At 26.3% G+C, this 60,948-nt stretch overlaps 3 protein-coding genes across 3 annotated transcripts; 2 read left to right on the forward strand and 1 right to left on the reverse strand.

Annotated features, from left to right (window-relative positions):
* Nucleotides 1-5,567: 5,567 nt before the first annotated feature.
* Nucleotides 5,568-18,874, reverse strand: LOC145835775 (mortality factor 4-like protein 1). Its single transcript, XM_082943490.1, has 2 exons — nucleotides 18,866-18,874; nucleotides 5,568-7,809 (listed from the first exon to the last, which is right to left on the reverse strand). Exon 2 carries the CDS (start codon nucleotides 7,805-7,807, stop codon nucleotides 6,962-6,964), a length of 846 nt encoding a protein of 281 aa, XP_082799616.1. The 5' UTR covers nucleotides 7,808-7,809; nucleotides 18,866-18,874; the 3' UTR covers nucleotides 5,568-6,961.
* A 22,226-nt stretch (nucleotides 18,875-41,100) lies between these two features.
* On the forward strand, nucleotides 41,101-41,784 carry LOC145835726 (DNA polymerase epsilon subunit 3-like). Its single transcript, XM_082943433.1, has one exon. It carries the CDS (start codon nucleotides 41,112-41,114, stop codon nucleotides 41,568-41,570), a length of 459 nt encoding a protein of 152 aa, XP_082799559.1. The 5' UTR covers nucleotides 41,101-41,111; the 3' UTR covers nucleotides 41,571-41,784.
* Nucleotides 41,785-41,786: 2 nt separating this feature from the next.
* Nucleotides 41,787-60,657, forward strand: LOC145836546 (pseudouridylate synthase RPUSD4, mitochondrial-like). Its single transcript, XM_082944342.1, has 7 exons — nucleotides 41,787-42,056; nucleotides 48,581-48,758; nucleotides 49,343-49,547; nucleotides 52,410-52,532; nucleotides 54,226-54,350; nucleotides 55,597-55,788; nucleotides 60,131-60,657. Exons 1-7 carry the CDS (start codon nucleotides 41,787-41,789, stop codon nucleotides 60,391-60,393), a joined length of 1,356 nt encoding a protein of 451 aa, XP_082800468.1. The 3' UTR covers nucleotides 60,394-60,657.
* Nucleotides 60,658-60,948: the final 291 nt, after the last annotated feature.

Raw genomic sequence — 60,948 nt, forward strand, 5'->3', positions numbered from 1 at the left:
ACCTGACATTTTATTAGAAAGTATTTAATATCTAAATGATTATTTAACCACCGTTTTAGCAAATTTGAATTATCATTATTTTGAGCCTATTAAGTATCAAAATAATTTTTGTTGGTTGTTTTAAACTAAAACATAAATTTTATAACACTTACATATTTTTATAATAAAACAACTTTATTTAAAAACTTCTCTTTTCAAAATTGGAAGTCTTACCAAGTTAAACAAAACTAAATAAATTAAGGCATTACTTTACCATTTAAAATAGAGGAGTAAAGAAAACAAAGCTGTAGCTTTGAAAAATTTTGGTTTAATTTCATTTGGCAAACAATTAATAGTTAAAAATATAGGAAGCACAAAAACTTAAGATTCAAATATATAAGTTTGTAACCAATGATAGAAAAAAAAAACTATATAAAGTATCTAAAATGGAGGCGAGCAACGTTTTAGTAAGTGTGCCCAATTTCTCAAAAAAAAACTATTTTTATCTGCTCAATTACAGAAATTCATTAATCTTTTCAACCTTTTTATTTATTGTCAAAGAGCAAAGAATATTTAAATTATATAGATCACAAAATATCAGTTTTAAAGCAACAATTAATCAATCATTTTACAACATTATTAGAAACTTTATTCATTATGAAACTCAAACAGGATCATCAGCAAATAATTTTGTTTTACAGTTGAACAAATCTATACCATTAGTATTTCATCCTGAGGTATTTCATAACATAAAAAGGGTAGCTAGTATTAAAGGACAGAAATATTTAAAGTTGTCACATATTAGTTTTTTTTTTATGTATCTTTCTAAAATTTTATTAATTTATACTAATTGTATAAACTTTGTACTTCTTCAGATAAACTTATAAAATCACATTATCAAAAAAAAACCAATTATTCCTATTGTATATGCATCAGCTATGGGTTTTGATCTTACAGTTGAACTCAGAAAGTTTTCAATACCTCAAAAGTTTTTGCCAATCTTCTCTTAAACTTTAAGTTAGTATTATATTCAAGAAGTTAAATGTTTATTTTTATAAAAAGACTTTCTTCTTTTAATATTTTTAATTTACTTATCATAAATTATTAAAAAGAGAGTTGTGTAATCGTATGTATGATTTAAATTCAACTACTTTATTTAACAAATTAAACTACTCATTTTTTATTTATTTAGTTACTATTACCTTTAATTTACTTATAAATTGTTTTTGAACATCTCAATAATCAAAAGATCTTTTTCCAAACCAGTCCAACGACCACAGTTGTGAGCATTCATGTTATTTTTCTGTATTTCAATAAATGTTATTTGTTTGTTTATTTATGTCTATACTTTAGATAAGGGTAATAACCATTTTAAAGCTTGTTCACAACAAAAATGCTGTCAAATAAAAATAGTTAATTTTGTTTTTGTTTGCTTAAAAACTTGATTGACTATTTAACCAATTTTTCAGGGGTCGGCTGCAGTAGTAAGATTTTTTTTTTTTTTTTTTATAACATCATGCAAATAAGATAAAGCTTATTATAGCAGCATATTGATAACATCTAAACCCCTATCGCTAAATATTTTGCCGAATTTTATATAATCTATACCATTATCCCTATCCAAGCTTACCTAAATATATTAAAACTAAATAAATAAAATATTAATAATTAAAACTTAGATTGAAATATTAACCAATCAGAAGCACCTTAGGTTTGCAGATGATGATTTTTTCACCGTCATTGTAAACTTTTTATCCAGGATCTTAAAAGCTACTTTTTAATTTTAACCTGATCAATGTTTTGTAGTATAAACAATAAACCTTTATATTAGTTTGAGTTTTTCATATGTAATTCATGAATCAATAAAATTTTTGAATGTTTTATCACACAATTCTTTCAATTAAAAATTTATTTGATGATATTTAAAAAAAAACAACAATACAACCTGACTGTGTCCTAGACCGATAATTTTTTTTTATTGTTTATCATTAATCATTAAACGAGCTTTTTTCATTAGCTATAATCGTTTTTTATCTAACCCAAAAATATTTTTCAACCTCTTTTTCAATAAAAATCATGCTAGCTCGCATAACTCTGCAACCATAAACGATCCTTGCGCTACATCAGAAGGAGGTGTTATTTGCTCTCTTCTTGCGGATTTCAGATTTGTTTGTTGCGGATTTCCGATTTCAGATTTGTTTGTTGGCAGAGTACTGACTTGTAGGTGGTTTAATTAATAAAAAACCTATTATTTATAAAGACTTTTTTTAAAGGAAGTACCAGGAATTTTGCTAAGTAAAACCAGTTAACTGAGACTACTAACTTTCAATAGTAAAAACTTAATAAAATTTTAGTATAATAAAAAAGTATACCTAAAATTTAATAAAACTTTTCTTTTCTAATTACTTTTAACTTGAAACTCACTGAAAATTTACAATTAACTATTTTTGTAATACACAAGTTTAAAATGTAAAAAAATATTTGATTAAGTTTAGTGAATTTTGTCTAAGACTTAAAATTTTTCAATTTATCGCTTATTTAACTTGAAACATTCTTACAGCTTGTTTTGTTAGTTAGTAGAATAACTACTTCAAAAATAAATAAATTATATTTCATGTTCTACAATATTTATATTTGAACTAAAATTACTTGCCTGCTTATTTAAAATAAAACCAACAATACATTTTGTTTTATTAAGTTTGTAAACTACATAAAAAAATATATCATAAGAAATTACGTAACAATTAGTATTTATGTTTTTGTCAATTTATTGTTCTTGAGTGAAACATAATGTATACAATATTAAAAACACTCAACAACAAGTTTATGGAAAAATTTGCGTGGCAATAGTTACAAAAAATAATTTTCTAAATGTTGTTGCCAAGTTTTGTCTTCATTTAAAATTTCTTTGAATGTAATTTCTTCATTTTGATACAGGACTTATCTTATGTAGAAGGTTAGTTTCTTTAACAGTTGTTTTATCAAATAGAAAATCAAAATCGAGTTTATTTGGTTGTAGTTTAAATTTCTGACTAAATGCGGTATTTACTTCTGCCTCCATTTTATTTTGGCTGCCAGTCAATATTAGATTTAGTTCATAGTTTATTTCAATTTCTTTTAAAAGTGTTATATTTTTTAAATACGAGGCCCGCATATATTCTTAATGAGTCAGGCCGGCAAAAGTTTATCTTAAAACACGTAGTCTTAGTATTTGACCCTGTATGTTTAAACCAAAAACATCATAAGTAGTAAATTATCTTTAAACTTAGTTTCAATATTAAAAATTTTAGCTCTATGATAAGTATCTTTAATCCTACTACATACCTAACAGAATTAATTATCTCTTTAACTATAATCTATAGCAGGTGTTTTAAAACTTGCTTTCATAATAGACCACTTGGTTGAAATTGTAAAAACAATTTTTCTCTTTATTGTAAGTTCCCCTTTACTACTTAACTATATTTTATTCTCCTCATTTCTAGTTAGTGCTTCCTGACATCAAAAACCACAAAATTTAGAAACCCTGATCAAAAGCCTGGTTTTTGTATTAGTACGGTTGAAAGCTCTTAAATCTCTACTGTTGTAGTTTATGTGACTAGAAACCAACCTTTTATTCATTTTCATCTTTTTTTTTTTGTGCAAAAATAACGCTATGAAATTTTAAGTATACTTTTCTTTTTAACGTTATACAAGTAAGTCTTTACTCTCAAAACTAGTAATAGCAGATACTTAAAAAATTTAAAAAAATATTAAATAATTTATTTATAGAGCTACAAATTATTTATTTAGTACTTGAATCTGAACTAGCAAAAAAAAAAAAAGATACAGTAAAGTAGGTTATAAAATGTTAAGAACAGTATAAAAAGTCATTAATAACAAACTAACAAAAACCAAATAATTTTCATATTTTATTGAATTTTACAAAGCCTTTTATATCCGCATAAGAGGTAGCACACTTTTAAATTTTCTCATTAAATTTTTTTATAGTACATAGCATCGTTAAAGCACTTATTGTACTACAAGCTTAAGCGTTAAAACTAAAGTCTTATTAACACTTATGTAAGAAAGTAGTTGCTGTATAACAATTCTTTTGATTAACTATATGTTTTTTATTAAACTTTTAAAAAATAACGCTTCGTTTAAAAATCAGCTTGATTTAATTTTGAAAAAAAAAACATCATTTTTTTGCTTCCAAAAAAAGTTTTTTTAACAAAGTTATTTCAATTACAAACCTAAGGTAGTTATAGGCTTTCTGCTAAAAACATTGGAGTAGTTTTTTTCTCAACCTTTAGAAAAATAAGGGTTACACTCTTATATTTTTGAAATAAATAAGATAAATAAAGGAGATTTCTGTTTTTGATAATTCATGTATGATTTTGGAATACAACTTATAAATTTTCTCACAGTATACACACAACTTTTTTATATAAGCATTTAGAATAAGATTAGAAAGGTTGTAAAACAGAAGGCTAAAAATTATCACATACCTATTAAAGCTCGCATTGCTTACAACGAACCGTTAACAACTAGAGGTGAATTATCTTTATAACAAATTTTTAATAGGAGTTTACGCTTGCGAAAAATACAAAGTATAATAAGTGCATTTAAGCTTTGTAAAGGTAATAAAAATATTTTCTTTTTTACTTATTAAGTCATAAAAAAATCTATAAACCTTTTTAGTTTAAATTTTTATTATCTTCTTGTGAGTATTGTTTTATAAAAACAGCAACGAAACAGGTTCAGCAATCATACGGTTTAACTGATAAATCATACAAAGATAAATCATATAAATGGCATTTATCATCAACAGATAACCTCTACTTTTCTGAAGCTCTAGGAACAACTTAACCAACTAAAACGAAAAAGATTTAAAAAGCATGACAGTTTAGTGAACAAATTAAGCTTATTTTAGGAAAAAAATCTAAAGTGAACCAGCTAAAGTTTTCGTTTGAACGTAATAGTTCTCAAAAAAGAATTTTTATTAAACTGCCTAATAGCAAATAATACGACTATAACCCTGCAAAGAAAATAATGACTCATTTCTTACTTTAGAACACATTAAGTAAATAGCGTATAGCTTTATTTGAAAGTTCAAATTTGTTGTTTTGTTAAAAATAATTGTTTAATTTTGTTAACTCTATTCTGAGAATGTACAGACATAGATGCTTTAATAAGCAGCAAAAAAAGCTAAAAATTCATTATGATATTTCAATATAATAAATAATTTTACATCACAGCATTTATTTATATTTTGAAAGATACAATTTTATTTAAAAACTTTAATTTAAACTTATTTTTAAGTACGTAAAACTTTTGATAAAAGACAAGCTTTTGACATATTTCAATTCCTAGAAATACAAACAAGTAGAGTTAAAAACTATTTTGAAACAGTAAATGACAATGCTCTATTGTAGTGTATCTGTCAATAAAACTTTTGTTACATCTCAGTAATAAAAATCATAAGTATTGTTGTCTCCAAATTTTCTTAAAAGTTACTAAAAAAATGTGTATAAAAAACATTTAGCTGAATTTATTTATTTCGTTTCATTAAAATGTAAAAAAAAACATTTTGAATTATTTACTACCAAATTATATACTTAAAACACAAATCATCTTATAAAACTATACTTTTACAAAGTATTCCAAAGAATATAACATTAATCAATACACTTAAAAACTTAACAAAATAAAATTTCAAGATAGCATTTAATCTGTCTTTCACTTTCATATTTATTATAATGTACACTGTGCAGTACATGTCGACTAAATTAAAAAAAATATTTAAACGTACTTATAATACATCAAAATGGTTTTAATGTTCTACAAAACAATTTTGCAATTACGTATTCTTCTTTCGTAATTGCTTATTTGATTCAAAAATTTGCTAGAAAAAAAATATTGATATATATTTAAAAATATCTTAAAACATAAGTCTTTCAACACGACAGGGTTGCCACTCGTTTTTTTTTTAATTTTTGCCAGGTTTCTTCCAGGTTTTTAAAAGTACACATTTGTGGGTCTATTTTTAGTTTAAGTTAAGTTTAAGGTAAGAAAATGTATTAAATATTATAAAAACATTGAAAAGATACTGTAAAGCTACTTTTTATGTTTTTAATAAAAAAAATTTTTGATGATGACAAAATTTTTTTATTTATATGATAGATTTATTGAGTCAAATCGAAATTTTACTACTGAAAATGTGAAAATGGTTAAAAATCCAGGTTTTTTCAAGTTTTTTAAGTGATTTTTGTTCAAAATTCCAGGTTTTTTTCAAAATTTCTCAAATTCCAGGTTTTTCCATGTTTTTTTTTTGCCTAAATTATCAAATTCCAGGTTTTTCTAGGATTCCAGGTAAAGTGGCAACCCTAATTTGTAGAAACAAACTTATTTAGGCTATTTTTGTAATTAGTTATGTTCACACAGACTTCCATAAAGATTAACTTCAAAGTCTAACTAGTATAAAAACCAGATACTTTAATTATTGTAATAATATAAGATCTTCTACTTTGTTAAAATATTATAAATTCCAAAAAAGCTGTTTTTCAAATTAAAAGGATATTTATTTAACATAATATTCAATGATTTACCAATCAAACTTTGTTAAAACAAGTTTATACCAACTACTTACTTATTAAATAGTTTATTATGTATCATCAAGTACATTTAACTTAATTTTTTGTTTGTATTAACTTAAACAAAACCAAAGCTAAGTTCAAACATATCAAAATGAAATAAGTACTGAAAATATTGAAGTGACCTTTATACAGTTGATAAGTTAAATTATTGAACAAGATTATTAAAAGAATTGATTTCTATAAAAACATTTTTCTAAAAAAGATATAAGTGGAAAACTAAATAAAATATTTACAAAACAATATTGCAACAACAAAAGCATTTGTACCATTCAACTAAAAAAATAGTTGCAAACTCAGCTAGTTGTTTCATAACAAATTAGAACTTTAAAATAACGACACATATTTATTCAACTAATTTTATAAGCACTTGGCTGAAACTGCAAGTAATCTTCGTTTTGGTTCAAAAGAAGATTCAAGTTCGAGTGAATGTAGGACAAAAAGTCGTGAATCTGCCTCAGGAGTTTAGTTGCTTGATCACCAGAGATGCTGGTAAATGCCAACACAGATCCAATTTTGACGAAAAGCCTCAGCAGGTGGGTCACCCCGTAGATCTGTGACAGCGTCTTGGTGGCGTTTTTCTCCATCACTTCAATGTACTGTGGCTTTTCAAGCTCGTACAGCAGCTGTGAGCCGAGCATCTCATTGAAGTAGCTCTGGATTGCTTTGGAAAACTCCTTCAGAACTTTGTCGTTTCTCGGGTTTTCAGTGACCTTTTTTGTTTTGTATGTGTCCAAGATGTGTGCAATGGTCACATTAGCAGGAACTTTGTAAAAGCGACGCTGCCTGGTAACCAGGTCCCAGTCCTCCACCAAAATGGTGCTCAGCGATTTGGGCAGGTCAATTTTGAAGGTGACTTTTGCCAAGTACTGCTTGTCCGTCTCGACTGTGTAGTTGTTTTGAGGCTCAACTGTTTTTTCAACTTTGCTTGGTTTCATCTTCTTTTTGCGCTTAACTTCATTGTAGTTGTACTGAACTTTGAGGTTTTCTTTTATTAAGTTGTTTTCAGCATTAGCAACTCTGATCTTTATTCTGTCCACCCACTGGTCCATAGACTTGGGCCTGCCAATGAAGTGGACTTTGTATTTTGCATCTTTCGAGTGGTCTGCGGGTTCAACCTCAACTATTCTTGCATCTAGTAAAAATGTTTCATTGAAACAGAGAACCTTCTCATTGACTTTGAAGTCTGCTGCCATATCTAATATTATAACTACAAAATTAAAAATAATTTACAACTTGTTACTTGCAAATTTATAAAATAATTTTGTGCATAACAAACGGTAAATTTAAAACTAACTATACAAGAGTTAGAAAATAACTAACTTAAGATTTGCATTGACAAAATTTGTTTTCAATAATTTTTTTTAATCTGACTTAAACTATGAAAAATATAAAACACGTGTTGTGTTTTAGTTAACAACTTATAAAATACAGAAATAATTGAAAAAATAGCAGCTTAAGGGCATAGGGGATCCACCTTGATTTTTACAAGTTGGTCTTATTTTAAAGAGTTTTATCTGAGCTATCAGACATTTTTAACTGCTTGAATAAATTCAAAAAAAAAATTTGAGATATGAGCGATCAAAGTTGGTGACCTTAATAGGTTCCTTATGGAAGGCGCAAATTAAGGCACAAAAAAAAAACGCAAAAAAAGACCATTTCACTAAAAATCTATCTCCTCCTTTATTTTTCAAACAATCTTCTTAAAATTTTTACAGAAACCGTATTTTTAAACTTTAAAAAGATTGAATGCAGGAATTTTTTTAATTTTGAAAAATAAAAGTTTTATTAAAAAAAAGCCACCTATTTTTTTGTTCTTTATCTAAAATTTCTATTTTTTAATATAATTAAAAACTATAAAAGGAACGTTTCCTGAAAGTTTGAGGTCTCTAGCTCAAAAAATGAAGGAGAAGATAGATTTTTAGTGATTTTTTAAATTTCCGAGAAAATTGACCCTGAAAAATTTGCGGTCCATACCCTTGTATTGGAAATTTTTTATAAAAATTACAATGTTTTAAAAGTTAAGTAAGGTTTTTTAATTCAATAAAAACTGGCTTGTAGAATGTACTTCAAGCTTTCATATAAAATCATTTGTTAATTTTAGTGAAAAAATATGTCGTACCCCCTCCCCCTATGCCCTTAAAGCTTTTTAAGCTTGCCAAATAATCTTAATTTGAAAAAATTCATTAGCTTAAACTTGTTCAAGTATAAGTTTGAGCTAATGTAATTTTTCCAAACTACTAAATTACTGAAACTTATCAAATCTTTTAACAATATATCAAATAAAATTTTATATATGATAAATAAAACGAAGGTTTATTAGAGATCATTAAGAAATAATGTATAGCAGTTTTTATAACTGAAAAAAAAACTCTAAGATTTTTTTATCATGCTAAATATAACTAGTTAATAACTTTATATGTCTTATAAATGACAAACAAAAACTATAAAACTAAATTTCTTTAAAGAATTTTAAGTTCAATGAAAAAGTACAATAGGACAAAAATATGTTTAACTTTGCTTTATAACAACAAAAATATTACAATATAAAACTTAAAATATTGTAATTGTATACTAATGAATTCTAGTTTTATGAAAAAAAACAATATTTAGTCCAAGTCTATTGTGTTTTGCATAAGTTTTACTTCGTGTGTTTCCGGAAGCACTATTTGATGTACTAGAGTTTCTGTTAAAAAAAGACTACCCTACAATAAACACATTGGTAGTAATGTGCATGGTTGCCACTGATCAAGCTGAGAAAAATTTCCTGACTTTTCCTGACTTTTTCCTGACTTTCTACCAAAATTTTCCTGACTTTTCTAAATCATACTCTTAAATTAAACTTATTCTAAAATGCATAATCTAACACTTGAAACTATATAAAGCTTTCAATATAATTTTAATACAGGTTAAAAACAACAGTTTTTTGCTAAATTCTATCAAACTTCCAGTACATCACTTAAACCATCTGTGTATGATTCATGTTTATAATAAACTGCTCTATCAGCAAAATACTTGTATTATCACCTTATAAACACAGATTGTCTGAAAAAAGTCACAAATTTTTATCATTTCCTAGCATAAATGTATCTAGATAAACAAATGACATATAAGGAGCTATTACAATTATTGTGTATATATCACAGTTTCACTATGGAAGTGTCCTTGCTACAGATCATCAATACTAAAAAGCTTACAAAATCTGCTTTTTCAAGTAGGGTACTTGTTCAATATGTTAATAGAAAATTTTTGCAGTTTTATAAAGGATATTTTACTAATTTATACCAGGTGAAGGCATTGGAAATAATTTTTTTTTTTTTTTCAAATTTTCAGGAAAATTTTGGATTTTTTTTCTGACTTTAAAGGACTTTAAATCAATTTTTACCATTTGAAGACTTTGGAAAACAAGGAATTTTGTAAATTTAAACTGACAAAATCTGATTTTTTTGTTTAATTTTATAAAATTTCCTGACTTTTCCTGACTTTTTTTCAAAACCCCCATTTTTACCTGACTTTTCCTGACTTTAGTCATTTTTTTTACTTTTTCCTGACTTTTCCTGATTTCCTGACCGAGTGGCAACCCTGAATGTGTAATGTCATTTTCAAAGAAGCAGAAAATTTGTTTTTAAAGTGAAACTAATTTGCCTAAATATAAAAGTTTAGCTTTTCAATACTAATGATCTTTGTTGTTTGTGACAGGGTCAATGCCTGATGATATCTAAGGGTATGGGTGGGTAATTTTTCTATTTTGCAGGCCAAATTTACCAGATAAAGTCTATTGCTACCTATATAATTATTCTTTTGGGGTAGCAAAGTTTTGAAAATTGTTTACTAAGAAGAAATAAAAGTCCTTAAAACATGAATGCCACTCTTTAAGACAAAAAATTGGCCTGCTTAACCAAAAATATTACTTATTAAAGAAAATTGTTAGTCTATACCAGGATCATGATAAACCTTTTACAACATTTTCATTTAAAACGCATTAAACAAATAACATTTGTTATCCTTGAAATGGAACAAGAACCATACAAAAAATAAAAAAGTAAATAAATACTCTGAATTCTATTGCATTTAGTGAAAGTCAAATAAGAAACAAAACTGTTTAAGGCTAAAAGTAAGAATTAAGGAAAAGCTTGCTGGTTTGGGTGACACAGGCATCAAGAAAGAATTAGCACCCAGATTACTTTGTAAACTTCATCTTTGATAAAATACTTTTCCTTGTTGAAAGCCAATAAAAAATCGAAAAAATTACTAATTTTGATAGCAAAATCTTCATTTGTTAATAACTATTAGAAACAATTATTAAGGTTAGAAATGATTGGATTAGAAATAAATGGGTTAGATATGATTGGGTTATAAATTATTAGGTTAAAAATGATTGGATTAGATATAATCAGTGTAGAAATGATTGGGTTAGATATGATCGGGTTAGAAATGATTAGCTCCCTTATTCAATACAATTTTAAGCACAGTATAATTATCATTAACAGTAATATCTTTTTGACAATAGTAACTTCTTACTGACTGCTTAAGTCCTTAACTAATTAAGCTTCCGCCTGAAAAAAAAACATTGGTAAGGTGTTTTAAAGACTTTTATATAGGTAAGCAACACACTTGAGTTAAACTGGACTTGAAAAATATTTAAATTAAATTAAATGTGCAACTAGCAAATTAACTAACAACAACAAATGAAATCGAATCAATGATCATGAAAATAGAAAATTAGCAAAGAGCAATTCATTTTGAACTACAGCTAATGATTAAAAACTTTATTTTCTTTTTATGAAACCTATGTACTGTTTTTTTCAAAATTAATATTTTAGCAATAATATATTTAAAAGCTCTTCAAGTGGGCTCTGTGGAAGATGATTTGGTTAATCTAACTATATATATAATTTCTTAGAAAAATGTGATTCTAAAAATTCCAGAGCATACGTTTCATAAAGACAAAAGCTGTAGAAAGTGATTAAGTTTAAATAATAACCTTATTTTAGATATATATGTATATTTATTTATTTAATACTTATATATATAAATATACATATATATATATTATACCTTATATTCTACATAAAAATGTAGAAAATAAAGCGATTATTTTAACTTAATCATTTTCTACAGTGCCCACTTAAAGGGCTTTTAAATAATTTATTAGAAAAATGCAATTTTCGAAATTCCAGAATGTATGTTTCATAAAGACAAAAAATTATTGTCTTTAATCTTCAGCTGGTCCAATTTAAAATAAAAAAAGCACTTTGGTAAACAGAGATTCAAAAGTTATACAAAATAACAAAAAACAATATGAATCGTCTTAAAATACTATAAATATAGTATATAATAAAGTATTTTATAGTCACTTAACTGTAGTTTTTGTGAATTTTAGTTGTTTGTCTAGTTCAGGGATTGGTAAACTGCGGCCCGCGGGCCAAATGCGGCTCTCAATGCATGCAAATTTTCTTAAAACTGTATTCAGTGTAATTTATGGACTCATTTCAAATGTTCATAAGTAATAATATATATAATATATAAGGTTATTAACTCCAAAGATTCTATAGATTTAAAATTAAACGTTTGTAAGAGAAACTTGAGGAAATAATTGAAAAAACATTCCTACAAGAAAGCTGTCAAACTCCAAATAAAAGTTACAGTCTAAAGCCTGGATAACCAAAGGTATACTGAAATTTATTAGGTATAAAAACAGGTTGTATAAAATGCTGTGCAAAATTTACAGAAACAAATTAACTAAAATTTAAACAATTAAAAAGAAAAATTATTTTGAAAAAAGATTACAAAACTGTAATAAAAGTTCAGCAGACATTTGGAAGGTTATCAATAAATTACTAACAGACAGAAGAACATGGTTGCCACTGATCAAGCTGAGAAAAATTTCCTGACTTTTCCTGACTTTTTCCTGACTTTTTAGCAAAATTTTCCTGACTTTTCTAAATCAAACTCTTAAATTAAAATTATTCTAAAATACATAATCTAACACTTGAAACTATATAAATTTTCGATCTAATTTTAATACAGGTTAAAAACAACAGCTTTTTGCTGAATTCTATCATCAAACTTCCATTACATCACTTAAACCATCTGTGTATGATTGATGTTTGTAAAAAACAGCTCTATCAGCAAAATACTTGTATTATTACCTTATAAACACAGCTTGTCTGAAAAAAGACACAATTTTTTAGCATTTCCTATCATAAATGTATCTAGATAAACAAACGAAATATAAGGAACTTTAACAATTAAAACCTTAAATTAATAACGAACTTTTACAACTAAAACCTTAAAACAGTAACAAATCTTTACAGTTGAAACCTTAAAACAATAAAGAGCACATTTTTTTAGAATTTCCTAGCATAAATGTATCTAAATAAACGAAACAACATATAAGGAACTTTTACAATTAAAACTATAAATCAATAAGAAATTTTCACAACTAAAATCTTAAAACAATAACGAACTTTTACAATTTAAACATTAAAACAATAAAGAACTTTATCAAATACTGTTTTTTTAAATGTATGTACTAAAAAAATTTTTCTCTGTTTTTTATTAGCTCTTCAACCTGTTCATCTAATGAAGATATGGTTTCCTTTATCTGAACTGCATTCAGCTTCATTTTCTTGGCAGTTAAAATCATTTGCCTCATTTTATTTAAATTGCTCTCATCTGCTGCCCCTACACTTGTTGAAGAGAATCTTTTCTCTAAATCAAGCCACAACTTGTTGGCTTCATTTTTTTTCTTTTGGCACTCATGTATTTTTACTTTCATTTATAAAATATTTCCTCTTATCAATTGGTATAAAACTCGTAACAAATAAACATACTCTTATTTACTTTAAAAATTTAAGTTACTCAACAAATAATACAAATAATAAGTAAACTTAATCTTGGCATATACCTCTTTTATAACTTATTTTATAAATTTAAACAACTTTAAAAAATATATAAAGAGGTAAAGTACACACATTAACTTGTTACATAAAATACTAAACTAACTGCTTAGTTATAAAGAACTCAATTATTTACTTAAACAATGAACACTTTGATTCTAAAATTATGCTAGATAAACTTTGGTGTATATATCAGTTTCACTATGGAAGTGTCCTTGCTACAGATCATCAATAATAAAAAGCTTACAAAATCTGCTTGTTCAAGAAGTGTACTTGTTCAATATATTAATAGAAAATTTTTGCAGTTTTGTAAAGGATGTTTTACTAATTTATATCAGATGAAGCCATTGAAAATAAAATTAAATACTTTCGTAAATTTCTAGGAAAATTTTGGACTTTTTTTCAGACTTAAAGGACTTTTAATTAATTTTTACCATTTGAAGGCTTTGGAAAACAAGGAATTTTGTAAATTTAAACAGACAAAATCTAAATCTTTTTTAATTTTATCAAATTTCCTGACTTTTCCTGACTTTTTTTCAAAACCCCCCATATTTTCCTGACTTTTCCTGACTTTTGTCATTTTTTTAAATTTTTCCTGACTTTTCCTGATTTCCTGACTTTTCCTGACCGAGTGGCAACCCTGGAAGAAAAGCTATGAATTTCCCCACAAACTTGAAACTAATGAAGAATCCTTATCTAATCTAGTTGAGATTGTAAATAACTTAAACCTTTAAAATTCAAATATTGGAAAACAAACTTGTTTAGCTTTCAAAACTCTTTTATAAATAGTCCAAGAAGCTACTATAAGAGTTTTGTCTGGTTTGAGACTCATGAAAAAGAAATATCTGATATCATTTAAATTTTAAATTCAAATAAAGCAAATGGTGCTGACAGTATCTCTGTTAAATTGCTAAAACTGATAAAATTAACTAATTATTTTGGCATTTCAAGAAGGTATATACCCTAGTTGTTTAAAATTGGCTAAAGTATTACCAATATTTAAATCAGGTTTAAAAACATTTCCAGGAAATTACAGACCAATTTCATTCCTGTCAAACCTCAATATGATCATTGAAAAGGCTATATATAGTCGTTTATATAACTTTTGTGGCAAATTTTATATACTTAATAGCTTCCAGTTTGGATTAAGGACATTCTATTACTCTAGCTTTATCAGAGTTCAGAGTTTGTGAAAAGTACACTATCTTCTTTTGATATAGGCATTTGACTGTGTAGAGAGAAAAAATTATTAGACAAGTTAGAATAATATGGAATAAGGGGGAAATGCTTAAACTTTTGGAATTGTATCTCACTGAAAGAAAACAGTTTGTAGATTTGCAGGGTATACATCAACTTGTGTAAGTATAAAAGCAGGAGTGCCACAAGGCTCCGTTTTAGGACCCTTGATGTTTCTGGTGTACATCAATATCTTACAAAATAATACAATACTAAAAGTCATAAATTTTGCTGATGATAAACTATTATATACAACATTTAAGTAAAACACTTATAAAACTAGTTATTGTAACTGAGTAATTTACTTATTAAAAATTTTAAGAAAATACTGAATATTTTTGATTTTTTGTACTTATAAGCACATAGATCTGTAGATCTTATTAGAACAGGTAATGCTCTACAGTTAATGCTTATACTCAAGCTTGTTTTTACATATATAAAAGGAAAATATGTTAGTTATAGCAGTTTTACAACTTCTCCTTTAGGCCATAGGGGGGTTAACACCTTTTTTTACTAAAATCAACTTTGACTTTTATATGAAAGCTTTTACTACAAACTACAAGCCAGTTTTTATAGAACTCAAAAATATCATTTAACTTGTGAGATATTTAATGGTTTGTAAAAATTTTCCCATACAAACGTAAGGACTGCAGATTTTTTGGTGTCAATTTTCTCAGAAATTTAATAAATCACTAAAAATCTATCTCCTCTTTCATTTTTCAAGCAATCTTCTTCCAATTTTCAGAAAATGTTCCTTATATTATAACAAAAACGTTGTTTATAAATATTATCAATTAAAAAAAATCAAAATTTTATGATAAAAATTTAAAAAATATTTTTTATTTTTTCAATATTTTTTTTTTACTTAAATTCTTTTTATTTCTATAGTAATGCTTTTTTGTTATTGTATAAAGATTAGACTGTGAGCAGAGTTGCCACTCTTTGAATCAAAAATCTTCCCTGAGTGACCAGAAACTTCCCTGAGTAACCTTAAACTTCCCTGAGTTTTTTCAAACCCTTAAATTTATTTTTATTTATTAAAAAATTACCATTTTAATTCTAAGAATATTTAAGAACTTGCCGCAAGGCTTCAAATTTTTAAATAAGCACTTAAAAATAAATAAAATAAACTTTTATGAACAAAATATTGAAACTGGACTAACTATATCTCTTTCTAGATCTAGAAAAAAATTCCCTGAGATTTTTTTTAAATCTTAAAATTTCCCTGAGATTTTTAGAAAAAACAAAAACTGCCCTGAGTTTCCCTGAATTAAAAAAAGAGAATCAAAATTCCCTGAGTTTCCCTGAGACTTTTTACAACTTTAAAATTCACTGAGTTTCCCTGAATTCCCTGAGTGTGTGGCAACCCTGTGTGAGAGTTTGAAGAAGAATGCTTGAAAAATGTAGGAGGAAATAAATTTTAAACAAAATAGTCTTTTTTTGCTGTTTTAGTTTTCCCTCTCTATAGGGATCCTATTCTGTGGCCCAACTTTGACCTGTCATATCTCAAAAAATAATTTGAATTTTTTAAAACGGTAAAAAGCAACTTGAAGCTTAGTAAAAACTCTATAAAAAAAGATCAACTTGTGAAAAACATGGCTTACCCCCCCCCTCTTATGGCCATATTATTGACTTTTTTATTGCATTATTCAAAAGATTGCTTTTGTAGAGAGGGCAACAAGAAAAATGTGAATGTACATGATAATAAAAACTGAAATCTTTGGAAGGAAATGGGTGTGGTGCCCATGGTAGACTATGGTTTTAATAGTTAATATTGGCATTAATGGATTTGGAAAGAGCACATACCTTTTTTTTTTTTTCTTTTGGAATTAATTTCTTTATTAAACTTAATTAAAAAAACAAAACTCATTTATTTTGATCTTAAAATTAAATTTATTAAAATTCTTAAAAAAAAACTTATCAAAGTTATTTACAAAATATATGGTGTGAGGCTCGATGACCAAAAGATCTTTCTCCACACCAATCCATAGACCATAGTTGTTAGTGTTCACATTTTTCTTTCTTTGTTGTCCAATATACCATAATAATAAATCTATAAAAACTGGCTTACAGTATACTTTAAGCTTTTGTATTAAGTTGTAATGTTAAACTCAGAGTTTGTTTTAATAGCATTATTAGTACCTTATGTTAATTAAGTCATCTTAAATGTTCAAAAGTATCAAATAAAAAGTTTGCAGTTATGTGCAAAAATGATTTACTCTTTTTTTGTGAAACCTGTGAGCTAAAAATGTCTGTATGCCTTAAATGTAAGTTGTTTTGTAAAAACTTGAAAAATTGTTTAACCTGTTTTATATGCTTTCAAAAATGTCATGTTGAGTGTGCTTCTGAAAATAAAATGAAACTAAGCCTATACAAACAAGGTGATTACAAGTTTTATTGTGAAATATGTAAGGATTCTGTTTTTCCCTTTCAGAATGTTAACAATTTGATTTTGATTGTTTTTATGAATCTGTTAAACCTAGTATTTCTGAATTTAAGAATAAGAGTTACTTAGATCTGTATAGTGTGAAATTTAACAAGAATAATTGTATTAGTATTGTCTTTATGAATATAAGAAGCTTGAATGCAAATCTTTATAAAATTGAGGAATTTTTGAGTGTAACTGAGGGGTTGCCTGATGTGATTTGTGTGTGTGAAACATGGCTAATAAATCTGAGACCTTTTGTAGGTAAGTTGTATGGATATGATTTTGTAAATAAATTGTCTAATAGTAATCAATCTGATAGTGTTGCATTTTTTGTTAGAGCTTGCCACTCTTATGAGATTGTAGAAGGTGTGTCTTTTGAGCAGTGTGATGTAGATGATTTGTGGATCTCTATTAAACTTGAAAACAATAAATCTTTTGTAGTTGTTAATGTATATAGACATCCAAGCACTACATTTGATAGTTATAAAGAAAATTTCCTTAAAGTTTTAGACCTATTAAATGAAAAGAATAAATATTTTATAATTGGTGGTGATATAAATATAAACTTGTTTAATAGAGATCAGCGTACTTTTGACTACTTGGATTGTATTTCTAGTGCTGGTGCTTTGCAATTTGTTGATTTGCCAACTAGGCATTCTGCTGATTATTTGTCTAGTTCTTTGATCGATCATGTTTATTCTAGTTTTGATTGTGAAAAGCTAAATGTTAATGTTGTGGATTGTGATATATCTGATCATATGCCTGTTATCTGTGAAATTGAATGCAAAAAGTCCAAAAATGAGTATTGTGATCTGAGGTCCTTTCAGGACTTCAGTAAGTTTGAAGTTGGAGCTTTTCTGAATGACTTGAGTGTGAAATTGAGAGGCATGAACTTGTGTGCTGAAAATTGTGAAGATGTTAATAAATGTTGGGATGAGTTTGAGAGTATTTTTAGTGGGACGGTATTTGATCATGCTCCAGTCAAAATTTTAAGTAAAAAAGAACAAAAACTAAAAGCTAAACCGTGGATAACAAAAGGTATAATAATCTCAATTAACTTTAAAAACTTAATGTTTAAATTTGCCATTAAAGATAAAACAAAAAAAAATTCTGTTTGTTTTAAATAATATCAAAATATACTAAACAGAGTAATAGAATGTTCTAAGTGACTTTATTATAAACAACTAGTTAAAAAGAATAAACAAAATAGTAAAAAATTATGAAAAATTGTGAATAATATCGTTTCCACTAAATCTACATCTAGTTGTAAAATAAAAGGTGTGCTTGAAGAGTGTGGTGAAATTGTGAATGACCCAAAATGTGTAGGCAATCTAATGAATAAAAATTTTGTAAATATTGCTGACAATTTGTTAAAAAAGAGAAAAGATGTTGTTGATGTAAAGAATGATGAGTATTTGTCTGGTTCAGTTGAAAATGATTATGTCTTTAATGAAATTTCTGATAGTGAGATTCTGAATTATATTAAAACTTTAAATCCAAACAAAAGTGTGTGTTCTGATGTCCCTAATACTCGTTTTGTGAAGCTCAGTGCAAAAATAATTTCTCCTTATCTTTCTAAATTGAATAATAAATGTGTTGAGTATGGTGTGTTTCCTGAGTCGCTTAAATTTGCCGAGGTAATCCCTATTTATAAATCTGGTAAAAAAAAAACATTAATAACTACAGACCTATTTCTCTTTTATCCCCATTTTCGAAAATTTTTGAGTTTTTAGTGTGTGAGAGATTGAAAAAATTCTTTTTGTTGAATGAGGTGCTACATGAAAAACAGTATGGGTTTAGAGAGAATAGTACGACTGAACTAGCTGTGAATCAGATTGTTGATGAGTTAATTGAGGCTGGTGAGAGAAAATTAATAAATTGCTCTGTATTTTTGGATTTGGCTAAAGCATTTAACACGGTTAATCATAAAATTCTAAGATCTAAACTTAAAAATTATAATATAAAAGGTTCAATGTTAAATTTACTTAAAGATTATTTAAAAGATAGAAGTCAATCAATGGTCATAAATAATGTGGTGTCTGAGCGTGAAATTGTGAATGTTGGAATACCACAAGGTTCTTGTTTGGGTCCTTTGTTGTTTCTTGTGTATATTAATGATATTATTTCCTCTACTGAGATAAATATGAGATTGTTTGCGGATGATGCCTGCTTGAGCTACCAACATAGTGATACTAAGTATTTAAATGAAATTATTAATAAGGAGTTGGTTAAAGTTGATAAATGGTTGCATGCTAATAAACTTTTTATTAGTTATTCAAAAACTAAATTTTTGCTTTTTAATAAAACTTCAAAAAATTGTGAATTTAGTGTCAAGGTTAATGGTTTTCTTATTGAGCAGAGTGATAGTATAAAATACTTAGGTGTGGTTTTGAATGATAAGCTGAATTGGAAGAAACATTTGAGTTCTCTGAAATCGAAATTGTCTAGGAGTTGTTATGTTTTGTCAAAATTGAGATATTATTTGGACAAATTTACACTTAAAATGGTATATTATAGTTTGTTTTATTCGCATATCCAATATTGTATATCTGTTTGGGGTAGTGCTGCTGACTGTTACTTAAAACCAATTGTTTGTATGCAAAAAAGAGTGATCAGGTATGTTTGTCGTGTGCCTGCCTTGACAACAACAAACCCTTTATTTAAAAAAAACTGGTGTGCTAAAATTAAAGGATGTGTATAAATTGCAAATTTGTAAGTTGATGCGTAATACTATAAAAGGGTTTGATGTAGAACACAATAGATTTACACTTGCTAGCTCTGTTCACACACACAACACAAGATTTTCAAAGAAAATGAATTCTGTAACTGAAAGACCTAGAACGAGACTTGGCCTAAACTGCTTTAGGTATTTGGGTCCCAAGTTTTGGTCTAGTGTCCCTGAAACTTTTAAAAACTTAAAGAAAGATCCTTTTAAATTTAGATATAAAAACTTTTTGTTGAACAACTACATGGAGTAGATCTAGAGTGCTTCTACATGTATGTTTTGTTTGAGTTGAAATTTGGTTTATGTTATTTGGGCATCAGATTGTGATGTGTAGGTCTTTACTTTATAATTGTCCTGGTAATGAAAGAGTGATTGTTATAAATTATTGTAATAAATTTTTTTATTGTTGAATTATTTTACTTGTTTTTATTTTGTTATTGCATTAGATTTAAGATAGTTTTTTATGTTTTTTATTAGTAATTAGACGTATAAGTATAAATTTGATACAAAATTTTTATTTTTTTTTTATTTATTTATTTTTTTTTTTTTTTTAATTTTATTTAATATTTTATTTATTTTATTTTAACTTATTTTATTTGTTTATTTTTTATTTTATTTTTATTATTATTTTTTGAGTTTTTTACAAACTTAATACTTACAAATTTTAAAAACTCTTATTATTTATTGACTTTATTGTTGATATATATGTATATATTATTATCCATACAAGTAGTTTTTTTTTTCATACTACAGTATTTCTTTATTCTAGTCAGTTTTTTATGTTTTTAGAACTAAATACTTTTAATATTTGTTTATTTGAGTTTGCAACAGCTGATTGTGAGTTCACACTGGTGGCAGTGATCACATGATTGGATTGTTGGTGTGTTTTTTGTTGTAGCTTTGGCAAATACTTACTTGGGGATTTGAGCTTCATGATTTTCCCACACTTTGTGGTTTTTAGTGTTGAGATTTTAACCTTGTGAGTGTTTGCTAAATGACATGTCACCAAAGGTTTTTTTCAATAAAGGGTTAGGATTAGTTTTTATTTCAGTTAGTTATTTTTTTTTTTCTTTTATTATTACATAGACATTTTTATTTTTAGTTAAAGGGTAATTTTTTTTTCTTAGTAAATTTAAAGATAGGGCAGGTGGAATAACATGTGATGAGCTCAAACTCACTTGTTTGACCTACAGAAAACGTTTATCGTTGCAGAGGGGAGAGTGAATATTTTCTGATGTTTTTCTACCTTTAAAAAAAAAAAAAAAAAAGTTAAGAGTAAATTTTTATTTTTTATAAAATTAAACCCCTTGAACAGCTTAAAACCATAGTCAAAACATAATTTTAAAAATTAATCTTAAACTTCTTAGAAAACTTATAAATAGTTCTAGGCTTAAAATGTACAAGTTTCTTAGTACAATTGGTTTTTAAGTTACAATTTAGACATTGATGTTTAAAAATTATTAAAATATTGGTGGGATACTAAAATCTCCCATAACACAAACTAACTTAATTATAAACCAAAGGCTCAAAAACATAAACATTTTTATAAACAATTTTTATTCAAAATAACTAACTGATTTAATAATTGAACAATATAATATCAACTAAAGTTTTAGAGTATTTATTAAAAATTACAATAAATTTAATTTAGTGTAAAGCTTTGTTCAGTTATTTTGTTCTGAAATGTTTTAACTCTTTTAAGGTAAAGATATAGTTGTAAAACTTATAATCAATTCCTCGGCTTTAAAATAAATATTGCCTGTTTTCTTTGTTCTACAACTAAAAATTGATGAAAAAAGATTTATACTAGATTAAAAGTGCTAGTATGTCGAAAAACTAAAAAATTAAACTTAGTGTTTGAAATTCAGATTAATATAATTTATTTAACTATTTTTTTAAGCATGGTTTTATAATCATATGACCTATTTCAATAAATAGAACTAGTTATACTTTGATACTGACTTTAATTCCTACCTAGATAGACATTTTTTAGGACGGTTATCTATCAAGTAATTCTATATAGACGTAAAACGATTTTTGCGAAGTTTATTTTAATTTTATCTTTTTATACGTTTTACAAACTGATTATAAGTTATTTAAAAACATATAAACTAACACAACGTTTAAAAACACAATATCAAATAATTTTAAAATTTAAAACAAAAATTATTTTACAGTAAAATCTTAATTATTTGAAAATTTTTACTAGTCATTTAATAAGAAATTTAAATATATTTATCCTGGACAAGATGTTTAACTCGGATTAAATAATGTACGACTCCATAACCTAAATGTTTTTTTTATAAACTCTGTCCTTAGAGTTATCTTTTTAAGTGTGTTTTTTTTGTCGTGCAATAAACTATTTAAGTTCTTGCCTAATTGTATGATTTTTGGTTATTCTTAGTTAAAAAGTTTTATTTATGAATTTAGGTAAATTCATTTGTTAAAAAATAATCTTTGACATAATTTTTTTACATTTTGATAAAAGATTACAATAATAAATAGTAAAATAAATTTAACCCATTTAGAAAGTGTTAATTTATAATCAAAATAATTAAATTACTATAAAGTTTAAAATAAACAGCTTCTACGACTATCTAATGTACTTTTTTTCAATAATTTTCAAATGCTTTCCTACTAATATTACTTCAAATTTGATGATTTTATAATTTTTACATAATCAATAATACGCTAGACTTAGGATAAATATTAACAGACAGAAACATTTAACACGTAATATTTAATCAAAAATCTAAACTAAACAATTCCTTGTAGAAAATAAAAAACTAAGGGTATCAAGCAAACAATGATTTGCTTCATTAAGCTATAAGTTTTCTCATCTCACACCCACTATCCTTTTGACAGCTTCAATAAAAAATCAGATCTTTCAAAAAAGTGTGAAGACTCAACAACAAGCAAAACAAAGCGAGCATGTAAACCATGTATACGACTATTGACCCTGAATAGAGAACTTTCATTCTATCTTTATGAAACCAGTTGCACATTTCGTCTTTGAAATCTTCAAGGTGATATCCCTCAATTCTGGCCAACATACTAATAATAAACCAGTCACCTGGCATTTCCAAATAACTTCGCTTCAATTCATTTCTTCTGTTTTGCAGCGAAGACAAGCACTTTTGATGTGCTTTGAAGAGCACGATAGCAAAGTACCAGTACTCAAAATAAGAAGCCAGGACTTTAAGGCGTTCTAAGAACAAGAGCATTATTTCAAAGCTACCTGAACAAGATTTTATAATTAAAACAAAACGTCTAAATTCTGAACCTTTGGCACTTTATTTTGATTTTTAATTTGATAAGAATTGGTTTGAGTCAAACACTCATAAAAAAACAGTAGGTTGTTTAATTTTGTTTTCTATAATGCAAGTAAAGTAATAACTTAGAGTTATAGTCAAACAACACCAGTATGAATTAATTATAAATATTTCATTCTATTTATAACCAATATATTTGTTATTCAAAATTAAAATTTTTCTGAATGCGGACATAATTTTGTATGTTTTAATTGGTTTTAACTTTTTCTAAAAATCATTTTGCATGATGAAGTATGATTTTTTTTAAATCTTTAAACTTCTTAAATCTAAGAAATATACTACAATGTACTTATTTTAAATCAATGTATTTTTCTTATGTAAAAAACAAAAGTGTTATTCTTTTGAACTTACTTTGGTAATTTTTAAATAAATTTTATATTCATTTTAAAAAAGTCTACACTGTGTCCTAAATAAAACTCTTGTTATTTATTTTGCTTGAGTAAATTTTAAAGTTTTTTATGGACAGATTAGTTTCTTTTTTTTTAACAAATTACTTAAAACTAAATTTGTAATGTTTTTAAATTAAAACGGTCTTTTTCTTGACAGCCTTAAGTTTGAGGCATTTTAAAGATGGGTTTTACTTATAGTATAAAAAATATTTCAGAAGCATGCATAATCATTTTTGATTTAACATTTAAAAATTCTATATATATATATATATATGATATGTAATAAAACTAAACTATTTCTACTTATTTTTTGTATAATAAATCTGAGTAAATTTGATTTTAAAGTTTTTATGACTAATTGTTTTTAGCAAACAAAAAAAATTCGTAACACTTTTTTTCAAGCATAGTAATCCAACATAAAGTTTTTTTTTTCAAGTTATATAAATTATTAAAAAACTTTAACACTTACTTTTAATGTATGAAGCTACATAAACAATTCAAAATAGTTCTGAATCATTTACTTAATTAAGTGAACATTTATAAACATGTTTTTAAACTTTTATCGTCTAATTTATTAACCTTAATTTAATATTCACTTGACTGTAGTTAAAATAAACTCAAGTATTAAGTCAATTAGGTAAGAACAGTACAACCTAAAAAGTGAATTTACAAATAAATTTTTTTTATAAATTTTCTAACACTACATTGAACATCTTGCTATATTTAAAGTATGTATTAAATTTATTAAAAACTTTAAATCTCAACTCTTAGTAGATATACTTTTAATTGAGAAACTACCACAAACTTTAGAAAGGGCAACAACAATTTCTGGTCTGCAACATATTTTCAGTTGGAAAGCAAATAAAACATAGCCTTAACAAATAATTTTACTTTGTGCTTTTGATTAAGTTTTTAGTATGTAGTATTTTATTGTTCTACCTAATATGAATACTTTTCACATTACTTGAACAAAATTAATTTTTTTAGAATAACAAAAAATTGGTTTCTTATTATTTACTGTTTGAAATCATAAAAATTCCAAAATCTGAACATGTAACTAAAGTATTGTAGTGTTTTTGAAATCAATAAACTTTTTAGCATTGTACAACTATCGTTATTTTTATATAATTTTATTAAATTTTTGTATTATTAGAAAGTATATGGGTTTGTTTATGATGAATAAACATTTAAAAAAAAAGTTATAGTTGACTTATTAATTTCTAATTAAATGTACTTTTTGGAGCATAAGCGCTATGTGTCCTGGACAAGACGTTAAAAGGTATCCGTTGTGTGCGACTCGATAACCGAAAGGATCTTCGTGCACTAGGTCCTAGGACCAAATATATTGAGCATTAACTTTCGCCTTTCAATAAACTATAGTGATTGCTTTTTTTGGAAATTTGAACTGATATATAAAAGCTTTAAACAAAAAAAGCTATAAATATTTCGTCAAAATAACAAACTTATGAATGTTTTGTTTTGAATCGTTTTATAATCTGTATTATTTAGTATTTCTGCTATCTTAAACTTTAAAAAAATCTAGTAAGCTTTAAAACTGGCTAAAACTTTTTTTTTTTTTGTAAATTAAACAGACTCAATTATAAGTAAAAAGTAATTTAATATTCTTTTTTTTTATGTAATTATTATTGATTTAGCTTTTAAAATATATGTATAGAAGTAAAACTCTATATATTTTTGAAAATTTTTAATTAATTATTTTTTAAAAAGAATTATTTATATATTGTATAAGTTCTAATTCAGTTTCAATATTATAACTAAATGATTTCTAGCTAAATGAGGTTTGATGCTCAAGATAAACATTTACGGAGTGTTTATAAACTTCTACATGTAGTCGAAAACCTATTAACAGTGAGTCAAATACGATAATAAGTCATTTATTGAATGAGTAATTCTCAGCTGCCCTAAATAATAAAACTGTAGTAAAATATTTTACATTACCTTTTATAAAAAAAGTGGTAATGAATTTTCTTTTAAAGATTCAATACCATTAGCTAAAAAATGATTTACGAGCAAATTTACAAATTGTCTAAAAGATTAAATTTGTTTGTTTTGCTCGAGTTCTTTAGTAAAAGAACATTTCTATGGCCGTAATCTGTCAACTGCTGGTTACAGCCATAGTATAACAGACAAACTTGCTGAAATCATGTTTTAAAGCTTAATTATTAGCACAGCAAAACTTTTGTTATTTTAAAACCTTGAAAGATTATTTAAGTAACTAAAACTGTAATTTAAATTACCACCACACATAAGATGATTAGTGTAATTTTTAATGTTGTATTTTAAAAGTGTAGTTTACTTTAAAACAATAAATTGTCAAGAACTTAAATTCAAAAAATGCCATTCTGATTCTCAGTCTCTTAACTAAATTGCCGTGTTAAAGTATTTAAAAAAAATATTTAACATTTTAGTTCATCAAACTATTGCTTTTTCTAAAAGCTAGAATAAGTTGAAGATCACTACTGTATATAACAAAAATAACTAATAGTTTTTGTTGTCTTATTATTTAAATGCTCTTCTTTTTGTTATCTTATTACTTATCTACAATATAACACAGCTCTATTACTGTAAAGAACTTAAGTTAAACTTTTTAATCTTTTTATTGTTAGAACACTTTTTAAAGTATTATATAGCACAGTGGTCGTCAAGGTGTACACTGGTGCACACTAGTGTACACGTAAATTTTTTCGGGGTGCACAAAATTTTTAGGGTACACGAAACTCTTTTAGGGGTGCACGAAATTTTGAGATTACAAAAAGAATACATAAAGTTAGATTAAGTATGTAATTAATATTTAATTAAGTATTTAAAGAATACTGAACTGGGGATTTTGAAGTGATTGCGGAGAAGTGTTCTATTAATAAGTATGTAAGACAAAGCCATATAACTAAAATATCATTGTGAAAATAAGGTAAAACAAATAAATAAGGTCAATTAAAAAGAGAATTAAATAAAAAGTTTAAGCTTCAGTTGTTAAATGGTTTGCATGTAAATACAAACTGAGTTACGACTTTTAAGAAGAAATGCACTAATAAAAGTGTTTACGTAGTCCCACCACTAGCGGCGCTTATTAAAATTAGATCTTGGGGTGCAGCGATTTTATTTTTTGCAGCTTGGTGTATACAGAATTTGATTAGCTTGACGACCACTGATATATCAAGTAGTTTATAAACAAACAATACTTAGATTACTTGAACTTTTATTAATTATTAATCAAAATAGTGCACATAAAACTTAAGCAATTAAAAAACAAACTCTAAAGGTTTACATGAAGAAAAAAAAAGCTTTCTTAATAATAATAATAGCCAGTATTTATTTCGGCCATTATCAAGAAAGTTAAGAAAATTTTGTGCCATCAATAATAATTAATGAACTTCACCGCACGACCAAAAATAAAAGCATCCGAGACAACATACGACCGGTTTCGTCCTTTGCCTGCGTCAATTTTTCGGACGTTACTCACAAACGGTTGCTTCAGTGCATTTGCACTTGAGCCCGCTAAGTTAAAATCACAACAGCGGTTTCTCGCGATTAAGCCTGCCTGATGAGTCCTAAAAAGAACGAAACCGGTCGTATGTTGTCTCGGATGCTGTTTTTGTTGGTCGTGCGGTGAAGTTCATCAATTATTATTGATGGCAAAAAATTTTCTCAACTTTGTTAATGATGGCCGAAATAAATACTGGCTATTATTATTAAGAAAGCTTTTTATTTTCATTGTTTATTATTAATAATAACACTAATAAAGTATTTATTAATTTTGTTTACGCTCTAGCGCCTTAGCGCACATTTACTTGACATTAGGAAATGTATACATATATACTTTGCTCTACTTTGTAAGACCATCTTTGAAATCAGAAACTTAATTGTTTCTAGTTTATTTGTGTGGAAGCAATAGAGTTAATAATGTTGTTTTTGACTAGATAAGATTTTGAAGTTTTTTTTTTCTACTACATAAATAGTAAGGAAGTCATAAATGCTATTAACATTTATTTCTTAAACAACTTCTTTAAAACAGCTGCGTAATTCGAGCTTAATGTATCTGCTTATTTAAGTTTATATTTTAAATGTAAATAAAGACATTAAAACTTCTATTTTTTTAAACTGCAAATTTAAGTCATTCAATTATGTGATCTTATATTTAATCGCTTTTCAACTCAGCTGATCCACTTTTTGACTTTCCTCCCTAAAATTCCAGAAAAAGATCGTCATGTTTCAAATGAAGTTTTATGTGTGAAGTGAAGTTTATCATATTTTTTCACTCCTATCTTGACTAGTGCAGCGAAGACACAAAGCTTTAACGAAATAGTGATATTAAGAAGTTCAACACGTTTTCAAAAGTTAAATTCAGCTATAATTAAAAGAAATTTTTATTTTATTTTTTTTTATTGTTACGGTAACGAAAATTTGTCGCCTTATTTTTCTAGTACAATATACATTGTACAAAAAAAGTACTGACTTGAAATTGGAAAGAAAATGTTTAAGAACTTTGGTAGTAACTTAGTAAACTTAAACATTTATTTATGTTTAACGTTAGTACTTGTGTAGTTAAAGTATCAATTATGAAACAAAATTTGTTATAATTCGCAAAACTGAAGTGATTTAAATTGTGTTTTTATTAGTTTTCTTTACAAAACATATAAGCAACATACTGTTAGCTATTGTAGAACTATAAACAAGTTATGGACTTCAAAATACGTTTCTGAAAGTTTATTTTGATTTACGTAGCATTTTTACGAAATGATTTGATTATCCATCCTAATTTTCAGCTTTTTAGAAATCTCTCTAAGCAAAAGCTATTAACAATATATATTATTTATGACAATCATTGGTTCAAAAAAAAAATAAACAGTTAAAAATAAAATTAAAACACTTTTATTACTTTATTCTATGTATATCAAGTTTAAAAACAAATAACAATTCTGAATTTATCTAAGTCTAGCAGTTTATCTACGTCATAATAAATTGTTTAATTACAAAAAAACAACAAGTGTTTTTATATATATTTATTGAATTAAAAAAAAAAATCGAGTTATATTCTACTTAAAGGTAAGCTTCAACAAAAACTTTAAACATGTATAAAATATAAAATTTAGAAAAGTGCTAAAATATTTGTTTGAATATGAAAGCAAGTGGGGTTAAAAAATTCTTACAAATACTCTATTCTACATAGATATCCAAATAGTGTTTCATAGTAGAGCACTTTTCTTTTGCTTCTTCTTCACCAATCTTCTCACATACCGATTGTAAAGTAGCTATAATTTTTTCGATGTCGCCAAACCTAGTGTATCTGAAATCGGTTTTGTACATTTCGTCGATCAAGCGAACTACGTTGGCCGCGTTTCGATGTTCTACCTCGGTTAAAAGCCACTCAATATAATACTGCGTGATTTCAAGCAGCCTTTGTTGGTAAACATCTGTTGGCAGACCGTTCTTGTCGTAACGGTCCTCTTCTGAAGGTAGCTGAGGAAAGAGTGATTTACTTCTGGCATTAAAAAATGAGCTTCTGTTTGGAAGCTTGTTTCCAATGTTATCTAAATAGTCCGGGTACGGCTCTCCGTGACAGTGGATACAACTGTTGTAAAGGTTTTGATGGCATTTCACTGGATATACGTCTTCCAGAGACTTCTCAAAAATTTGTTTTACATAAAGTCCATTTTCTTTTGTACTCATCTTGCTTTGAGCACACCATGAATGATTGCATTTATTTTTTAGTGATGCTGTCTGGTCAGTTGTTTTGTTTTCTTTTTTAAATTTAGAAAATGTTTCTTTGTTTTGCTCAGTTTTAAGTATCGCGTCGTTTTTAATTTTAGTTTTTTTCGGGTGTTCTTTTATTTCAAAACCTGTATTAGTTGTTTTTACTAAAATATTCTTAAGATTCTTTTTGGCAAATTTTTTTCTACTTTTTTCTCTTTTAATAGGTTTAACAGCATCAGTCGTAATTACCAAGGACTGTTTTTCCTGTTGCGCAAAACCTGCTAAACTTGTTTTACTACTACACTCCTTAACTTTTATTTTTTTCTTGTTGTTTGTACTATTAAGGCATATCGAATCATTCAAAATTTTTCTTTTTAAGGGCTTTTTTTGTTTGTTTGATCTTGGTAATACTCCGGAAATATTTTATTACTATTAAGTAATTGAAACAACTCTATTTTTTTAGATATATGCTGTTCAATTTCTTCTAAGCCTTCTTTAAATTCTTTCGAGCTTACTTTGTTGGTAAGCTCAGCCTTGTGTTGACTGTAAGGTAGCATTTCTTTTTCGCTAAGATAACCGTAATTATGAGTTCCATAAAAGAAAACATAATACTTATCTGCATGCTGTGGTTTTGTTTCATCAACGGAGTAAATTCTACTCGGCCAGTATGGGTAACCTGGAAATTTTGAAAAGACAAAACTGTACTGCGAAAAGCTTCCTAACGGGTCAAATGAAGCTACAGAATTTTTGAATTTTTTGATTTCAACTTCAATTTCTTCAAGGGCTGCGTTGAAGTTTTTGATTCTTCTTGTTTTTCCGTACTCACATTTGTTATCTTCGTAAGAAAACAACTGTCGTTTAGTCACATAAGCAGTTTTATGAGTGCCGTAGAAATAAACTTGAAAACAATTCCCATCGTCAGTTTTTTTATCTATCTGTACTATTCTGCTGGGCCAATGAGGGTAGTTTTCGAATTTGGCGAAAACGAAGTCATGAAGATAAAACTTGGTTCCATTGATTTTTGTTTTCTTATTCAAAACACCTCTAGTTTTTAAACCGTTGGAATTAACTTCACTTTCAGCATCTAACTTTAAACTATCGAGTTTCATCACTTAATATATTTAAAACTAAAAGAAGTTTAAGCTACTTTAAAAAAAAAAGTTAGAACATCACTGTTGTAAACTATATAATTTGATAATGCATGAACATATTTATAGAGCTATAAAAATAAAATATTTCAATTGGAGTTTAAAAATGTTACTTTTATTTGTATTTCTAAATGATGTTTTTCTTTACAATGAGTACTTATTACTTAAATAAATATGATTAAAGTTTTAATAATCACTTTAATAACAGCTAATTTAAATAAGTGTTAATAACAAATATAATCTATGTGCTACTCTTTTTAAAAAGCCTAGAGCTGTCCCTATCTACTATCTTTATAAGTTAACTCAATGTTTCTAGAAACTTTAATAAAAATTTAATAATCTAAAACAAATTAAGAAAAAAAAATCAAATTAAAATGTTCAAATATTAGTATGTAGTAATTAAATTATTTAACTAAAAATATATAATTTTAATATACTTTATGACGCTGTTTACCATTAAACAAACTTGAGAACTAATAAAAAAAACTAAATTAAAGATATCATCAAACAGTCTTTATGCACTGATTAAGCTTTGTTTAAATCAAGGAGCTCATTGCACGAGACAAGATGACAATTGATGTTGTTTTTAGCGTTTTTAGTCAGTATATACTTGAAATTTAATACATTCACTAACAGTATTTTGTGCTTAACACTGTAAACCAGAGGTCGTAAAACTTCGGCTCACGACATATTTTTTAGTTAGCAAACATCTTGTGCAAAACAAGCTAGTTTGTTTTTAATTATTTTTACAAACTTAATTTTTATTTGACTAGTAGTTAAAAGTAACCATAATTCAGGGGTAGGCATACTGCGGCCCACAAAGCTAAAATTAACGGCCCGTGATGTAATTTTCTGCCAAAAACATACCTAATAAAAATAATAAAATACTTCTTTTGATTAAAACTTACAATTAGGCTCTTAAACTAATAAATAGTTATTGCTAATCTTTAATTATTGCATATTTATCAATTTAAATTTAAAATAATATTTTTGTTAATTCCTACAATTGCTTTTAAACAACTGCTGCCGCCAACAAACTTTTATAGTAAAATTGGCCCATAACTTAAAATCTTTTCCTAAACTAAATAAACTTTTTTTTCATCAAAATTTTGCTTATAAAGGTTTTTTATACATTTTTGTTAAACTACTTAACTTTTTGTTGCTGTAAAAAGAAACTTTTACAAAAAAATTCCTTTCTTCTGTAAACAGCAGCAAGCCCCTGTTCTAAACCAAAGTTTAATTTTTATACTGTTGTATTATGTCAAGCTACTTCTGAAAACTAAGTATATGCTTTGGTGCAATACTAGTTGGATGGCAGACAAATTTTAGAGCAACTTATTAATATCTATTTGTCAAGAACGTTTTGAAAATATTTCAAGTAAGTGTTTTAGATTACTTTGTTTTCAAAAGAATCCCAGATATGATGCAGATACAAGCATGGTGACGTCATAGAAAACATAAAAAATGTATTAGCGAAAATTTTTATTTATTACTTTATGCCCTATTTGACAGTTCGACTTATAATATATCTTTTAAAACTTTAATGTGTATTCCCAAGTTCTAAGTTCCTTGTTTATCTAAAAGTAACTGTCAAGTCAATAGCAAACGCCAAGAAAGACACTCGTTTCTGAGGGCCATCCTCACTACCACCTTACACCCAATCAGACATTTAGAGATATTTTCCAGTTATGCTTGACATTTAGTCCGACTTCTTCAAGTTCATTCATGTAATTTTGGAATGAAACGTAAAAAATTAAACAGTTTTCAAAACATAATAGCTAAAAAAGCTTTTAGCTCCTATTATATTAAATTTGTAGGCAAATATTTTAAGAGACGCGCTACAACTTTTTATTTTTAGAATTACAAAAGTACTCAAGTTTCTACCTCTATCCTCTAACATTAAAGTGTTTTTAGGCTAAATGTCATTTTAACTATCAAGTAGGTACATATAGTAAAAACAAAAAACATAATCTTTATAATATTTTTGAATAAGATTTAAATATGAACTAATTATCTCTTTTTTGAGTAAAACATTGTTTTAAAAACAGAATCTTGACTTGAACTATTAGAAATTATAGTTTGTATAAAATCGATAAAAGAATAATTTTTGTTATTACTAACAAATGACTTTGTTGACGCTTAAAAAATACTTTATAGATAAAATTTTAATGAAACTGTTTCTAGAACTAAGAATGAAAAATAAAAACAGAGTTTTGCTAATTGATTAAAAGTGTGTAAATTGTTTTTATTATAGTAGAATCTCGTAAAACTTTACAATTATATTTTCTTTAAGTTAAATATTTTACTGCAAGCTGTTATGTTTACAAACGTAAATTCAAGTTTTGTTTTACTTAAGTTACGTCTACTTATTATTATTGTACTAGTGTAACATCTGCATTTTTGAGCACTTTGTGTTTTTTATGTTTTTGTTTAATAAACTGACTATAAAAATTATACTCTTACTAAAACAAAAAAAAAAAAAAAACAATGCTTCGGGCCTTAAAGTAATTAAAAAATAAAAGTTGGGTTGGATGCACTTGTAAGGTTTTAATTTTTTTTTTGTTCATAACATTATGCATATGAGGTAAAGTTATTATACTCGATAACCGAAAGGTTTTTTCGTACACCAGGTCCTAGGACCAAATAATTGAGCGCTTTTTTGTCGTTCAATAAACAGTAGATATTAATCAGCATTATATTAAGTGCATCTATTAATACCCTTATACTTAACCCATTTTACCCGAGTGTATAAAAAAAATTCAAAATATAAAAGTTTTTCTATACTGACAACTTAAATAAGAAACAAGTTATATATTAGCCAATTAGAAGCGCCTTTAATTTGCAGCTGACGCTTAAAATTTATATATTTTCAAATCTAAAAAACCCTAAAATGTAACTAATTCTATAGAAATTAAGATAGAAATTGGTGGGAAATTACAATACAATGCAATTACATACATTATCTTAATCTTATTCTGAAAACATGTACAAAGTTTCTGCATAAGACAATTAAAAAAAAATTAATGGTTGTAGTATTAGATAGGCTGTGGAGAGCAAATATGTTTCGTATACAGTAGACTAAAATTTGGCATAAGTGTTTTATATTCTTTTATCATGCTACTGCTTTAATTTTTGTCTTAAAACAAAAACTTAAAAGCTCTCAAGCCCTTAATCTTCATATAGGATTGCTACAAAAAATCCTGTAATCCTGGAAAAAACTGGAATTTGTCAGTTTATTATACAAAGCCTGGAATTTCAAACAAAATCAATTATAAATTTGAATAACTAGGAATTGCTAATTACCTAGCATGATGTAGCACCAATACTAGCAAGAAGTTTTTGTGATATTTGATACTATAATATTTGGATATCCTATAAAACCTAATACAAAACATTCAACTTTAAATAAAAAAGTTGATACTTATACTTTTCTGAACTAGCATGAAGTTTTTGTGTTATTTGATATTGTAATAATTAGATATCCTATAAAACCTAATACAAAACTTTCAATTCTAAATTAAAAAAAAGTCGATACTTATACTTTTCTGACAACATTGAAACTTTGTATTTAAGTTCTTAAAGGTCTTATTTTAATTGCCCATTCCTTAATTTTTGCTATTTGGCCGTTTTTTTATGAGCAGTGACATTTCTAATACAGTGTATTTTCATTGTATGTTAAAATGTTCATTCACTGCTTCATTTTTATAATTAAAAAAAGTTGATACTTATACTTTTCTGACAACATTGAAACTTTATATTTAAGTTTCTAAAAGTTTTTTTTTAACTGTCCATTCCTTACTTTTTGCTATTTGGCTGTTTTTTTATGAAAAGTGACATTTCTAATACAGTGATTTTCCATTGTATGTTAAAATGTTTATTCACAGCTTTATATTTTAAATTAAAAAAAGTTGATACTTATACTTTTCTGACAACATTGAACTTTATATTTAAGTTTCTAAAAGTCTCGTTTTAATTGTCCATTCCTTACTTTTTGCTATTTGGCCAATTTTTATGAGCAGTGTTATTCCTAATACAATAAATTTTAACTAAAACTTTCTTTGTTGGATTAAAACCTTTTATTTTGGTATACTAACTAAGTTTGGCACAATTTTAGCTATTTTTTAGCTGTGTTGATGTAATAATTTAAGGAAGCAACTTAAATTACATTTACTATAATATTTTATCTTAAGAAAGTTGGAAGGCTTAATTAAGCAATTTAACTATTTAAAGCAGTTTATGTTGCTTTGCACTGCATTCTGAACCCCGTGACTCACTGATAACATCTATTAAAATTTAAACTAAATATAAACATGAAAAAAAAAAAAAATTTGAAAAGTAAGTAAACTAGGTTCAAAAAACATTGTTGTTAAATTTTAACATAGTTTTTTATTTTACCATTCAAAGTTACAAGTATTTTACTATTTTATTCCAAATTTAAAGAAAAAAGTAAAAAAAATAATAATGAAATTTGAAAATATTTGGTTAATAAAAATTAATCTTTGTAATTCATAATATGTTTGGCAAAACTAGTTTTTATAGAAAAAAAAAATTATTAAATTCAAAAACTTTATTGTAAAACAAAGAAAAGCAGATGAAGTAATTAAAATTATCTTATATTACCTTGGATGTAAACATGTTTAAACAAAAAAAAAAAAAGTCAACAAAAGAATTAAGGTTGTTCATAAAAACTTTTCATAAAAATTAAAGCAATAAATATTGAAAAAACATGATGATTTTTTAAAACTAAGTTTAAAACTTCTCACAACTTTCTAACAAAACTGAATAACTACACAAATTGCAGATGATCTTTTGTTTTCTCCTATTATTGTAGTTTTCAAGAATACCTTAAACATTACATGGTACCACTGGCCACAACTTTGGTTTTTTTGTTTCAAAAAAATTTTATTCTAAATTTATTTTTAAATTAATTTAGCTTACTGAATTTAAGTACTTTTTGTTTCTTGTTTTGGATCACTTGTAGCTATAGTAAAAAGGAATTTATTTTCTAAAAGAAGTAAAATCACTGCCAAAATGTTGATCCTATTTTTAACGTTTTTAAATCTATGCAGTGAAAATTTTCAAACTTTTCTAAATATTTATTGCGACTTGTCTTGAACAAAACGTTGAAAGGTAATAAACTACTTATAAAAGAACAACTTTAAATCTTTTGTTTAATATTTGTTACTTTTGTGTAATACATGTTTACAACCAAAGTAGCTATAAACTGAACTTTAAATACTTTATCTACTTCTCATATGTTTTACAAAAATTTTTTTGATTTTGTTTTTTATAAAAACTAGTTTTGCCAAACATATTGTTAATAAAAAAGACAAATAGTCCAAATTTCATCAAACAACACACCTTTTACAACAAGATTAAACATCACGGCTTTAAAATTAAAATAAGACCTTTAAGAACTTAAATATAAAGTTTCAATGTTGTCAGAAAAGTACAAGTATAAACTTTTTTAAATTCAAAGTATGAAGCAGTGAATAAACATTTTAACATACAATAAAAATACACTCTATTAGAAATGTCTCTGCTCATAAAAAAAAACGGCCAAATAGCAAAATTTAAGGAATGGACATTTAAAATAAGACCTTTAAGAACTTATATATAAAGTTTCAATGTTGTCAGAAAAGTATAAGTATTGATTTTTTTAAATTTAATGTATGAAGCTGTGATAAACATTTTAACATACAATGAAAAATCACTGTATTAGAAATGTCACTGCTCATAAAAAATCGGCCAAATGGACAATTAAAATAAGACCTTTAAGAACTTAAATATTAAGTTTTAATGTTGTCAGAAAAGTATAAGTATGGACTTTTTTTATTTAAAGTTAAATGTTTTGTATTAGGTTTTATAGGATATCTAAATATTATAATATCAAATATCACAAAAACTTCTTGCTAGTCGTACCAATATCAAACTGAACTTATATTTTATCATTGGTCTATTATAACCATAGTTTTAGGCTAAAATGACATTTTATAAATACATAAATAATAAAACAATCTTATTTATCACAAACTAATAAAACTTAACAATATTTAAGCTTTTATTTTACAGTATTGTACTCAGTATAAAATATTGTAGTGATATAATTGATATATATTGTAAAATTTATTGATTAAATATTTAAAAATTGTTAGTTTATAATTGATATGTTTAATTTCAATTACGTATTTATAAAGCTTGTTTAAAAAAGTATATTTTAGACTAAATTTTAGAGTTAACCATAGATTTTTCACCTAAAGTTGTGGTTATAATAGACCAAGAATAAAGTATAATTTAAGTTTGATATTGGTGCGACATCATGATAGGTGATTACCTAGGAATTTTAATCTATTTTTACATGTAAAGTAACACAATTTCGATTAGAAACTAAGTATCTATCAAATAGAAAAAACATTATTTTTAATATTTTTTTTCATTAAAAAACACATTTTAAATAGCTTTACAGTAGAAGTAGGGAGTACTAGGGTGATGTTTGGTTGACTTATGAGTAAATTTGATTCGGATGTGTTTTTGCTTCATTAACAAGAATCTGAAAAAAAAAAAAATTCAAAAAAAAAAATGTTTGCTGCCAAAAAAACTAATTTCACCCCCAAAAATCACATACTTTTCGATTTTTTTATTTGAACAGTAATATAATCACTTATACTTGTCCTAGATTTATAATCTATGTCTTAAATGAAAGCTTATACTTATTGACATATATTTAAAGACATATTAACTGCTTTTGATGTATTATGACGCCATAATCACCCTAAATTTGTCCAAAACTTGTCTAAAATGTAGGGGCAGGTAGTATAGCACATTTTTTAATAATATTCTAAAGTTCAAATAAGTACATATGATTCGAATGTGTTTTTGCTTATTTAAAAAGAATTTTAAATATATGTCAAAAAAAAAAAAGTTTTGTATAAAAAAAAATTGCTGCCCAAAAAACTGATTTAAACCCCAAAAATCAAATATTTTTTGATTTTTTGACTTAAACAGTAATAAAATTACTTATACATGTCCTAGACTTATAATTTACATCTTAAATGAAAGCTTATAATTATAGGCATATATTAAAGACATTTCAACTGCTTTTGTTGTATTATGACGTCATTATTACAGTAATTATGCACATTTTGTCTGTAAAAGTGTATTTTTTTATAATATAAAAAGCAAATTCTTCTGCTGTTTTACTTTTAGTTTTTTGATTTAGAATATAAAATGTGTCAAGTAAGCTAGGCAGAAAGATATTACTAATGTAATGTCATTTCAATTGCATGTTGATATATATATAAAATACATTTTCAATCACTTTCCGTTATTAAAAATTATAATTTTTGACAGCATTTTATATAAGTAAATACAATAACAATTAACTGCTATGAGTTTAAAACTAAAAAAGAAATGATAACAAGCTTTGAAATTAGAGAATTAAAACATTTAAACAAACTAACAAATTAAGTTATAATTTATTTAGATGTACAATACTTAATTAACTTTAACTAATAGTAATTTAAAAACAATAACATACTTCAAGCTAAAAAAAGTTAATAAAGATAAACATTTATTGTATAATTAATTAAAAATTCTTAAATTTAAAAAATAAAATTACACTAAATTTAATAAATTTACATGCACTTTCTATGATATATAAGTCTAGATCTTTTACTTTTAGACTGGTGCTCTCAATAATCATAATTTCTAATAACGGAAAGTGATTTAAAATGTATTTTATATATATCTCAACATGCAATTGAAATGACATTACATCAGTAATATCTTTCTGCCTAGCTGACTCGACACATTTTATATTCTAAATCAAAAACTATAAGTAAAACAGCTAAAGAATTTGCTTTTTTTTTTTTAAAGTACAATTTTACAGATAAAATTTGCATATTTAGTGTAATAATGACGTTATAATACAACAAAAGCAGTTGAAATGTCTTTAATGTATGCCTATAATTATAAGCTTTCATTTAAGATATAAATTATAAATCTAGGACATGTATAAGTAATTTTATTACTATTTAAGTCAAAAAATAGGTGTTTTTTGGGGTTATAAACATTTTTTTTGGCAGCAACTTTTTTTTTGTATAATTATAATTTTTTTTAAGATTCTTTTTAAATAAGCTAAAACAAATCTGAGCCATATGTACTTATTTGAATTTTATAATATGATTTAAAAATGTGCTATACTACCTGCCCCTACATTTTAGACAAGTTTTGGACAAATTTAGGGTGATTATGGCGTCATAATACATCAAAAGCAGTTAATATGTCTTTAAATATATGTAAATAAATATAAGCTTTCATTTAAAACATAAATTATAAATCTAGGACATGTATAATTGATTTTATTACTGTTCAAGTCAAAAAATCGAAAAGTATGTGATTTTTGGGGGTGAAATTAGTTTTTTGGGTGGCAAACTTTTTTATTTTTTTTTTTTTAGATTCTTCTTAATGAAGCAAAAATACATCCAAATCAAATGTACTCATATGAATTTTACAATATGAGCAAAAAATGTGCAGTACTCCCTACCCCTATTTACAGTATCTTTTCAATGTAATTATACTATTAAATACAGATTTTTAACTTAAGTTGAATTTTATACTGAAAACTGACCAAAAAACCTTATCTGGAAGACATTCAAAAACCTTGGAAAATATTTCCAAATAAGGTTTAGCAACCTTATACATTGGTTATAAATACAGCAACCTTTGAGTTTTTATCTAGAAGTATTTTACTTTAATAAAAACCCAAAAACACCCTGTGCAAAATTTAAGATGGTTTGAAAAAGCTTTCACATTAGTGGAATTCAATTATCTGAAAACAAGCCGAACGCAAACTAAACTGTATGGTACACACTGGACATCTCAAGCAAGTATAAAGATTTAACAAGAGTCCTTAAGGCTGTGTTTGTGCTTCACAATGGCCAGGCAAGTGTTGAACAAGGCTTTAGCTAAAATAAGGAATTAATATTAACTAATATGGGAGAGATGACAATAAGGTCCTGAGGAATGATCAAAGATCATCTATATGCAAACAGTCTAAAACCAAGTACAATGGAACTAAGTTCTGCCTTGTTAGGATTTGTAAAATCTTTTAGGGCCCAATATTTGGCATATCTTGATCAACAGTACTTTGTTAAAGATGTTCCAAATAAAGGTGATGCTTTGAGCAAGTTAGGAGAACAAAATAGTAAACTAACAAATCAACTCAAATGATTGAACGAAGACTATGACAAATATACTGCAGATGCCAACAAACAATCTGAATTTGAAGCATTGAAAAATAATTAGAAAGGGGAAGAGCTGCTAAGGATAACGCTGATATACTTAAAAATGAAATTAAAACTATTAATTAAAAGTTGCTTACCTAAAAAAACTAATAAATATTAAGATATTTTATTAGACAATAGATTTTTTATTAGTTAATGTGAAATCATTTTAAGATCAAAATTATGTTTTTAGTTGTTTGAAATAGATGGTTTATGAAAATCTTAAAACCATTAATAGAATAAAATTTTTACTTGTAGAATATGTATCAATTGTTAGGTATTAAGTTGTACTTTGATATGAGGTATTTCTTTAGTTAGTTCTTTAAACTTTCTTTTTTGCAGTTTGTTTTACAGTAATGTTAAGCTTTTAAATTTTGTAACACATACTATAATCTCACAATAAGCTGACAATGTCTGAAGCGTTGGACTGTAAATGATTTAGCTGTGTCAATTTTTTCAACTTTACCCACATACGGTCGCTTCAGAACTCTTAAAGCCCTCTTGGTTAGATCTGTACAGCAATTTCACGCAACTAGCCAGCCTGATGAGTCTTAATTAGGACGAAACCGGTCGTAGGCTGCTGGGATGCTGTTGTTGTTGATTTTGTGGTAAAGTTCATTTATTATTATTGACGGCTAGAAACATCTCTACTATGTTGGTGATGGGCGTAGTAGCTATTGGTTAATTGTATTACTTAAGATCAACCTATCAACAACCATATTTTCTTTGTGTTTTTTGATAGAGCTTGTTATTTTTCATGAATTTTAAAAGATATTTGTAAGGTTTAGTTTTACTGATAGGTATTTAAAAAAAATCGTAATTAAAAATGAGATTAAGTACAAACTTAAATAATTAACGTTAAATAGTTATCTATTTTAAGTAGTTTTTTCTTTTCAAGCTTCCATAAGGTTTTAGATATAAATTTTTACAAACTCTATTAACAAGATAAAATTAAGGTTGAAATAGTTTATATGCTTTAAACTTAATTTTTAACTACTGTAAAATTTGTATCAGAGCATTGTCAAAACAAAATAAAAGTATTTGAAAGATTAATTTAGTTAATTTAAAGGTGCAAATAACTTACTTCAGGTATGTCTAAATAAAACTAAAAATTAACAAATCTTAATTACTTCAAGTACATTACTTAAGTGTTAGGTTTTAAAGTTTAAAAAAATCAAGTTACAATAGAATATTAGGTTTCTTTCTGAACTGTTTTACCTTAAAAAAACTTAAAGTTTTTACATAAATTTTAATAGAAGTTGTAATTATAATAAAACCACAAAAAAGTTATTTGTTTAATTATTTATAATAGTAACTTATTTTTATAGCAAATTGTAAATAAAAATGTCAACCGAAACAGTCACTGAAGACTTGAACCTTCCACTTTCTGTTGTCAACCGCCTCATCAAAGACGCATTGCCTCCAGGACACATGGTTGCCAAGGATGCCAGATTAGCCATTGCCAGGGCTGCCTCTGTATTTGTCCTCTATTGTACTCACCACGCCAGTGCCCAAGCTGTTGACCAGTCCAGAAAGACTTTAAAGGACATAGATGTGTTCCACGGACTGACAGAAATGGAACTGGATGTGCTGATTCCTGAAGTCAAAAAGGCCACTGAGGAGTACAAGGCGCAGAGGCAAGCCAAGAAAGTTGCAAAGATTGCCAAGGCAACAAATGGTAGTGTTGGCAACGGAGAAGCTACAGCTATGGAGGTAGAAACTAGTAAGAATGGAAAAGAAAAAGATGAAAGTGTTACTTTGGAAAAAAGCAATGTTGATTCTGAAGTTATTGAAATTGACTGAAAATACAAAAAACTGTTTTATTTTCGCCTAGGACATATTTTTAAAAATGTTTTAAAACTTTTGTATTAAGTTATTGAAAGGTTTGAATAAGATAGTTTTATATATTTTTTTATTGTATATTTTTATTGGCTAAACTAGGTTACAATTTATAAAATTTTCTCATAGGAGTATTAGTTTTTTGTAGTAAGTTTACATAAATTAGTTTAACTTTCAGGTATGGCACTGAAACTGTTATATACAAACAAGTATTTTTACAACTACACTTGCAAGACCTTGAAAAATTTAAACAAGCATAATTTATCTATTTCTGTCCTTCACTTCTCAACAAAGCCAGACAGAAGCCCAAAAGCAGTCTTAAACAAACCAATTGATGATGATGATATAGAAATTGAATGGAAAAAGCCTGATAAAGTAGTTCTGGAAGGTGAAAAGATTGAACCGGAAAGCGCTTATGATGTTGCTCTTAGAATGAGAAAAGCTGTAAAAGTGAGTTTATTTAGTGTTCTGTTTTTTTATTAAACAACAATAGAGTTTGTAACTTTAGAATTTGTAGATTAAATTGTAGTAAGTCTTTCTCTTAACTACTATATTGTCATTTCACCTTCATACAATGCTACTAAATAAGAACTAAAATGAAGGTTATTTTTTGAGAGTAGTTTTTTTGTAGCACAACACTTTTAGTTTACTTATATATACTACATGGTTGCTTGAAAGCCTGGAATCCTTGCAAAACCTGGATTTTGACAATTTAGTCATAAAAAACTGGAAAAACCTGGAACTTTAGTAAATTTGGAAAAAAAATCTGGAATTTTGAGTAAAAAGCCTGGAAAAAGCTATAATCTTAAACAATTTTTACATGTTTAGCAGTAAAATTTTGATTTGACACCAAAAATCTATCGTAAAATTAAAAAAAAATTGTTGTCATCAAACTATTTTTTATCAAAAATTTTATTTTTTGTAAAGTAGCTTTACAGTATCTTTTCAATGTTATTATACTACTTAAAACATTTTTTTACCTTAAACGTAACTTTAAATTATAAACAAACCCAAAAACGTGTACTTTTAAAAACCTAGAAGAAATTCAAAAAACCTCGAAGAATTTTCTTAAAAACCAGTGGCAACTCTAATACTAGTTAACTTAAAAAAAAATATCAGCAGTTTTATGATTTTTCTTTTATTTATCCCAATAATCTTCAAATAAATTAAATTTTTGTTAATTTTATTATTTTTTAAGAATTTGATAATTTTTTAAAACATTTTATATGTGTTAAAACATTTGAATTTTATTGTTAAATAGTACTTATAAATCAGTTTTTTTATGTTTGAAAATACAGTAAGACATTTGTTTTCATTAGAAAATTGTTTTTTATTTTGCTTCAATTTTACGCTATTTATAATGAACATACTTGTTAGAAAATAACATACAAAATTTTGTTTAATTTTTTTATTGTAATGTATTACTAAACTAAAGTAATACAATTCTATTAACTTTCACTTTAACATGGTAGTTGTCATATTTCTTCATCTGTAACTTTTTATGATTTTACTATCAACTGAAATTATTACTTTGTCATATTTAATTCTGTTATACTTCTAGTACTCATGTTCAACTACACCAGGGTTTCTCAAAGTGGGCGATATCGCCCCCCTGGGGGCGATTTTAGTAAGTTGGGGGGGGGGGGGCGAAAAGGGGGCGATTTTAAAATTTTGGGCTGTCATAAAATTTTTACTTTATATCTTGATATTTTACTTATTTTAGCTTGCTATTTAAATATTTGACCCTGAGGTAAAACTTAAACAAAAAAGTTTATTTTGTTAATGTAAAATATAGAAAAAAAATGAAGTGCTTATGACTCCTACTTTTAAGTAAATTTCATATTTTCATTCATATGTTTTCTTATATAACAATTACATAGATCATCGACGATCGAAATCCCTCTCACCATTTTAAAACCTGACATATATGTTATTTGGGATCATAAATGGTTTGTAAAAATCTATGTTATCTATTATTAACTATCACATCATGATATATTTAATTTTTTTTGATAAGTCACTAAGTTAGACTAAGAAATAAAACTAAACAGGGTTGCCAATATGCCTAGAAACCTAAAAAAACCTAGAATTTGACAATTTAGGCAGCTAAAAATCTGGAATTTTTAACAATTTTAACATATTAAGTAGTAAAATTTCGATTTGACACTAAAATACTATTATTTAGATAAAAACACAGATCCCTTCGAGGCAGATCTTTTTGATATAAACGACTTACAGAAAACCTTTTTAAACTTATAAACAGACCTTGAACTTAAAGTAAATTTTTCCAAAGAATGATATAAAAGCTTTTGGACTTAAGGCCATAGGGGGGGGGGGGGGTCCACTTTGTTTTTTACAACTTGATCTTATTTTGTAGAATTTAATCTGAGCTATCAGACACTTTTAACCGCTTAAAATAATTCAAAGTAACTTTTGAGATATAAGCGATCAAAGAAAAGGCGTTCAATAGGTTCCTTATGGAAGGCAAAAACTAAAAATGCGAAAAAAGACTATTTCACTAAAAATCTATCTCCTCCTTCATTTTTTGAGTAATCATTCTCAAATTTTTACAGAATGTGTATCATTAAACTTTAAAGAGATCTATTGTAGGAATTTTTTTAATTTTGAGTATAAAAAAAAATATTGTCAAAAAACTACCCTTTTTTTTAGTTTTTTGTGGATAAAATTTTTATTTTTTAAAATTTCAAAAATTCCAACATTCAGATTCTTCAAAATATTAAAAGGAACATTTCCTAAAATTTGAAGTCTCTAGGTCAAAAAATGAAGGAGGAGATAGGTTTTTAGTAAATTTTTAAACTTCCTAGAAAATTGACCCCGAAAAATTTGCGGTCCATACGTTTGTATAGGAAACTTTTTACAAAAAATAAAATATCTCAAAAGTTAAATTATATTTTTGAATTCTATAAAAACAAGCTTGTAGTTTGTATTTAAAGCTTTCATATAAAATCCAAAGTTATTTTTTGTAAAAAAAAAAATCGGACCCCCCCTATGGCCTTAACAAAAACTAAGGCAAAAGTACCAAATTATTTGAGAGGAATTTTGATTATTGTTTATAGCTTTTCCGTCTAGCTATGTTGTTGAGAAAGCTTTCAGTTCAGTTATCAACATCTTGAGCAAAAGATCTAATCTAGATATTTCTAAAGGAGGTGACTTGAGGCTTTATTTTACTAATTGAGAGTCAGATTAGAAAAACATGCAAGCATTTATGAACCTCATCCTTCACATTATATTAGACTTCATTAGCAGACACTGTTTTATAAAAGTTTTTTCTATTTTATCTGATCTTTGAAAATATTTTTTACTTAACCTGGTTTGTATTGTATTTGAGTAATCTTTTCATAATAACACTTATCAAGTTATTTATTCCACAACAAGTTTGCATAATGCCTAATAAACATTAATTACGGTAGACTCACTCTTGAGTTCGCATTTTTTACCCAAAAAAAAGTGCAAATTTATATTTTCTTAAATTTAACTTAAATAAAGTCTATTACTAGATAAGTATTAATAAAAAAAGTAAAATGTAATTTTAGATAGCTTATATAGATCTATTTTTTCAATGAATGGTTGTTTTATGTTTTAGTGGATTTCATGCTTATTCATAACATTATTGCATATAATATATTGAAGTTTGTCATTTTGTAAAAAAAAAAGGTATTAATTCTTAAGTTTGTACTTTTTAATTTTGTTCAAAGTGCGAAATCAAGCGGAAGTCTACTGTATTTATTAAATGGTTTATGTTTTAAAGTTGTTAGTAGTTTTATTTTGACCTGGTTAATTTTGTAGTTTATATTTGTCGATTTACATTACACTTAAAGTTTTTTAGAGCATAGTGATTAAAACATTTGTTTGAAAGACATTTATTTGACAGATTTCTGTTATTACTTGTTTAATCTGTATAAATTAAAATAAAACTTGATAACCATTTAAGTTTTTATTTCAAAAAAGATTTTTTTGGTTTTAAAAAAGTAAAGATTTGAGGTCTCTATTTAAAATGACTTAAAGTTTTTCATGTAAAAGGTTCTTAAACTCATTTTTATTTTCTAACTTGATTTATTATTGTTAAAAAATCTATATCTTAAGGAATTTTAAACTATTAATTCAACTGTTTTTTTTTTGTTTTATCTTATTTCAAAATATATTAGCAATTAGAATGTGTTGTTTATTTTAATAGTTCAAAACTAGCTTTTAATTTTTCACTATTTTCATTTGTTGAATTATTATAGGCTAACAGCTAGAAAGAATTTTTTTTAGTAAAATTAAATAAGCCATCAAAAAGACTACTACAGTTACAAAACAAAATTTTAACCTAATAAAAAGTTTTTCTTTTATTTGATTACTTTCTGTTCACAGAATTAATTGTAAAACATATGATTTTTTTTGAGTTTAAATTAAGAAAAATAAATTGTTAGAATCAAGGTTTAGATTCCTAAATGTTATTCCAATTCAAATACTATTTCATGGTGTTCTACTACGAAACGTATAGTTTAAAATTGAATTTTTAACTTTACAACTAACTTGCTTATAATATATCTTAGCATAAAAATTAATAATTGTACTGCATTAACTGAAGCTGTTGATGAAACCACTTTTCAAGTGAGATAATCAACCAGTCGGTCAAACTTCCTCAAACTAGATCAGAAATTATGTTTTAATATTTATTTTATTATGTGTAAAATCACTGTTCATTTTTTTATAGTTTTTTAATCTCTGGAATAGTAATTTTAGAATATTCCTTTTTATAAAATAATTTAAGTATTTTTTGCGGCTTAAATAAGCTACTTAGTATTAACTTCTAAATGTCCGAATTTCGTTATATGAGAGATTATTAGAATGCCTGGTTTCAGTTAAGTTTTCAGATGGGTAACTTACGGTTCAGATTCAGTCAAATTTCGAACTGCTAAGTAACTTGAAAACTACTTGTACAAACTAGATAAATTTAATTTTTTGATAATTAATATTTTGAAATACGCTTTCAATTTGATTTTCAGTTCACAATAGTTTTTCCTAGGTCACAATAATACTAAATCATTTTATAACAGTTTTTTTATATTCTTATATGCTATTTTTTAAATTAGGCAGCCCGCAATTACATTTTTTTAACGAGTTGAAACTAAAAAAGATTTTTTAGTAAATATGAACTGCTGACTACAAAAGTGTCCACCACTGACCTAAAAGTTTCATTAGTTTCAAAACAATTCATATTTAAACAAGATTGATTACAGATTACACGAGGCTTTTTAATAATTAATTATTTTAATACACTTTACTTGGCTTTAAAGAGAATAACTGTAAATTAATTTCTCAAGCCCTGTAAACTACTTTGAACACAGCCTAAAAGTGCGTTCTTAAGAAGTACCACACTAAATTACATTTCGAACACAACTTTTTTGGCTAAAAAGTTTGTACTCAAGAGAAAAACTTCTTTGTAAAATCGTGGGGGGCAATTTTTTTTCAAATTTCTGAAAAGCGGGCGATTAAGTAAATGAGTTTGGGAAATCCTGAACTACACATTGTTTCAATATTTGTAGCTTTTTGTTTGGGCTTTTTAGATAATTAACGTTTTTTGACACTATAATAAATTCTTTCAAACAATATAAATAAGACTAAAATTTTCAGAACAATATATATTTCATGCTTCTTTCGTCAGTTGTATACTAAGCAATAGAAGTAAAATTTCAAATCTAGCTTATATAGTGAAAATGCAATCAACGTAATTAATAATAAAGCAACGAGTAATTAACAATACAAAAGTACTTCTAATTACAATGCAACTAAAAAAATAATAAAACAGAGCAACAACTTATAAAACAATGTAAGAAAACAACGGAAAAGTATAATCAAAATCTTTATGTTTACACAACTTAGGTTTTCTTAACAAAATACAAATAGCCTCAAGTTTAATTAAATCAGAAATATGAAAACAATTTTTCATAATTTTAAATCTTTTTAACTTATAATTACTATTAAAATCAAGGTTATTTACTAAGTGTTCAGCAATAGCAGATCTTTTGGAAGCATTTATTACTCTAATAGATTTAGTTTTCTTATTACTCATACAAAATTCATCGATACTTTTCGGAATATGTTCCTTTATTCTTTCGCCAAATTGTCTTGAGGTCATCCCGACATAACTAGCTTTACAGAAGCAGTTAAATTGGTAAACTACCATACTTTGTTTAAATTCTGCTATCGGATCTTTGCCCCCAGGTCTAAACACTGGTTTGGATACGAAAATAACGATGGTCTTTTTAGTTTCTTTTAAGAGGGTTGCTAAAAAAAACCTGGAACTTTAAGCAATTTTTACATTTAAAATAATGAAATTTTGATCTGACACATAACATATAGATAACATTTCTTTGTTATAGTCAAATATAGTCAACTTTTTTATTAAAATAACACGTTTTAAGTAACTTAAAAGTATGTTTTAAATGTTTTATACTATAAGTGACAGTTTTTTACCTCAAACTTAATTTTATACTAAAAAATGACCCAAAAGCTTGTACATTTGAAAACCTTAAAAGAAATCTGAAAACCTGGAAGAAATTTCTCGAAAACAGTTGGCAACCCTGTTTTAAAAAACTTTCAAGTATTTAAAACTTTTAAAGGTTTAAATAGTTTTTTTTTGGTATTTTGTAAATCTTAAGCTGGTTATCATTGAAATAAATTGAAAAAGTACTTATGATAAATTCATTTGCAAGATACCTTTTTATTTGGAATTTTAAAATTTTTAGTTTTTGAAAATTTTAAGGTGTTTATTAAGTTAGTCAAATAGTTTTTAGTTCTTTGTTATACATAATTAATGGACTGGATTGTTAAGTATTAATATACCTTTTTAATTTATGAGTGTAAAAAAAATAAAAAAAAGTTTTCTAGACAGTCGAATTGTTATAAAAATGCTGATATTTTTGAATTTATACAATGTTTAGTTTAATTTTATTATATTTTTACAGGAAAAAAAAGAAAGTGATAATATAGCTGCCAATCATGATAACAAAGTGAAGTATTACAAATCGTATCGTTTATCTCATTTAAATGATGAGAAATTGGCAAGAACAATTAGAAAACATGTCATATTTGCCAACAAAAAACTAGTTGTAATCAATAAACCGTACGGAGTTGCTTCTCATGGTCTGTGCTTAGATATAAGTGTTTAATTAAAAAAATAATATAGTCAATGCGTATAAGAACCGTTGACTTTTTTATTGTAAGTACATTCATTTTATTATATATTATTTTTAAGATTCAAATTTTAATATTCTGAAAAATATGTTTTTGTGTAAATCACAGTTGACTAAAAACAATTTAAGGTGTTAGTTATTTTGTTTTAAACTTATATTGTTTAAAAAATAGTTGTTACGTATAGGTATAGTTTTTTTTAAAGTTTTTAGTTTTCAAATAACTAAGAAAGTATTTTTGAGTTTTAATTTTTGACCTTATAATAAAAAAATAAAACGTTCAAATTAGAAATAAATAATGTTTATGTAAACATTTATGACAATGTATGATTTTAATCAGTAAGTTATATAAAAATTATGATATAACATCCTTTTTTTTTGTAATAATTTAAGTTACTGATGGTCAATAAGACTAAAAAAAAAAACTAGAAAGAAACACGATCATTCTAAGCCATTATAAGTATTTTTTGTACAACAACTGAAATTTGCCGTTAAACGGAAGCCAAAAATTAGTGATATTTATTTACGTTTTCACAGCTGGCGAAAAGACGGAGAACAACATCAAGTCGGTGCTTCCCATCGTGTCGAAGATGTTGCACGGTTTGAAAAGCGATGTGCCGCTGCACTTGTGCCACCGTTTGGAAACAAGCGTGACCGGTGTAATGCTGCTCTCACCCGATGAACAGTACGCGGCACAACTGCAACTGATGTTCAGAAATAACGAAGTTTTGAAAGCATACTGGTTAATTTTTTTTTGACAATCTGTATTTTACTTAAAAGAGTCAACTTTTTGTGAAGGATAGCTGTATGAATTTAAGATTTGATTGTGTTTGCTTTTTTATTTTTAAATAACTGAAATATTATATATTTTTCTATAAACTTTTAGGTGATTGTTAATATACAAAATATATATTTAACTTCTATTCTAACTCAGCTATAAAGAATTTTATCAAGTTGTTTTAGTAAAAAAGTTGAAGTAAATATTAAATTAAACTTAACATGACTTTTTTAAATAGTTCCAGGGTTACCACAAAACCTGGAATCCTAGAAAAACCTGGAGTATGACAATTTAGTTTAAAAAACATGGAATTTGAAAAACCAAACAGTATTTTTGTGATATTTTGAACAAAAATCACTAAAAACCTTAAACTTTAAACAAATTTTACATGTAAAGTAGTTCAGTTTCGATTTGACACAAAAATCTATCATATAGATAAATATTTTTTGTCATCATCAAAAAAAAAATATTAAAAAACAAGTTTAAAGTAGCTTTACAGTACATTTTCAATGTCCTTATACTACTTAAAACAGTTTTTAACCTTGAACTTAACTTGAAACTAAAAATTGACCCTAAAACTTGTACTTTCAAAAACCTGGCAGTAGTTCAGAAAACCTGGAAGTAGTATCTCAAAAACCAGTGGCAACCTGAAAATCTTAGTTTCTAGTTTAAAATAAAAATAATTTACTGACGTTCTCAAAAAACTTTGCAAAAAATTTTTTTTATGGTACAACAAAAAAGTTTTTCCTGAATCTTTGTGTTTAAATTTCATGAAGTACATAAAGCTCGAGTAATAATTAAGTAGTAATTAAGTTTATATAACATTAAAATTCATATCTAAAACTTAATTCTTATTTGATATTACTATTTTTATAATAAAATAACTAAATAGATTTATGTAAATTGTATATTTTATTCGCGACCGGTTTCGGTGGCAAGAGATTGCGACCTTTTCAAGCAAAAAATAAAATATGAAACTGTATATAACAATGTTAGTTATTTGTACTGTTATTTAAAAACTTATTCATGCGTGAAGAGTATAAATTAAAACAAAAATGTTGCATATTCAAAAATTCAAGCATATCAGAGTATATTTCGGTAAAATTGGTACTAGTTTAAAAAAAAACGAATTGAATTAATATTAATATAGTTAGTCAAAGAAAAAAAACTGAATTAAGAATTTTTTTATTAAAAATAATAATAAAAAAAAAAGATAAATTTATACCTTTAAATTTATCTAAATGAAATTAAGAATTGTCAAAAATTGTGATTTTAAGCCAAGAGTCAACAAAACATTAATAAAACTCAAAGTCGCTGAAGATTTCAAAATTGAAGTTGTGTTAAGTTAACATAACAGTTAAAGTTTAAACGGATTTAAGAACTATCTAAAAAAAAATCTAAAAGTTTATCTAAGTTGAATTAAGAACTAAATAAATAAACTTTTTTTTTAGTTAAATGTCAACAATAACTTAATGAAAAAATCAAGAAAAATAACCTATTTTGTACTTTAATTATGATTTTGTTCAAGTTTTGTCTGCTTTCCAGTTTATTAATAAAAATTTGTTTCTGTGTCTGCATGAGTTCATTAATTACGTTCTTTTGTTGATGCAATTTGTACCAGATTCAAGTATTAATAAAGCTTCTTTTAAGCACAATCTGCATGTCATAATTCCTGGTTTTGATTTTTTCTCCCTTTGTAATATTTTCCAACTTATTTTGTATTTTTATTTTCATTTTTTAATTTATGGGTTACTTTTGAGAGTTCAGTTGCTTGTTTATACTGGAGGTAGTTTTTGTCATTTGGATTGCTTTTTATTGTTGTGTTGTGTGTAGATATACGTTTTTTAGATGATTAGCACTTAGTCCAATGTATGTTTTTGTTAAATTATCTGTTTCTATTGTTGCCTGGTAAATTACATTTTCTGCCCTACATTCTCCTCCTTCAAGGGGGCAAGTTTCTTTCTTTCTGCAGTTGCACGATTCATCTTTGTTTCTTTTACTGTTGTTTATTACTTTTTTGTTGTGGTTTTTTATTATTTTTTCAATGTTTGATATGCAGCTGTAGCTTAATTTTATATTGTTTTTGTTTAAATATTTTTTCAACTTACTATTTTTTCCAAAGAGCTTGTTTATTATTTTTAGAAACTTTTTACCCATGTTTGATTTTACTGGTTTGCAATATGGGGGATTGAACCATATAATTTTTCTTTTTCTGTTTCTTTTTTTATTTTTGAATTCTTCTGTATAGTTAATTTCATAATTGTATCCGTTTACCTTTAAAGCATAATTATAGTCTTTTTTTTATGTTGTTGAATAGGTTTTTGTTACTAGAATTATTAGAAAGTCTGGTCTCTACCATTTTTGGGATTTGTTTGAGTATGGTTTGATTTTGAATTTATGTAACTTATTTTGTCTTTTCTATATGGGTAGAATGTATGGTTCAGTAGGTTGAAATTTAGATCTAAGTAGTCAATCTTCCAAGAGGGGTTTTCTATAATTATATTTATGCCTATGCTTTTAGTGAATGTGTGCAATTTTTTTTTAAATTTTTTCTATTATTACATTGCTTAATCTTGCCACCGAAACCGGTCGCGAATAAAATATAAAGTTTGCATAAATCTATTTAAATAAGCTCTTTACATCCCAGTAAATTGAGCATTCTTTTTTAATTAAGGCAAATAACTATATAATAAAATAACTTAAATTAATGTAATTCGAAAAATTGAACAATAAGTTTAAATGAAGAAATATATGTTAACTATTTACAATTAACGATCATCTTAAATTTTTCTGTAGGCGTTATAATACACATAATAACGTTTTCAGGGGAGTGGCATTAGGCAAGCCGTACCCAATGACCGGTAAGATAGAAATTCCTCTAATTAAAAAAATGGTTGAAGGTCATATGAAGAAACCACATTTCAAAACTAAGTGTTCACCATTTGTCAGGTTAATATTGTTTTTAAGAAAGTAAAATTATTTAATTTAGATTATGTGTTTCCTAATGTGTTAATTTTGAAAAAAAAAGTGTAGTTTTACTGTACAAATCTGAGAAACTTGATCACTGTTTTTTTAAACGTGTTAAATAATTTTTTTTTTGAACTTTTATGCTCTCTATACGTATAAAAACACAATGTTAATTTTTTTCTAGTATTAACGTTTAAATTAAAGTTACAATCAGTTTTTTGATCTACTTATACAATGAACAATTAATGATTGTTGTAATATTAACTTCTATGAGATTTTTTTCTTAAGTTGTCGTTTTTTATCGTCAAGTTTTTCAATTTACAGTTTTTTAATGAAATTTATATGTATAAAACGTTTGCAGTTGTTTTCGTTTTTTCATTTAACTTGTGGCTCAAAGTTTTTTTTTATTATATCATAAAATGTTTTACTTAGGATTTTATTTTATAATTTTCATGTACATGGTAAACAACTTTTTATTCTTAAACTATTTTATTACTTACATAAAAGCTAAACATTATAATGTAACGTGTTAAAATTATTGATCCACTGGATATAGTGGTTAAAATGTTGATTGAAAAAGGTGCAGATCCGTATAGATGAAAGAGGATGGTTCAAGTTCTTTGTAGAAACATTATAATTTGATGGAAAATTAAATTTTTAACAAAAAGTCCTTGAAAATCTAAAAGCTCTAAGCCAGTGGTCAATAGCCTTTTAATAGGAAACAAGACAAATTAACTTTAAATGTATAAAACAACTGTGTAATGAAATAAGTGTAAAATCGGCAGCACGTTGCTTCAAGCAAAACATCATACATGAATTTTCATAACATTCTTAACTTGCTTCTATTTAAATATTTGTATTTACAGTTAAAAAATGTCGCTAGCCACAGCTAATACTTAGTTATTTGGTCCGCATGCTACAGTTTCCTGACCCCTGCTCTAGGCGAAAAATTAAGGACAAACAGATCTACAGTACTAGATACTTTTACAAATAGTAAATGACTACTCGCTAAAGATTTAGAAACACTTTTTTTATCTTGCAATAGTACATAAAAAATGTTAAATGCAAAACTAAAAAGTGAATTTTTTAACTTGCATCTCTTCGGATTATAAAAAATTATTGGACCAATAAAAGCATGTTGTTAGGTTCATTCGTTGTTATGTTACCTTCAGTGCTATATTTTTAGTTCAACTAGCCTTTGTATGCGTTATTCAATGCTTTCTAGAGCAGTATTGATTGAACTGAAAATTGATAAACCAGAATTTGTTTGTCTAATTTCATTACTTGATAGCTAGAACATGATAATAGGTTATAACAAAACTATATTCGGAGTGTAATTTAACATAAACCATTTTAAAAAGTTTAAATTGCCTGAGTCTAGTGGTTCTATCCTTAATTAAACAAAAAGATCCAGATTCTGTAGATCATTAGTTGGAACTTTCTTTGAAACTACAACCATTAGTTATTTAGTTGTTATTATTATTACATTTATTTCGATAATAATACTATTATTCAAACGATTTTTTTTGTTAAAACTTTAAACGCAAAACATCAAATGTAATTTGTTTTAAGTTTATGGAAACTACTTTTACAAGGTTCGTACACGTAATCCAAATAAGCTTTTTTTGAAATTTTAGATTATATATTTTTGTTCACTTTAAACATAATTCAACAGATATGATCATGCTTTACGCGAAGAAAAAAGATTAAAGACGTACAAAGGCACCCCTTCAGTTACATATTATAAAAATCTCGCTTCTCACAAAAACATTTCTCTTATCGAATATCAACCTAGAACAAGTTGGTTTAATTAAATGTTGTTTATAAGTATATATAATTAAATGAAATCTAATGAAGTTTATAAAAATAGTTTAAATTTTTACACTCTTTTCAACTGCTATTGTGTTTAACTAAGCTATAGAATATAATATTAACTTGTATTAAAGATATAAACAGTATTTATTTCACATTTTTATTTAAACTCATTATGTCGTATCTATTATAAAGCTTTAATACATGTTAATATTATATTATATAGCTTAGTTAAACAAAACAGTAGTTGAAAAGTGTGTTTTGAAAAATATCCTACTTCAATAAAAATATTTTAATAAAATGCACTATATTATTTTATGTTATACTTGAAGAGATGAATATTATATATACTTAAATACAAGTATTTAGTTGTTTCCAAGTTACATACAATGTAGAAGCCTAAGTTAAAAGTGATTTGTGCCAGAATCAGAAAATGTTTTTAAGCTGTTTTAAAATAGTCTCAGGTTGGTATTTTTTTCATGGTGAGTGTTAACTCTCTAGTTAAAATCTCTGAACGCTAATGTTTACAAATCCACACTATAGGAAACACTGCATTAATATATAGCTTGTTTGTTTTAAATAAACGGATACCATTTTTTCGGTCTTTCTTATACATACAATTGTTTGTTAATAGTTAGTTGATAAAATAAAAAGTTATCCAAACTATAGTTTAAGAAAACTCGTTTTTCAGTTTTTATGAACTAATCAAAATGTTCATAGTGATTTTTTGATTAAATGTCAACAATAGAGCAACGATCCGCAGCCATTTATAAGTTAATTCCTGGACTTTATAAACAAGTTCTTCGGCAAATCATTGAGCTAGTGTGTATGCACAAGCAAGTTTCAAATATACGTTTTCAATGTCAATTTTTTTAACAATCACCAACAATCAAAAAGGTTTTAATACTGCTTACTCACAAATAAGAAATTGTCATTTCAAAAACATTAACAAGTCGTCCGGATTTGGCTGGTAGGCCGTAGTTTGCTGTCTTAAGAACTAAAGCTTGCAATATATTTAAGAGAATCCAAAATCTTTTTATAATTAGCAGAATATTTCGACAATTTTTTCATAATGAAACTGATGCTACTTATATTTGAGAAAACAATATTGCTAGATAATTAGATTTAAATTTACAATAAATTCTTAAAACATTAAATCAAATTTTGTTTTTATAAATTATACTTTAAAACAGTTGCATTAATGTATACAACGTTAAGTTTTTTATTGTTTTAGACTTCAAACATCAAATTAGGGCGCACTCTAGCGAGGGAATCTCATGCCCATTGCTAGGCGACCACAAGTACTCAAGCGACACCTTACGACCACAGTTTCTATCCAAGTACCTGCTCGGCAAACTGGAAATCCCCCAAACAAAAACCAGACACCTGCCGCTTCACCTGCACCTCAGGAAGATGCTCGTGCCAAGTTTGTTGTTTGGAAAAATATAATTTTACTAAAACTTATTAGTATCGTCTGACAAGTAAACAATAGTAGCATATAAGTTTGGGAACGGGTCACTTTTGCACGAGCGTCACTTTTGCACGAGGGTCACTTTTGCACGAAGGGTCACTTTTGCACGAGGGGACACTTTTGCACGGCGACTCTTTTGCACGAGCGTCACTTTAGCACGAGAGGACACTTTTGCACGCAGGGTCACTTTTGAACGAGGGGACACTTTTGCACGGTGACTCTTTTGCACGAGCGTCACTTTTGCACGAGGGGACACTTTTGCACGGCGACATCTTTTTTTAAATTATTATTTTTTTTTACTTGAGTAATATTCGCTTTTAAACTTAAGTTGTTTTGAATACATAAAATGTGGTAGTTTTTTAATGAAAATTTAACGCAAAGACTTTGTTTGAAGTTTTACGTAGAACAATATAATAACATACCACAGTTCATTAATTTATTTTATTTTAGCTTATATTAAATAAAATAGATGAATACACATTTTTAATTTTAAATAAAAACAGTCTTGAATACATTAAATGAAAATAATCTGAATTTTGTTACTTTTCAAACAGGAAAATAAACTTTAATTAGAAAGGCGTTAGAACTTTTGAGTATTATTTTTTACTTGTTTTCTCTTAATGTTATAATTAGCATTATATAGTTGTTGAACAAATACTTTAAATTTATTTTAATTTCAAACAATAGTTAAATTAAAATCAAAGATTTAGTTAGTTTATGAAGTGTAAAGGTATTTTAGATTTTACTTGTTGTTTATTTTTATTTTTTAATTTAGTGTGAGAATAAAAAAAGCAATATTTAGCGCATTTTTCATGGTTTAAATTTAGATTATTTCATAACAATAATGTTGCATGATCATGATAAGCCAATGAGAGAGGTAACATTTGGAAGTTTGAACTTATGTTCATCAAAAGTATCAAGAGATGCTTACACCAGCATTCCATGATCATGAAATAAGCCGATGAGAGCCTATCGTTAATGTTCTTGGAGCGTTAGGTTTTTATTTTTGTTGTTAGTCAATGCATTTAGATACTTGATGTTGATCGTTCTACATCAAATCGTAAATCAATATAAGTTTGTGGTTAAAATTTTGCAATTTATGTTAACCTATAAATTTTATATCAAATTATGATTTTATATTTGTTATAATAAATAAACTATATATGTTATTTTATCTTTTATTTATGTGTCTTCCAGGTTCTATCTAGGTTTTGATGCCTAGGTTCATCATATGAACAATAAACTTGTAACCGTATAGTAAAATATATAAAAAGGCATAGTTGTTTATTAATATATTAAAATTGAAAATAAACTAGAACAACTTAGTTACATTTAAAGTATTTTTTATCCTAGTTTCTAAATAAATTAACTTTATTGTCCCTAGTATGAATCTTTTATAAATTATTTTATTTTATCTTTTCGTTAGTTTGTTTCTAACATTAACTTTTACTGTTTAAGATTTTAGACCTTTCATTTTTTGCCTTTAGTATAGGTATATTATAAAATTTTAGTTTTTAGTTTCTTTTTATGTTACAGACTTGGTAGTAGCTAAAAAACTTTTAATCGGCCTGCATGCAAAATTGATTTTCCGTGCGAAAAATTCATCGAGCCAAAATGTCGCTGTGCAAAAATTTCATCGTAAAAATGTGACGTTGTGCAACAATGCTGCCGTAAATAATTGTCATCGTGAAAAAATGTTGCCGTGCAAAAGTTTCTCCTCGTGCAAAAGTGACCTTCCGTGCATAAGTGTCGCCGTGCAAAAGTGTCCCCTCGTGCAAAAGAGTCGCCGTGCAAAAGTGACGCCGTGCAAAAGTGTCCCCTCGTGCTAAAGTGACGCTCGTGCAAAAGAGTCGCCGTGCAAAAGTGTCCCCTCGTGCAAAAGTGACGCTCGTGCAAAAGTGACACCCACCCTATAAGTTTATCTTAGTTAAAATTACTTAATAAGTAACAAACTAGCGTTAAAGTATTTTGTATTAAAATTGTTTGTAAAACTCCTCTTTTTATGAAACCAAATATTAAAAACAAACATAGTTTAAAAACTTTAGTTTTTGTCCCGACGTTATAAAAAAGGTTTGTTTTTGTTTAAATTTAAATGTATACATATATATATTGCAATAAATTTATTTTAAAAAAGTTGTTTTGTCAAGTTTTGCTTATTTCCAATAGATGCATAAGAGTTGTCCATAGTCCTTGGATTTTTCTACGAGGATTTTTTAGTAAAACATTAATTATAAATTAAGAATATGATAAGTTTAGAATAAACTTAAACTTCTAATTTTATTTGTTGTGTTCAGGGTTATCAAAAAGTCAGGAAACTTAATATAAACATACCCTTATTAAGAAATTTCATCATCGTTAAAACCTGGATTTTGCTTAAGTTATTTTCTGGAAAAAATTATTTTTCAATTAATCTTTTTTCATGGTCTCATTGAATTTTTGTAATGTATCAAAATCTTATATGATTTTACGTAAAAACAAAGTTTTGATGTTTAATTTAACTGCAAAAAATATTTAAGTATCCAAGTAAATTCTTTTTTGATTGAGCGAAAGAAAATGTCGAATACCTAGGTGTGGTATTAGATGACGAGTTAAATTGAAAAGCACATTGGATTTAAAGTGCCTTAAACAGGGTTACCACAAGGTCAGGAAATCAGGAAAAGTCAGGAAAAACTAAAGAAAATGACAAAAGTCAGGAAAAAATGAGGGTTTTGGAAAAAACGTCAGAAAAAGTCAGGAAATTTAACAAAATTTAAGAAAAAATTAGTTATTGGCAGTTTAAATTTACGAAATTCCTTAATTTCCAATGCCTTCATCTGGTATAAAACTACCCAACTTGAAGAAGCAGTTTTTGTATGAATTTTAGTATTAATCGATCTGCGCAGGGTTGCCAAAAAAAAACCTTAAAACCTGGAGAAACCTGGAATTTTTAACATATTTTAAGTAGTAAAATTTCGATTTGACTCAAAAAATCTATCATATTGATAATTTTTTTTGTCATCATCAAAATTTTTTTCTATTAGAAAACACATTTAAAGAATCTTTAAGATATCTTTTCCATGTTGTTATACTATTTAGCACAGTTTTTTACCTTAAACTTAATTTTAAACTAAAAGTAGACCCTAAAACGCTTAATTTTAAAAACCTGGAGAAAATTTGAACAAAACAGTTGGCCAACCCTGTCTGTGGCAAGTACACTTCCATAGTGAAACTGTGATACTTTCGATATAAAACTGTGATCAGGGTTCGTGCGCGTCAGGCTAAGTCAGGCTAAATCAGTTTTTTTGTAAAAAGTTGAAAAATGTCAGGCTAAATCAGTTTTTTATTTAAAAATTTGAGAATATCAGTTTTTCTCAGTTCAAATGCTTGAAAATTTTGATTAAAATAAATTGAGAAATCTTTTTAAGATGAAATTGAGATGTGAATTTATTTCTAAATAAAGATTTAGTTATTAAAAACAAAATCAGTCAGTATTTGTAAAAATAAATGCTTAAAATCGTTTGTTAAATCTCTAAAAATTTTTTAAGAATCTTCATTATTTTGTTTTGAGTAGATTATATACGTCATAAATATGAAAATTCATTGAACAAATACAGTTTTAACATTACAGTTTAGTTCAACAACTTAGCTGTTTGTTTGAATTTTAATACTCGTGTAAGCGTTTCATTTTGAATTTTAATAAAACACAACAATGCACGTCGTTTTAATATAAATCTTCTAATTATAATGTTTTTACTTAGTGCTTAATTAAATTGAACAATTGTGTTTAGTAATATATATTAAATTTATGCACTAGTAATAGATTAGATATAACACTTATTTTAAAACTTATTACTGAATTTGTTATGTTAAGAACATAGGGGGGTCAATCACCTTTTCACGATTTAGTCTTATTTTATTGAGTTATAACTAAGCTATGAGTTGCTTTTTGCAGAATTTTAAAGCTCAAAATATTTTTGAGATACAACTGATTGAAGTCGGAGACTATAATAGTACTAATCAAGACCCCCCAATACCTAAAATGACTTCTAAGGGGGATTTTCCTTACTTTGAAAAAATGTCAGACTAAATTGGTCTCAGTCAGGCTAAATGAAAAAAATTTCGCGCACGAACCCTGTGTGATAAAAAACTGATGAACCTTTTTCTGTAAAAAATATCTTCCGAGCTTTTTTTCTACTTAGCGTTTAATAACGTAAATTTAGTATTTTTCCAATTGACTGTTCAAACCAGAGTATAAAAAACGAATAAACTTAAGCGTTATTTTTTTAGTGGTGTTATAATGAAACAAAAAAAAACGCAGATTCTTCAGAAAATCCGCAGAAGCCGCACACAGTGTTCATAGCAAAAGTTCCCGCCTACATGGACCGAAGCTTGAAAGTTCTCGGGCTCCGGCAGAACATCGACGAAGACCGCGTGTGGCACGGGTTGAACCAGGTTCAGCAGGACGAAGCATTCCACGAGCTGTTCGAAGATCCGACCAGCGACAAGTCCGGGAAGATTTTCACCGATGAAGATTGCGTGAAGATTTACAACAAGCAGAACAGAGTGAAGTATCAGTTCTGATAAATTGAGATTGGAAATTTTCTTGGTTTACTAAAATGTCTATAGAAAAATTTTAAGTTCTAAATTTAAACTATACAACTAGTTAATTTTCCAATAGTTAATTTTGTTTAGTTTACACATTTACATGTGCATTAAGTTAAGATAATGCTGGTATTAGTATGCTAAATATTTTTTTAATCTGTTTAGCAAATTTGTTTTTAGTTTGTACTTACAATTAGTATCTAATAATTTTAACTTACCCTTTAATTTCTGGCGTGACTTTATTTCGACCTCATTCTTTACAAAAGCTATTTGCTAGTAAAACTAAAAAAAAATACTTTTTATTGTTAGGAACATACTTTGATTATATAAAAGACAGTTCAGTGCAATATGTAATTTTTCAATTTAAAATTGAGAAATTATATAGTTTTTACGGACAAAAAGTTTTCTATATTTATACAGTTTTCGGTTTTAATTATGAAGGATAATATTATAAATATTTGAATGTTTCTGAAATTTATATTTCATTGACTTTTTTTTCACTGTGCATATCTTACATAATAATTAAAAATAGTT

Source organism: Thalia democratica, chromosome 5 (assembly GCF_965202585.1).
Source record: "Thalia democratica chromosome 5, ktThaDemo2.hap1.1, whole genome shotgun sequence".
In the NCBI taxonomy this organism is placed as follows: domain Eukaryota; kingdom Metazoa; phylum Chordata; class Thaliacea; order Salpida; family Salpidae; genus Thalia; species Thalia democratica.

Excerpts from the sequence above, each read along its gene's own strand:
- LOC145835775 (XM_082943490.1), bottom strand. The coding sequence starts at position 7,807 with ATGGCAGCAGACTTCAAAGTCAATGAGAAGGTTCTCTGTTTCAATGAA.
- LOC145835726 (XM_082943433.1), top strand. The coding sequence starts at position 41,112 with ATGTCAACCGAAACAGTCACTGAAGACTTGAACCTTCCACTTTCTGTT.
- LOC145836546 (XM_082944342.1), top strand. The coding sequence starts at position 41,787 with ATGGCACTGAAACTGTTATATACAAACAAGTATTTTTACAACTACACT. Across the intron at positions 42,057-48,580 it reads GAATGAGAAAAGCTGTAAAA|GAAAAAAAAGAAAGTGATAA; the intron begins GTGAGTTTATTT and ends ATATTTTTACAG. Across the intron at positions 52,533-54,225 it reads AAGTGTTCACCATTTGTCAG|ATATGATCATGCTTTACGCG; the intron begins GTTAATATTGTT and ends ATAATTCAACAG.